Here is a 72,089-nt window from a genome sequence, read left to right on the forward strand (position 1 = left end):
GTACAAATGTAATATGCTCCCAAAAAAAAACGTGAATGCTCGCCTTGTCTCTGAATGTTTTCTTAACCGCCAGTATCTTTTAGTCTCGGTATCTTTCAAATGCAAAACGTTACTTGATACATTTAGAAATGTTACAAAACCACAGTAAGACGTTATCTCTTGAAATACATTTCATATGAAAAGCTTCATGAGTTCTTTAGATGAAGACGATAAATAATTCCAAATATTTTGCAGGTGTGGTTTTCGTTTGTTTCGTTTTTCTGTAAAATGTGGTAAGAACACATTTTGGTTTTGTACATGTCTTTTTATACATTACATTACTGATGATTTAATTGCATTATTTATGTTGTTCTTAAAAAGGTAAAGTTTCTTGTTTAACGTGGATAGTCCACGAAAGTTCCCACCTTGAATGGATGGAACAACTTATTTCCAGCCGAGCCCACGGCAGGTGTCATATTAAACTCCCCAGCATCCAATCTAGGCCAATACTGCTGGAAACAGTACCAATTTAAGTAAATCACCCAGCACTGAACACAAGTCGGGGTATCAGCCGTCACCGGAAATCAAACCTGGACAGCAGACGTTGTAGTCCTACCTGCTAACAACTGCGCCGCTGATTCCCTAACTGAACAAAATTTTACAAAATTCTGTTCTACCTAAGGCAATGAATTTCTTTTTATTATTTAGCCGATGTTATTTATATTTTCAGTGTTTGAATCATAAATTTGGTATCTGTTTTCCAGTATCATGGATTTCGTCTGATACGAAACAGAACACATCTCATTTCAACCCGCGTGTGTTTAACGTAGTCGGTAATGTGTAATCATTTCCCTAAAGTCATAAAGAGACGCAGCTACAATTACTAAAAGCATCTTAAATAAGCCATTTCAAAATCAAGAGGTAGCTATGCGATTGGAAAAACACCATGTTTTAAATTTAGTTTCATTATATTTATTAGAGTAATGAGGTAGAAGCGGATAAGACAGCTGATTTTCTTCATTTTCGTTGTTTATATCCATATGGTAACATAGAATGTATTAACGTTTCATTTTTTTATTTTTTTTTATAAAAACGAACAAACTACATTTTGTGCTCCATAATAAACAGGAAATTTCATAAAATATAAAAATCTTTTTGAAGATATCCCGTTGCATATAAAATAGAAAAAGTGGAAAACCGCAGTTCGCCCAAACCTACAAAGCATGATGTAAAATGAAAAGGATTATTTTTCAAGAACTTATCTCCATTCTACAAATTGGGAATTTCATTTTTAAGTTAAAGTAATCTTCCTGAAACAGACATTTACTTTTTGTTGTTATTATGATTCATAAACTACATGACTAACAGTTATATATAAAATGTCAACAGAGATAAGTTCGTTGGTTGCCGTTTTGTACTTTGATGGCTTCATCGTCTGATTTTATACAACAATGACGGCACGTGACACTGGTTTTACGTTACTGGAATCTCATAAGAAATGGAGCCATATTGTAAGTGACATAGATAGAAAACGTCCGTTCTTTTACACAATGATCTCTAGCAGTTAACATTAGATAGACGGCTTCCTTTTTATTTCAATAAAATTGCTTAGGTCTGCTACATTTATTTACTGAAAGAAAATACGACGAGACGTAAAAATGAATTAAAGCGTACCTAAAGACTCTCTAGCACTGTCCTCTTCTGATTCTGATAAACAGTATAAATAGATTTGTCTGATTGTTATATCCCCAGATACTAGTATCTTGGGGCTATACTAGATTCCGCTCCGTCCGTCCGCCCATCGGTTCGTCCGTGCGTCCGTCCGTTTGTAGACGGAATTTGTCCGCGCTATTTCTCAGCAATTATTTGCAGGATTTCCATCAAACCTTGTAATTATTATCAGTACCAAGCCTAGTTGTGCATGTGCAAAGCGGGTTCCATTTGGATGATTAGTTATGGCCCTTTTATATGTATATAGAAAAAAATGGCTGCCCTATTTCTCGGTCTTTATATGCCAGACTTTTATCAAACCTTATACTTATTATTTATCAAATAAAATCTGTAAAGAGAAATTTTGGAAGCATAGAATATAACCAAGCAAAATAATAGCAGAGTCTGTTCATAAGAGGCAATGTTAGGTGCAACACCCCTCACGCCCCCTAGCACCGGCTTAAGTGGAATGGAATTCTATTACAGTAAAAATGAGTGTACTCCACGAGCCCAAAGGACTAGAAAATATAACAACACCAAGTCAAGTTGTGCATTTGCAAAGAACGCTCCATTTGAATGATTTTTCACATAGTTAAGGCCCTTTATTATTTTTTCCTTCATATGTAAAAGGAAAAATTTTGTCCGCGCTATTTCTCAGTCATTGTATGCCAGACTTTATCAAATCTTGTTATTATTATCATTGGTACTAAGTGTAGTTGTGCATGTGCGAAGCACGTTCCATTTGAATGATTATGAAAGTTATGGCCCTTTATTTGTTTCAAATATAAATAGAGTTACATCGGAAAACACAGGAATAATATTTTATCATTTTTCATATGCTGTTAAGTATAACTTCTTGATGACCCTTCAAGATTAAATTGTCCCTTGACCATGACCTTGACCTACTGACTTTAAGATATTGCCATAACATTTGGACCACTTGTACAGTTTTGAACACATATCCCAAAACTTTCAGTTACCTTGATTTTGACATACTGACTTACTTTCTTCTGTTTCAGGTACAACAATGAAATTTAGAGATCTTCATAAAGTTGAGTAATATGTGTATCAGCGCAGGGACACCAAATCTACACCATATACACATTTGGTAGTGATATAAAATTGACCATTTTCAGTGTACATATCCCATATTTTCTAGTTGGTAATAGCATGAATCACCAGTACGTTTGTACATTAAAGTGTTCTGTAAGATACCAAACATTTAGAAAGATTTTGCATTACACAGAAATGTAATGAATAATATTGCCATTTATAAAGTATAAAAAAAACTGGTCCTAGTTTTAAAATAGATAAAATAGTGCACCCTGATTTAAATCGTGAAAGCAAAGAACGCAATAGCTGAGTAAGATCATAAAAGGTAATGAAATGAGCAACATAGGCTCAGGCGGAACTACTTTTAATAGACTTCAAGATCACAAACAAGTTAACCTGATAACCATCAGGCCACCTGAAAGTTTCTTATAGCCGTCCTCTTAAATTAACATTTTCAAAGTAGCTAATCATCAGCATGAAACATCTCTGTCAAAACACATCATTGTGCAAGTTTAGATTTGGTAGTGCTCTACGGTCAATTTTAATTGTGAATAAGCAAATAAAAGTCCATTTCACCTGTAAATATACATAAATAACTATAATACACAAAATAATATTACGTTTTGAAGTAAACAAATACAATGAAGGCAGATTAGAATATTATTCTTCTTGTTCAAAATTAGGTAAGTACTTATAAATCTCTGATAAATGGAACAGGTCCTACGAAACAAAATGCACGATCTTGAACAGAAATATACCTCACTTTAAAAGGAATGAAATGTAATCTGTTATAAAATGTACTGAATCTTCCTACTGCTTTATTTTATTGATGGGCATTCACAGAAATGAAATTAATGACTTGAGGAAAAACGTGAAAAACGAAAGAATGAAAAAACATTTTAATTCCTGAATAAATCTAATTCTACAACCGAATAATTCACGATTCTTTCATAAGACAAAACTTATCGAGCCCGCCAGCTGTCAAAAGGACTAACATTTATGACACTATTAAAAGAACTGACTGCGGCAAACATTTCTGCCAAGTTATTTAAGAACATCTCTACCAATGGCTAAGTTTTTGACCTTTGACCTCTAAGTATGACCTTTACCTTTGAGGTAGGGGTCTGGGAGTTGCACGCGACACGGCAAACATTTGTGCCAAAAAAACAAAACGATCGCTTTATGCGTGGCAAAGTTACAGCCCGGACAAGCTCTAAAATGACCTTTGACCCCCAAGATAGAGACCTGAGGTTTGCGCACGACAATCCGTCTCATGGAGGTGAACGCCAAAAAAAACAAGAGGACCAAGATGGCCCTAGGTCGCGACACACCATAACAGTGTAAACATGTTTGACCTAGTGATTTCATGGAAACTAATATTCTGACGAATTTTCATTAAAATTGGAGCAAAAATCTTGAGTGTAAACAAGTATTTTCTTTGATTTGACCTAGTGACCTAGTTTTTGACCCCGGATGACCAATATTCGATCTGAACCTAGATGTCATCAAGGCTATCATTGTGACCAAAATTCATGAAGATCAATTGAAAAATACAACCTCTATCGCATACACAAGGTTTTTCTTTGATTTGACCTAGTGACCATTTTTGACCCCAGATTACCCATATTCAAACTTGACCTAGATTTCATCAAGGCAACCATTCTGCAGTCCCTATTGCATACACAAGCTTTTTCTTTGATATGGCCTATTGACCTAGTTTTTGACTCCAGATGATCTATATTCGAACTTGACCTAGACTTCATCAAGGCAATCATTCTGAATGAAATTCACGAAGATCAATTGAAAAATACAGCTTCTATCGCATACACAAGGTTTTTCTTTGATTTGACCTAGTGACCTAGTGACCTAGTTTTTTACTCCAGATCACTCATTTTCAAACTCGGCCTAGATTTTTATCAAGGTAATCATTCTGACAAAATTTCATGAAGATCAGTTGAAAAATACAGCCTCTATCGCATACACAAGGTTTTTCTTTGATTTGACCTAGTGACCTACTTTTTTTAAACCAGATAACCCATTTTCAAATTTGGCCTAGATTTCATCAAGGTAATCATTCTAACCAAAATTCATGAAGATTAATTGAAAAATACAGCCTCTATCGCATACACAAGGTTTTTATTTGATTTAACCTAGAGACCTAGTTTTGGATCTCAGATGATCCATTTTCGAACTTCTCCTAGATTTTATCAAGGTAATCATTCTAACCAAAATTCACGAAGATCAATTGAAAAATACAGCCTCTATCGTATACACAAGGTTTTCCTTTGATTTGACCTAGTGACCTAGTTTTTGAACCTAATTGATTTATTTTCGAACTTGGCCTATGTTTCATCAAGATTATCATTCTGACAAAATTTCATGAAGATCTTTTGAAAAATACAGCCTCTATCGCATACACAAGCTAAATGTTGACAGACAGACGACAGACAGACGCCGGACATCGAGCGATCACAAAAACTCAATCTTGCTCTATACTTATCAAAGTTATGGCCTGGACAAGCTCTAAAATGACCTTTGACCCCTAACTGTGACCTTGACCTTTGAGATAGGAATATTGGGTTTGCACATGACACTCCGTCTCGTTGAGTTAAATTTTCATGCCAAATATAAACAAGACGACTAAATGCACGTTAAAATTATTGGCCGGACAAGATCTGACATGACCTCTGACCTCCAACTGAGACCTTGACCTTTGAGATAGTAACCTGAGGTTTGCGCATGACACTCCGTCTCACTGAGGTTAACATTCATGCCGAATATAAATAAGATTGCTCCATGCCTGTCAAGGTTATGTGCCGGACAAACAAAACCGGATGGACGAACGCACGCATGCATGCACATAAACCGAACAGCCATTTGGACGACTATGTCTCCGCTTCCGCAAGCGGGCTCGACAAAAATATGCAGTTTACTTATAAACAACGAGGGCAGAATTACTCCAAGCTCCATGATCACTAAGTCAAGCAATAGTGGGTAAATAGCCAAATACTTTAACTTAGGAGCGCCCACAAGCTTTAAAAAAACTTTCATTTAAGTAAAACCCAGGAGAAAAAACTTAGAGAATTTCAAAAAACTCCTATCATATCAAATGTTAAAAGCATAAGCATAAGCTCGTTTCTTAAAATCTACAATTTCGATATTAAGAAAAGGACGAAAGAAACAAAAATCTTAACGAGTACATATTTGCTGCAATCCTAAACTATTTAATAAGTCATAAATGCGCCTAGATCCGTAGATACTGTTGACGTCCGAGAATAAATGTCAGAGCTGGGTAAATAGTTTTGTTTGTTTGTTTGTTTTGGGTTTAATGCCGTTTTTCAACAGTATTGCAGTTATGTAATGGCGGGCAGTTAACCTAACCAGTGTTCCTGGATTCTGTACCAGTACAAACTTGTTGCCAACTTCCCCACATAAATCAGAGGTGGAGGACGAATGATTTCAGACACAATGTCTTTTATCAAATCGTCATGGAGAACATACGCCCCGCCCGGGGATCGAACTCACGACCCCACGATCCGTACATCTACGCTCTCCCTATTGAGCTAAGTGAGCGGGCGGATATAAATAGCACCAATGCCAAGTTGGCATCCATGCATTTTGGGGAGACGCCCACTATGGAGTTCCATAAATGGTGTGAACTGCACACAGTGATGTATTCACCTTAAGAAAACTCGTCAAAATACAAAACAAAACATAACGTTTTGTTTGCAAATTAAAACTAGTATATTCATGCATTAAAGGAAAAATATAGACCTAGAGAATTTTGAATATTTCAGCAACAGGGCCTCACTTTTATGTATGACGTTGAAACAGTGCAGAATAGCGAACTTAACTCAGCAAAAGAGACCCCTGTCTCTGATACTGAAAGGTCATACCAGTTAGGGACACTGATCTTTTTTAAAAGAATGTGATATATACGTATGATTTACGACTCAGTTCCATCAAGAAAATAGAGTATCTGTGGCTGAGCTGTTAAGGTCTTTGACATCGCATCATTTGCCCATCACCGCTGTAAGTTTTAAACCCAATCTGCGGTTTAGAACTCTTAAATGTTAAGGTTCTACCCAGGAGCTTGCCCATCGCTGAAATAATACCCGGAGGGATAATCAGGATTTTCCTTCCCGATCACAGTTAGAAAGTCATTATATGACCTTCACTTGTATTAATGTGACTTAAAGCTCAACAAAACCAAACAAGCAGCAAGAAAAGTAATAACATTTTCTTCGTTACATTTCTTGACATTTACTATAGTCTAAAATTGTCGGGGCTTTTTTTAAAGTAGCAGTCAATTTGAAATAGTGTGTACTTCATAACAAAGATTTGCATATAACATTCCATCCTAAAATGTTAATGTTTTCTTTCATTGCGAAATGCAAGCATCATGAAATAAATGAGAGAGGTTATCAAGAGACACAGTAATTGAATAAATCTGAAGACGGCGACTGATTACTTCAGAAAATAGCAAATGTTTCTTGGCTTGAAATAACAGTTCTATCCCTGTGACAGTTCAGATTTTACTACTCCATAAAATTAACATTATCTCTAAATACATATTGCACTTGCAAAAATATTGTCTTCAAAGGAGAAAGTGGGAATTGTTAATGAGCAAATCGAATCTTATGATACTTTTCTTTGTTTAAAATGAGTCATAACTTTATCAAACAGTATAGTAACTGTGCTTGAAGTTTGTTTTTGTTAATTGTTATTGTTGAAAATCAATTTCCTCAGGATTGCATTGGATCATCTGCCAAATATATACAGCAACTATGAAACACAAACTTCACAATTGCCAAAAGTTAAGTGTATTAATTTGGTTGACTATAAAAGATGAATAATCAATTTGAATACTTATTGTGCAAGAGCAAGTATTAGCAACAGATAATGAGCTGTGGTCTCTTATATGGTCGCAAAGGATTTTGTTGAGTAAATAACTTCTGCGAAAGTTTTGTACAATGGCAGCCATGTTCGAATTAAACTTCATTAAACAAAGAAGTAAAGTAACGGGTTTGAGCTGTACACTGTAAAAGGCCGGTGACTTTGTTGTATTTTAGAAGTGATTCATTGGACATTAAATCAATGAGAAGTCACAAAAATAGAAAAGCAATGTCGCCAGTTGTGTTGGATTAATTATATGCTGTATCAAGGTGTACATCATTTTACAGCACGACAAGCATATGATGAAAAATGTAAGGTTTATATTTGATAATGCAGTTTTCTGTCGTTTTCAATTCCCATACCTTTCCTTCGCTTTTTGATTTCATCAGATTCATTAGGTTTTATTTAGAGTCCAAATTTTCTGAATGTCAATATAATTTAACATTTCACATACAAATCAAAAACATCTTTGTCATTTTGATATCACAATTCAAGCTCTTATCGGTATCGTCAGTAAAGCTAAAGCAGATATCAGAAAATATCATTTCAAGAACATTTGGTTGTACCTTAAATATCATATCTTTAGTAAGAGTTAGATATACAAATGGCTAGATATATCATCATCAGAATACTTTCAGTCAAATAGAAAGTAAATAGCTCGAGTTCTAACCTAAGCTGAAAACATTATTCTCAGGAATGTAAAGTGATGCAAATCTTGACAATGTAGTCAGTTAGAGTAAGGTCAGGTTCTTTCTTTAAGTTTCAAAAGTTAACCATCCGTCATACCTTACATAATTGGTATTAAGTTTCGTAGGTCGTAGTCATTGACGCTTGAAATAAGAACCGTTTCCGTTTCAATGACGGTGAAACAAATTAAGACTAGATTAAAGAATATCATATAAGCCTAAATCGAACCTCTAAACGATAAAAATCGAACCTCTAAACGATAAATGATGCATGTCGATATCATACATGTCAGCTTTGGTTGCGATACAGTAAGGAAACTTTTAACAATAACAAGAAATATCTTTGAAAATGATGGTCGGCGAATTGTATTAAGGAAAGAAGTTTATGAGTTTTTCATCTAACATTCATCTTGCATCTAACATTTTTCAAATTGCAAAACTAAACACCGCACTTTAACAATTTAAATGGTTCTCTTTTAATTTTTCGCAAAGGTTTCGTAGGGTTGCAATTTTGTTTCGTTTATCCTTAGACGAATAATTATAGCAGCAGTTTGATGAAGATTCATGAAGCGGTTCATGAGAAGAGGTCATTTTTTAGCTAAATTGGTCCCTATCCCCATTTGTAACAAAATAGCAGGAGACCTTACGATATTGTTACACATCGAGTTTGATAAAAATCCATTACATTTTAGTGGTTAATGCGAAGAAAGGCATACTACTTTTAGCTATAGTGGTCCCTAATAGGGCCCAAGTTCCTATATAAATAAATTTGGAAGAGGACCTTATAATGATGCTCCAGACCAAGTATGACAAAGATCCACCAAACTGTTCATGAGACGCTGTATAAAGGCATTTCTAGTTTTAGCTCTAGCAGCCCCTATAAGGGGGTCAAATGTCCCAGCTGAACAAAATTGGCTGCTGGCCTAATAAAGATGCTACAAATCAAGTTTGATTAGAATACATGAGAAAAAATCAATTAAAGGATTTTTTTATTTATTATTTTTATTTATTTCTAAAATAGGCCAACTGATCCCGCTTTAACAAATGCATATTCGCTATTCATGAATCTTTGGACAATGACGTCACACCTATAAAAAAGTGAAGGTCAAGCAAAAAATACAATTGTAATTATTTCAATATTTCTGTTTCATAATAAGCAAAGTTTGACCGTAGTCATATAACTGTATGCAGCATACCTTCATTTCGGTGTAATGAGATTCAGTCATTATATAGCATATATATAATGAAACAGATTTCAACTGAGTTCAATATTTGCATACCATACTAAAGAACAATATTCATATATAATAAATCAGTTAAATAATTTATAACAATATATCAAAGCAAAGAAGTACTCATTTTAATATGCAATCTGAATAAGTCACAAAAGCAAGAAACCTTTTCATATACAGACGACACTAATTGTAACAAGGAAAATCTTTTAAAAGGCACTTCTCTACATAAAAGACTCTTATCACACCCTTATTCATGTGATACGCAGACCGTATTCAGCTCTTTCTTTAATTTGATATATGTTGGTATTTGAACAGGTTTTTATCATATTTATTAAACTTACTTATCATTTTGAGATATATCAATATTCTTGCTAAATATACTGAGCCAAAGTTTTAAAACTGTGAACAGCGTCGTTTAGGATAAACGCTTTGTCTACATTTCACTCAGCGTAGCACAATCAACAGAGTGAAAGAAATTGACACTCTCGTCCAATCAGGCAGAGTGTTGCATAAATCTTCCATTTTGATAAATTATCTATAATGCGTTATGAAGTAGTTTGATTTGCAAACTGAAGTCACGTGGCATAGGTAACGAAAACGAATTTAGACGGCGTCGCCGAAAAATGTACTTTCAAGATTTAAATGTTAACTGAGGAACTTGTAACATGTAAAACACTTGTTTGAATACCTTGACGTCTGTTAACAGTTTAAGATTACAGCATATCGTAGTTTGTTTAATGCTGTATTGAGGAAGATAAAACAAACGTGGCTTATATATTGCATCTGTTACATGTAGTTAAATGAGCTGTCAAAATATTTAAATAAGTCAATTCGCAATCACTTGCCGGTTTGTATGAGATTCGTCACGTCCACATGCTTACCACCTGACATAAAGAAGTAATTATGTCTACCACATGTACTTAATTCATAATATTTCATAATGTTTTAGCCACTTCTCTTAAATAATAGAGCAGATTTCCACCAAACCTGACAGGAGTGATCAGTGCCAAGTCTTATTATGCATTATCAGCAGGTTCCAGTTTAGTGATTTCCAGGGGAGTTAGGGCCATCCCTTCGATTTTCAATTTTTTGATATTTTGGCAACTCGAGTTGGGCAAATTTCCACCAAACCTTAAAAAATTATCAGTACCAAGCAAAGTTATACATATAATCGGCATGTTCCAGTTTCTTGAATTTCAGCGGAGTTGTGGCCCTTGATTTGTCATATTGCACCAAACCTCACGAATGATTAATGTGAAAAGTAGTTGTGTGTATTTTCACCATGTTCTGGTTGAATTATTTACAGCGTGGTCATGACCCTTATTTTATCATATTCTTTGATATGTGGTACTTCACCAATTCCACTGGTTGGAGTTCAACCAAACTTCACAGGAGTTACCACTACCAAGCCTAGATGTGTACATAGTTGGAATGTTGTGGTTCAGTGATTTTCCGTGGTGCTATGGCCTTAATTTGTGGCATTTCACAATGTCTGCATGATTAGTGGTGGGAGAAACGTTTTTGTTTTTTTGTGTGTGAAAACAATCTGTAGTTCAATTTTCAATTGTCAAATAATAATTGTTAAATAACATAATTTCTGAGCAGTACTATTACAAACAAAAATTGAAATAAAAACAATAAGGTATCCGACGCCTTGTACTGTTGCCTTATATGGCAAATATTGAAAACTGAATCTGGCAAAAACAACGTATAACATATGTTTAACAAGCAAATTCGATGAATTGGTATCCCCTGCCGAAAGGGCTTGTTGTAATTAATGGCAAAAAAAATATTTCCGGCAAAAAGTTAAGGATATTACTAAGAAGCAAATAATTTCATTAGTCAAAATCATTTTAACAGAAAATGAATTTTTTTTTTGGTAGGGGGTGGGGGTGGGGGGTGGGGGACAGCAGGGGTGACCAGGTGTGGGTACAAAATTTCACATGTTGATTATAAATATTGATGGAAAATTAGAAATGATGAAAAAAAATGGGTGGGGGATTGGGATGCATGATCGGGGTGGTGGGCAAGACTGAGTGGAGAGTGAGGCGGGGGAACGGTACAACTTTGCATGCTGATAAATATTCATGGAAGGTTTGAAAAGAAATAATACTAAAAAGGAATGAATTTTTTCATTTTTTTTCCAGGAGTGAGGGGTGGGGGGAGGTGACCAAGGCAAGGTGGTAACCAGGTATGGGTACAAAGCTTCACATGTTTATAATAAATTTTCATAGAAAAGATTGAAAGAAGTTTAATGAAATTCTACCAATATGTAAAAATCTGTAGATTTTTAAACAATCAAAGGGCAATAACTCTAAGAAAAATTGACTAATTGAAAAAAAGATCGAAGTATGTTGGTTCATATTTATGTCAAGTTTCATGAAATTTTACCAGTTTATTACTAAGAAATGGCTGCAGACGTGGATTTTTCATTAAATCAAGGGTCAAGGGCAAAAACTCTAAGGGAAATTGACCAATCCCAAAAAAAAAACTTGACGGGCATCATCGCAGTATGATGGTGCATGTTTATTTCAAGTTTTATGAAATTCTACCTGATAGTTACTGAGAAATGGCTGCGGACGGACATATTTGGGCATTTTGCATTTAAATTAGGGGCAATAACTCTAAAGGAAATTGACCAATCCAAAAAAACCTATCAGACGGGATTTCATTAACAGGTAGGCAAACTCTAGGAAATGCCAATCCAAAAAAATTGACGGTATGTTGTTGGTGCATGTTTATTTCAAATTTATGAAATTCTACCAGCTAGTTACTGAGAAATGGCTGCGGAGGACGGACGCACGCACGGACTGACGGACGGACAATGCCATTTCAATACCACCCTCCCGATTTCATCGGCGGGGGATAAAAACAATACTTTTGCAATCACGCACCAGGAAATTGGAGAACGCCTCTTATATAAAATAGCTTAAAGCATATTACCTTTTAAAACAATTTTACAAAGCTACTAGTGTTGTCACATTTACACCTTTGAAAATCGAATGCATTTCAGACTTTTACGCTTTAACAGCAAGTTTATTTTTGGCATTCCCCATGTGTCAATATCAAGTAACTTGATGTTAAGTGGGCAGTCTCTCACCGTTTTGTCGTTCAGGATTGACTGCTATGTGACAAAATGTTTTAAGCTTGCATGAGGACTAAAACGTTTCAATAGTTTCGGTCGCCAAGAGATATACAGGGACTGTCCTAGAATTGTGAAATTTATATTATTTATGAATATTTTACACGTTAAATTCTTTTTTTCAGTGTAGTTCCCAAATGAATAATTATTCAACAGTTTCAACTAGTTCTTATGTTTAACAAACATTATGTTAAGTGTAAGTGTTCTGAAATTACGTTGGATGCATGTAATGACTCCATTTAGAGTATTACTTTATACAGGAAAAAATATAGTGCACATTCTTCATTCTAAATGCGTAGCAAAAGTAGTTTATGTCTATAGTTTAATCTGCCGTTTCCTCAAGATTTTTTCCCTTGAAGTTTCTTTACGTGCAAAACAGTACCTTTGTTATTACACATATTTTTAGAACCTCAGAGGATGGTAATAGGAACTTTTGAAATTTGAAAAATGTCTTGAAAAAAAAGAAAAATGTCTTGATTAGCTTTGAATTTATTGTCGAATTGGGTATTTTGTGAAGTAAACTTCAGCCATTTTTAACATCACTGATTCTTTTCTAAATTCGATTTAGACTGTGAGTGGATTGCCATAAAACTTTCGGAATATCTTAGTTATTCCGTTCCACGCCGCCCCTCGGGTTTTGATCACACACACACACACACACACACACACACACATATATATATATATATAATATATAAATATATGGACCCGCCCGCTTAGCTCAGTAGGTAGAGCGTCGGTCTACGGATCGCGGGGTCGCGAGTTCGATCCTCGGGCTGGTCGTATATTCTCCGTGACTATATGATAAACGATATAGTGTCTGAAATCATTGGTCCTCCACCTCTGATTCAAGTGGGGAAGTTGGCAGTTACTTGCGGAGAACAGAATCCAGGAACACTGGTTAGGTTAACTGCCCGCCGTAACATGACTGAAATACTGTTGAAAAACGGCGTTAAACCCAAAAAAACACATACATATATATATATATAAATGCCAAATGTAACAGCATTATTAAAAGAACGGCAATGCAGTCAGTTCTGACGCTGCAACATACCGCGTATTTACTATACTGAAAGTGTTCACATCATAAACTTTAAAAACAATCTGACATGTTTATTCAAACAAGTAGGATGTGAACATGTCAGGGTTTTATATGCTAAGTATGAATTATATATTCAATGCCAAATGTTTTATATCTCTGTCTTTGAGATATAGGCTGAATATATTCTTGTTTGTTACAGACCAGTGGAACAATGTAATTTTTTTTCAAACACATATTATAGAGTGCAAGCTTAAAAGTGAGCAAAAATATAAATAACTAGATCAGTGTGTCCCTCAGTATCACTTTTTCCCAAAACACAAAAGTAAAAAATATAGCTTTTTATCACAGATCAAATAACACAAGTGGCGGCCGCTGTTGTCATTAGTAGCGTAATGCCATACGTACTCGCGTCTTTGATTTATTAAAGTTAAAATGAAATGAAAAGAAGCGAAAACTTTGCAGCTTGTCCAAGAATTTGGGAAAGCCGTGGGAATGGATTTCCCAAATTCTATATAAGACTAATGTTCACATTGGTAGTAAAACGGAAATTTGAAAATGTAAATATGCATGATTTATTCTCTGAATGATGCAATCATAAGCTAGTAGAGGATGAAGTAATATCTACCAATCAGGTTCTTCATACGCAAATGGCGGCGTAACAGTCCGACCAATAAAGTTCCATTGCCCTACACTTTGACATCAACAAGATAAAAGAGCTTTCATAAATTTTACAATCTTTGATAATCGGTTAATCTAACACCATGCAAATTGAAACTAAATAGATGTTTTGCAATAGTTTAAAGATTATAATTTTCATGTGTGTCCATCAATCTGTATTTCAGTTTGTCAAAGAATGAGGAAAGACATTAATTTCATATGTTGAATATAGTTATTAACAATGATATTCAACATTTCTTCCGTATATCACTCTTGCACAAATATATATTTTACTTCCGAGACGAAAACCTATACAAGAGCGTATGACACGGTCTCCTGAGATATACAGTGACAGATTGAGAAAAGTTTCACACAGGATTTTTTTACTCCGCTACACCGGTGACATCGTATCTTTCAACGTTATGGGAATTTGTTGAAGTTTATAAAATTCATTTGGATTTTTTATTCCTATAATTACTTAGACAGAAGTTGGGTGTTTAAATCAAAACCAACGTAGATGTTGATGGTATCAGACAAAACACTTCAGTGTGTTACTACTTAGCATGATAAATGCATCAGAATTCTGTCAGAATCTGGAAATATATCAGCCTCAAATCAGATTCTAGCGGGATTCCCATATCAATAAATGTTTACATAAATTTTTCTGAGATTGTGACAGAAGCTTAAAATGTTTTTTTTTACTCGAGACAGATTTGCGGTTATTATTTGTTACGTCACTTGTAAATCATGAGCAATTCATAAATCTGACTGCCGCAGAATGAATTATGGGAAATATTGGAATTTGTATGAAGTATTTCAGTTAAAGTCACAGTACGCACGAGACACTTGCAAAGTGATAGCACGTGAAATAACATCAGGTGCATTTTAACTTTGGATTTTAATGATTAACATTTGAACAGATTTAACAGCTTATTAACTTAGCAATATTATACTGTTTGAAGCATTAAAACAGGATAATTATAACGTTTAGATATATAAATACAAAATATAAATTTAGAAAACTTTTTGAATCTGTTTTATTATATAATAAACATGATGAATGCAAGCGTACCGGCGCCGCCGGCAGATGCCTCCGACATAGCGTTTGAAGATTACATGGATAGCTACTATGACTATTATTACAATTATACTTATGACTACAATTATACAGACTCTATAGATCATTTACCATTAACTGAATTTGTTCCCATGATAACTGTATATACCCTGATAGGAATGTTGGGTATCGTCGGAAATTTGCTCGTCATATTTTCCATCATAAAAGTGAAGCGGATGAGAAGTATAACGAACCTTTTCCTACTGAGTCTAGCCTCAGCCGACCTACTGCTCGTGTGTGTATGTGTTCCTGCGAAGGTAAATTAATTTCATTTTCTCAAATCTTTTACTTTTCTACTAGAACATTATGTGCCATTTTTACGTAAAGTCTGCAAATTTATATCACATGTCGGAAAAGTTGCATGCTTACGGTCTTAGAAAAAGATGTACCTTTGAATTTTCTAACGTGAAGATGAAAATTTTCATATTTTCTGCTAAAGGAAGGAGATACGCAAACAAACAAATATCTTGAAATACTGAGTTATAACCAATGTAAATCCATAAGTTTTGGTCATTTATTTTGTGTTAGTTATATTTTAATAACTTTTAGATTAACATTTTAAGTAGCAAAAATAAAAAAAGAATGGCCTCAAAACAATTCTTATTACATAAGATTTCATCTGTCTTTGATATTTATATTTTAATTTACTAAAAATGAATATTTAATAAATGCTAAAACTTTTATTTTATGCTTTAGATAAGACGTTTAAAAACTGTTTCATTTGTTATAGATATTTATTCGAAATTTCAGTTTATTCAATAAACAGAACAATTCGCTTACAGCGTAATTATATATATATATAATACTTACGATGAAACATGTTCCTTATGTTCAAATATATATTCATATACACTTCAAGTAGACTTTGATTAGCAAAAAGTTTTGAGCAGTTTACTATTTTAAAACCAGACGGTTTTTTAAAGCGAATCATATCAAATCATGGGCAAATTCACAACTCATCAGCAAAACTGCAAGTTCACAAGCATATAAAGATAGCTGTAGACGCTGCAAGCAATGATCTTTATCATGTATTTTTCACATGCACATAAATGCAGTTACATCATCCATAAAACAGATATTTCTTCTTAAAATAAAGTAGGAAATCTTTTTTTCAATCTCGTGATTTGTTTTTATTATTGAGTGATTCAGTATGAAAATCTAGAAATAAGCCTTCATGAGTCTAAAATATAATATTCTGGCAAAACTTGATTTTTTAATGGTATGAATGTTATACTTCTCGTTGTATCAAAAACCCGTCGTAACTGTGTCCGTTTAACTAAACGTGCTGATGATATTAACCATTCCATTTTGTTAAACAGATATTGGCATATATGTTTTGTTTTCATGTTAGAAGAATTCTGCTTAAGCCGAGGTCTCTTTGTTGATTAATTCAATCGCCTAACATTTCCTAACATAAAATAGATAAAAAAAAACCCTAGTTGCAAAACATAACATAAGTGAATCGTCAGTTTCAAAGACAAAACAAGCATTTGTTATATTTTAGTTTTGCCTAGTTATTAGCATTAGATATCTCGAGGAAAAGTACATTGTCAAAGTAAATGCAACTCTACTTGGACAGTTAAAGCAGACATATCATAGTACATAATAAATGGTTGTTTTTTATTTCCGCTTGACTCAGTCAAACCGAGACTGTTATTACTTTGTTTTGTCGCATTCTAGGCTTCCCAAGCATCGTCTTAAAGAGTTTATTATTTCACTTAAGCAAATGACAATGTTACGGATTCAAACATTGTCCGAAATAGAAAAATGATCGTTGTTCAAATCAGGTTATCTGCCGAAAAAGTAAGCACTTATTTTCCTCCACCTGAAGCATTATTTGACTACAAACTGTCCCAAGAATAGAAGCCTCGATGTTATGACTTCATTTCTTTAATGTCAATATTCTTGTAATACGAATATAGTTAAGTTGTATAAACATTCTGCGGAAGCCTTTTTATTCTATGTTCTCGAACTTAAAACTTCGCTGCATCAAATATAAAATACAACATTGGCAAGCTGTACTCCTCATAGAATGATACAGAGAGAAAATTTGTCAGATATAACAGTGACAAGCTATAAAACGTGAGTGTTTATATACACATTTATAAACCCCGTAAAGTTTCAGGGGAACTTTAAACGTCAATGCAATTCAAAATTGACGTTAAAATTCATATTAAGATGCGTGAGGCCATTTTCCTGTGTGTCGTTGCGTTTTAAATGTCTTTTAAGAACATTTATTAGATAATCGTGAGTGTAGTATCGTATGCTATGCAAAGTTTGTAAGATTTGCATCGAGAAATGTGTACTCCTTTTATTTTTTTTTTTGCTAAAGTCGTACAGTTTATCTGCTGCCGAATAAATACATATGTTTATAAGGTATTTAGAATAAAACAGGCACAAACTGCAATCCTGCGAGGCTCGCTGGACTACACACATAATACAACAAGGACAAACTGTAAACCTGCGAGGCTATACTAGCCACTAGACTGATAATAACTATATTTCTATATGTTTCCCTTTTTTGACGAATTCGATTTCATAGAGACAAAAACCAGTCTATTTCAGAGATTTTCACACAGGACTGATATTGAAATTATCAGATTATGATATTGGACATAGGATACAGACTGGCTCAGTTCACTACATTCAATCATAAAAATGTAAAAAGACATATCATAGTCTAGGAGCTAGCCTACTGCGAGGCTCGCTGCACTACACAAAGAATAAAACAGGGACAAAATGTAAACTTGCGAGGCTCGCTGCATTACACACACAATATAACAGGCACAAACTGTAAACCTGCGATGCTCGCTGCACTACACACAGAATATATCAGGGGCAAACTGTAAACCTGCGAGGCTCGCTGCACTACACACACAATATAACAGGCACAAACTGTAATCCTGCGAGGCTCGCTGCACTACACACACAATATAACAGGGACAAACTGTAAACCTGCGAGGCTTGCTGCACTACACACATAATATAACAGGGACAAACTGTAAACCTGCAAGGCTCGCAGCACTACACACACAATATAACAGGCACAAACTGTAATCCTGCGAGGCTCGCTGCATTACACACAATATAACAGGGACAGACTGTAAACCTGCGAGGCTCGCAGCACTACACACATAATTATAACAGGGACAAACTGTAAACCTGCGAGGCTCGCTGTATTACACACGTAATATAACAGGGACAAACTGTAAACCTGCGAGGCTCGCAGCACTACACACATAATTATAACAGGGACAAAATGTAACTTCAAACAAGGAATATACCAGCAAACTGTATTCCTAAAGCATAGACTATAACATTGACAAACTACTACATGTGGAATTCAGAAAATTTTGAGACTGTACATATAAGACACAGAAAAACCTGTATTTAAGCATATACTCCCTCAGAATATTCACTGTTAACAGAAACGCACTTTTCCATCCGGATTATCTGTGACCTGAAAGCCGCAGAGTAGCCTGCCTTGGTATACTATGAAGACACTGATACTCTGCGCTACCAAGGGCGCTTCTTGTAGCGGCGTTCAACAAGCATTTTTGTCAGCAAAGGAAAGAGAGGGAAAACACTAAACTTGATGCTATGATATTGAATGCATTTATAACTACATTACCTCACAGGAAATGTTTAATATTACTTTCAGTTTGTAAACACTTAAACCGGAAAAGTATCGACGTACCTTAAAAACAAGGATAAATATCAAACAGGGAATGCCATGTTTCAAAAACGCAGCCTCCCAAAAACGAACGCCGATGTGCTCACTACAAACATACATACACACTCGCATACAAAGCAAACACACGAGGACAAAACGAACAAAAACACTAGTTCAAGTATTCTAACTTCGTTAGTTTAAGCACAAAGCAACAGATTTAATTTCATAAATGCGTTGCAGTTACAGTAACTCAACTAGTAAAAAGCAGTTTGCAATTCATAGACACACAAATGGGCTCTAACGCATATTTTTCAGACTTAAATGTAAACATAAGTTCTTCTTATATCACTGCCATTGATATTATAAAATAACATCACATTCACTTTTTCAGCGAAGCATTTCAAATGTCTTTTAGACCGACAGTATAACCAAACCAGATACCATAAGTAAATAAACCTTGTCGGAAAAGGTAACAGCTAAGAAACATTTGTTACGAGTTAGCTGCCATTCATTTCTTTTTGTCTGTATACTTGCTATGAAAATATAATTTGACCAAATGGTTTTTTATTTCTATGAGATTACATTTTGTAAAGGTCATTGTAATATATGGATGCTTCTACCGAAGAAGAAAACTTCTTCACAAGATTGAAAAATTATAAACATATATAATGGACCAAGTGTATTTTAATAGAGGTATTTATCATACATAGCATAGGAAAACTACAAAGGTGTCCTGTTTAATTTACTTGAACTTATAAGAGGAAATCAATCAGCACACCACGATAACTATATGACTTTGTTTCTTGAAAACGCAATGTTTGATTGTGTTCATTTATCCTGAAAAACAAACTGTCGGCCAAAGCCCTCTGGTCAAAGATAATAACTTGAGATGGACACCTAAAGTGATCACGCTGTGACTAATTATACCAGTGTTGAAAACATATGCGATCATTTTATACACAAGTTTATTTCAAAAAAGATACTTTGTAGATGCAGATTTCTGAACGTTTTGTTCAAATATTGGCATTTATGTATACTCCGCATTTCAATATCTCTAATTATTTAATTAATATGGAAGTTGTACTTTATGCATTATATACTGGTATCTTTTAATAGACGTTGTCTGGGAAAAGATACAAATGTATTTGTATTTTCTATCATCATTCAGGAATGCGAGAAATGGAGCATATATCCACCTCATGAAAATTGGGAAGTTGCTAGCTAGTTGTGTGATTATAGGTTATTAGTTTTGTATCGGGAAATATGCACGAGTTCTTCAGCGGAAATATAGCGCGACTTTAGGAGCGCAATATTCTTCCGCTGAAGAACGAGTGCATATTTCCCGATGCAAAGATAATAACCTTTTTATTACATACGCATCTACACGTATAAATATTATGAAAATATCATAAATATGTTCAACAGCCTGATTAGGATTGACAATACTGAACTAAATAGAAAAAAATAGTGCACAACACACACTGAATTACGTCACGCACCCGATATGAAATTCAGTCGTCAGTGTATGGAAAAATATTGACGTTTCCGGTACCAGTGTAACTTAACAGGGAATAGAAACGAGTATGTAATAACTGCAGATATCAGTTAAGTACTGGCGCTAAATCTAGAAACATTACTTTCGTATATAAGTGGAATAATGTTGCCATACCGGCATCAAAACAGAACGAACAATCCTACACAGTTTTATTAAGAGCAGTTTAAATATCAAAACGGAATCAGTCAATACACACGTACATACTATTTACAATGCTACGGGTCCTTTTTTCCAGCGCATATTATACTATTACATGAACTACGTACAAACGAGAAACAATAATAAGGTATACCTGTGTAATATTTTATGTCAATTAATATATGCCCACCTAATGGTGAATATTTCAGATGTTCAAAACAATGTTACAGCAATATACTGCGTTCAGTGAGAGACTTGCATGCAAAATTTTAACATGCCTTTTTATCAATTTTCTAGGGTGTCTCAAGTAAAAGGATTTAATGAGACAGAATTCTAACTCCAACATTAAGGTCAAGTCCTGTGGGACTGTTTTAAATTTTGCTCACTTCATTCAAATAACCTTGGGGCAGAAGTAAACCCTACCTAAAGTAGATCCTCGGAAGCACCGAAAACAAGGCAAACAGTGAAAATTGCAGACTTGAAAAAAATGTAACAACGTATTAGAAAAAAAGGAATATAAGGAAAAAGTTGGTCCCAGTGGGGCTTGAACCTATGCCCCCTGAAACATTTAAGTCAAAGTAGGTTTATTTTAGGGATTGAATACTCTTCAAAAGGAGGTACATTATTATATGGGCCATACCTTAAGTAGGTTTGTCAGAGCGTGTAGTCATGCTGATGATTTTAATAAATGTATTTGATATATTTACCTCCAAAAAAGGGCTGTCATTGTTATAAATTTTATTTATATATAAGTTATTATAAATAATTTACTAAATTGTGCAATGAAACCGCTCTTAAACGCGCACCGTTTGGATGACAAAAATATATGTTTCCTTTGTTCAGAACAGGTTGTTGCTCTTCAGTGTTTAGCCTTTACCCTGCTATATTTATAAAATGGATAGATTCAATTTGGGCAGTACCATTTATTATTCGAATGGGTGTTCACTGAAAATTTACCGACTGAACAGCGAACAGTGCAGACCATGATCAGCCTCCAAGCATGTGCAGGCTGATCTTGGTCTGCACTGGTCGCAAAGGCAGAATCACTTGCCGGCAGCAGGCTAAAGATTAATTTACTGAGAGTTCTATGAAATGGGAAGGAAACATGTGCCTTTGTAGTGAGGTGTTGTTAAGAGAGGCTATACTGTATTATCATTAATTTAGATTTGGAACTAAATATCATAATAATCTGAAGACATGTTTGCGACAAATGGGTCCTAAAATGTTCAAGTTGTATTTGTAATGTTATTACCAAACTGTTTTGAACTTGTTTGGGTGTTCAACCCTTTAACATCTGGACTCTAAACGCCCCTTTCTGATCGTGTCTGTGATATACTGCATGATAGTCTTAAAGCCCACACTAAGACAAACTTGCTGTGGTATTTGCCCTCTGTTACCATTACGGGTGTTAGGAACTCACGTTTATTTACACTGTCCAGTAACTGTGAGGTATGTTGCACCATTAACTACGTTCGTTTGTTTTGTTCTTATTTTCTTTATGTCTTTCCTAGTCTATGATTTGTGACTTTGTGAATTTTTGCTTTGATGAGCCTATTCATACTTACAATGATGTAGGGTTTCAGGTCGCGATGACTGCATTTCCATAAACGTTGCTGCTTTTATTGCAAATTTGTCATTATTTTTACCATACCATTTAAAAAAATAAAGTACAAATATCTAGGATGATAATACAAATGTGGAAGTCACATTTTGGATGAAACCTGTTGCGCGAAACTTCCGGTCAGAATACATATACATGTATCTTTAATTCAAGATGATTTTAGAAGGATTATATTTTAACGCCACATATCTAAAAAACTGTTTTACAAAGTTAGTCTAGTGGCACAAATAAAATACGTTTTATATCGTTTTACATAATAAGTTTATTCATCATTGTCTTGCAGTCAATTTAGATAAATAGTTTCTCAGACGCTCAGACAAGAGAGATGGCGACAAGAAAATATATAACTGAGTTTAATATGAAAAAGTCCATTTTATAAGTAAAAAAAAAACTTATGCATTTCAGTAATAAGATTTTTTGCATGTCTCGAATTTACAATATATCTCCTAACATCTAAATTTTTAAAGTGTAATCAAACAGAGTTTCAATAAAAATGAAGTTGGTGGTATATTAAACATGGCGAATAATTACGAAAAAAATGCAAGACGTCGCAACAGACATGCCATAAATATAAGATTTTTGCAAGATTATTCATTACTGTTACGAAAACCACATAAATCAGGCATTTTCGCAGCAAGTCGTTATTTTTACGACAAAATCGGAACAGAAATTTATCAAAATGGTCTCCGCCCACTTCCAGCAGGGTTTCATAACATTTAGACGAAAACAAAATAAATAATTGCAAAGACTATCAAGAAAAGAAAACAGTTCATTAAGATGAAGAGGTTAATTTATTTACTTTGTCCGAATGAAAAGATGTATATTGTCTCAAATATCAGAATATGCTTGTAAGAGGCATTCTTGTGATAATTGCAATGCGTTATTGTGTGGGCAACATTTGAAATGAAAGAAATTACAATCAGCCGCAAAATTACAGGTGCTATAAATCCAGATAATTATACCAAAAACTCGGTAATATTAGAAAGAGAGTTTGGATAACTACTGACATTTACAAGGATAAGTGTTAATTAGATTAGTTTGTATGTGATACCCATGTGGTAAAGGTCTTGAAATGAAACATTAGATTTACTGTTAGCTTAATATACAATTTATGAGCGTTGAATAACAAAAAGGTTATTACAAATTGTTTTAACACATTAAGACGTGTGCTTACGAAACATGGACTGCTGACGAAAAAATATTTGCTATGATAACCGGCGATTATTAGACATTTTATTCGTAAAGTTGCTAGAAAAAGGTTGTCTGTTGGAAACAATTCCAGATTAAGGCTTGTATATGACAACAATATTCCACTTAAATTTTCTGTCTATTTGATAACAAAAAGTTGCAAAGTAAAAATTAAGGATAAGGAAAGAAAATGAATAAATAAAAGTGGAAAACCACAGGTTGCCCAACACGGCATAAATGCAAAAGATAAGGCTCCGTTTGATTGGGCCTGTTCATAGACGGCAGTGGCAATGCAAGCTACCGCCCATGCCCTCTAGCTACGGGTTGAGCAGAATTCAACATTTACATAAGTTTTAAGTACCAAAATATAATTTAGAGACATCTGCAGATGTATTCATACGGCGGTCCACAGGGAACCTTCAATGATGTACAGAGTGCAATTCCATGATAAGCGGCGTATGGTCCCCAGATAAAATAATGGCTTTGCCCTCAACCAGAAAACAATGGGCAGAACTAAACAAACTAAAATTAGAAATCTTGTTTATTTGTTCTACAGTTTATAAAGAACCAAAATCGTCTGCTATAGCTTTATTCTTAATTACATCGACAATTAGACCAGGGTGTAAAATGTCATCTGCGTTTCCACAGGATCTTCTTCTAGATTTTATTAACTATTAACAGAGGTTTTAAGTGCCGTGTAGCAGCTGTAAAAAGCTCCACGTACTAGGAGTCGATGTAATATTATCTGGTCCTTTGGGATCGTTTTACTACAATAGAATACAGCTTAAACCAGTGCTGGGGGAGTTGAGGGGTGTTGCACATATTATATAACTCTGGTGCACAGACTCAAAACAGTCAAAACGAATATGTTGTTATTTTTGTGTCTGGTTGCGTTCTATGCTTCCAAAGGATTTTCTTATAGATTTTATTGATTTTGTCAGTATAACTGTCACTTACTGTCTTATATGGTATGAACTCTGTGTAATCCGAGTATGTTTGAACAGCCTCTGCCATAGAATTGTAAATAATAATATCACCGAAATATAATATGTTGAATAAAATATAATTTCAATTTCGAATGGGCCGACAAACCATTTGATAAATCCTTACCAATACCTTTGGATAGTACCTTTTTTAAAATGGGTTCCATTAACACTATCTCTAAATCCCTGAAATACCTTTAAACGTACCTCTTCTGCCTCATAATTCAATTGTTATTGAATTTTTCCTCCTACACAGTAATGTACTACCTCTTTCGACAGTACATCTTCGATAAAAGCACCTTACGGAAGCTTCATTGGCATTTATAAGTCTATTGCATAAAAATAACTCATAAAATGGCATTACAAAGAAGTAATTTGTAGTTTGGAGGATAGGTTTAAGTGAAGTTGATAAATGATGTTTTTGACGTACTTCAAATTTCAAATAACAAACGTAAGGTGGTGTTTTTGCATGAAATACGTATTGCGATGCAGTCAGTAAACATAAGTGCTTCTCTTGCCGCAGCTTCTGTGATATCCATTAAGTTCTATTTAAAAAGTAGTTCAGAATTTCAAATATTTTCAGATCTCCACCTAGGAGAGCTTTGATTTCCAAAAGAGCAGGCCGAATTTGTTATCGGTAAATGTGCATCTTATTGAATGGTTCCGTTATATATTGACTCAATATCCCAAAGAGTTCATGACACACATATCAAAGTCTATAAACTATAGCAAGTAATACTGATATTGACAAGGGAACAACGATTTCTACGCAAAAACAACAATACAAACTACCCAAATTGTGCCATTATGTTACCTTTTCTAGAGCGGAAGGAGAAACCAGTGAGAGTAATAAATCGAGAAACTTATTCAACGAAGGCACAGTCAAGATAATGATTGTGTTAATTCATGCTGAAGAATTGTTTATCGATCAAATCCTGCTAGTCTAAGACATGTTTGCGATGAAATCAAAGCACTACTGTGCTTAGGATAATTGAATTACTTTAAAAAAGAAACGGTGTGTTATTTACAGCGATTCTCAAGAGTTTGTAACTGTGCCAGTTCTTATTGTTTCCTGAAACTATTACGGTAAACACGATCAGACATTGTTTTAATGATTAATCAGCTGGACAAATCAAATTTACTTGAGCAAATTAACTCTTTTTAAATGTCAGAACTGTTCTTTTTGTCAAAATGTTGTTTGTTTCAACACATTAATTACTTTCTATGAAATGGACATGAATATCAAATAAATGTATTTTAAATAATATTATATATGTAAGATGCCTTTATTATACTATCTGTAAAAATTAAATCAAAGTTTTGGTCCACTTCTGTTTAAGTAAAACATAAACAAGACTAACACTGAATTCGAAAGAGCTGAGTCAGTTTCCAATGGCGTTTCTTTTTCTTCCTTTTATCACCATAACATAAATGTTATGCATTTAACTAACATGAAAGTATCTAGGACTCCTTTGCCGTACAACCAAAACAATTTAAACTCTTCGAAGAAATCTGCCGCCGAGGCTTGGCGTAAGTACTTCAAGAAGCATTTCTCACAGACCGGTAGACAAGTAGTTTCTTTACCTAAATAAAACTGTGTGCACTTCTATGTGCAAAAAAGTCTAATTGCACAGATATATATCAAATGCATTTTATAATACGTCTTGTAATATCATTTAACATATTATAATAAGTTTATCCATCCCCGCCATGCAGTCAATTTAGATAAATATATTCTCAGAAACGTAGACACGGGAGATGGCGACAAAAACTATCAAAATGTATTTAATATTTCAAAAAAAGTTTTAAGAATAAAGTAAACAATTTGTGCATTTCAGGAATCGGAATTTTATAGATCTCTATATGACAGTATCTCGTTTAAAATCTTACTTTTAAAGTGTAGTCAAGCAGAGCTTTAGTGATTTTCCAATCATTTATTTTTGAAACATTAAGAAAGCATATCGCGCCGCCACAAGACATGCCATAAATATAAGATTTTAGCAAGATAATTTCAAAACTGTTATAAAACCCGCATAAATCATGCATTCCGTCAGCAACCCTGCATTGCAATGACAAGATAGGATCACAAATTCATCATAAACAGTTTCCGCCCGATTCCTGTTTTGTGTCTTTCAGTGATAATTATCAAAGTAACTGGTTAATAATCGAGCGGCAATTAAATAATCTTTTTGTCTCGTATCCAGCTGGAAAAATCATACAATCTCCTAGAGGAGTCTAATATTTTTTGTGATATAAGTATGCGGACAAAACTGAAATGTGCAAAGCCATGAAATGATATGCTTTTAATCTACATATTTTAACCAAATGTAGTCCGTATGGTTTTAAAAAATTCAGAAGTATCATTACTTTGTTATGTGCGGTACGATAGGTATTTGGGATAGGCATCAAAAGGCAAGAGTGCAAGGTCGTATTGTAATACATAGAAAAGGATATAAGAAAATGTACTATGTGCAGTACATTGTGTTATATAAAGATTTCTGAATGTTCAAAAGTAAGAAATTTAACTAACGGTACAGTCAATACAAGTTAAAAGTAATTAAAAAAAATATTTGCAAGTTTTTTAGAACAAAACCGGATGCTTTTCAGTTTTGATTTCAGTTCAAAGATTAATTTGTACGCGTTAGTCTTCTGGCTGTCCGTTTTAATAACAGTATTTTTCGCATGTGTGTAAGAAAGAGGTAGACCCAATAGCGCTGCGCTTATTTGTGAGTTGTTCTATAAAGAATATTCTGTAAAAGCATTGAGTACATGTGTATATTTTTCGTTATGCTTGATTTTTGTATACATTTACAGGAACATTTTTGTATTTTACATTTTACATACCACGACATCTGTTACAGTTGCATCTGTATGGAATTCTCCTGGCGGGGGATGACTTTTATGTACACTGTCTTGTAACTTTTGGGCGGCTATTAGGAGAGGGGCTTGGTGCACTCTTAACCTATGTAAAATAGAAAAAGTGGAAACTCCATAGGTCGCTCAACACGACAAAAACAAAATGTTGCAGGCTCGGTTTGACTGAGCCTGTTCATGGACGCTAGTGGAAATGCATGCTACCGTCCACGCCCTCTAGCCTCAGGTTGAGCAGAACTCAACATTTACACGTGCTGCAAGTACAAAAATAATTAAGAGACATCCGCAGATGTGTTCATACGGCGAAGCACATGGAACCTTCACTGCACCTCACATTGGTATTTTATTCTATTGATGGTTCCAAAGCGATGCCCATAATATGCCTTCATTTGTGTGTTTTTGTCGCTGTCGATTATTTATTTTAACTTGTCTACTTATGTACTTTAGTGTATATTATCATGATATACGTATTCAGACATACACTGCTGTAAGATTTTGGTAGGAGGGGCCGTTTCCTTTGAACGTGGCTGGCTTTATTAAATTTTGGTTCTTGTTTGTGTAATGTATATTGCATGCAGAAGGTACTCATCACAGAAATTAACACCAAAAACTGTTAATAACATGACTAAGTAAATAAACTCTTCTTGTGGAGTTCAATATCTAATGTTCCATGGCATTTGAATAACGACGGTTCCATCATTTAGCTAAGCTGCGTATGCTTATATAATTAGTAAGAGTGGAAGTTATTTTGAAAACCTCAATTCGAGTGTTTTAGTGCAGCTGTGGCGCACCTCATGCAATACAAAATGCAGAATCATGATATTTTATGACGCTTAAAGCAAAGATCCTAATCATGCAATTTCTCATGCAATGAAATTAAAATCTCATATATCAACTGAAAACAAAATATTTGAAATATTTCGTTCTGGGTAGTTCTAATTCGCTTTGTTTTGTTTCAACTTAAGCATGAAATAGGACTTCCTGTCGGAATAATGGATTTGTCACTGAAGGAAGTTATAAATAAATGGTTTAAGAAAGTGGAAGGTATAGTATTATTATGGCAAGGACCTTCAACTGTATGACGTTCACACATGAAAGAAATCTTCACCCATACCACATCAGTCAATGGAAAGTAATAGTGAAGTCAGTGAATTTAATCACTTGGCATTGGAGGCCGCTAAATAAGCTTTGAACATGAATTATAAATTGAACATTTTATATAGAATAGCTTGAATGAAATCATAACTTTAGTCGGTGGTTCCAATGACATCACTTAGTATCGGTTTGGTTAAATTAAACCCTCAGTTAACTGCTTACGACTTGTATTTGCACATGTCTTGCCGTACAAAATGATGACTTCGAGTGAGGAAATTGTCCAGCTAGTTACAACTTATGATAAATGTATATTCCAATAACATGTAAGGTTGTAATGTATTTTGCTTTTTCAATTCCAACAAGAACATTATTAATATATATGAGCCGTGCCATGGGAAAACCAACATAGTGGCTTTGCGACCAGCATGGATCCAGACCAGCCTGCGCATCCGCGCAGTCTGGTCAGGATCCATGCTGTTCGCTAATAGTTTCTCCAATTCCAATAGGCTTTAAAAGCGAACAGCATGGAGCCTGACCAGACTGCACGGATGCGCAGGCTGGTCTGGATCCATGCTGGTCGCATACCCACTATGTTGGTTTTCTCATGGCACGGCTCATATGTAGTTACCTTTGCTTCATTTTTATATTCACGTTTGTTAATCAACATAAATCATAAAAACTAAGTAAATAAAATACAGAGAATTTTACAAGGTATTGGTCTATTAATTAATGACGAGTGCAAAACATAAATGTAATATTTTCTCCACAGGAAAAGGCCCGTTTTCCTAGTTAAATCAATTTTTATCTTTTGATATTACCTCAGCAAGTCATACTTAGGTTTGGGCTTTATTTAAAACAATTCTATTAAGGTATCGTGTCCGTGATAATACATCCAATTTATGACCATTAGGTCAAAATGTGAAACACTCTTGGTCTGCTGATCGTATCATAAAAATAACGTTGTAACAGAAACAATATTTTATTACATCAGATCGTTTCTTAAGCCGTTGTCAGAATTATTCTATTTTCAGTTTATGTATAGAAAGACATTATAAAGTTAAATCTAATGTCAAAATTACAGTTGCAGAGTGTTTCAAATTTGGTACTTGGATGCTAGCCCTGAATAAATAGAGTGTATTGTTACAAAATTCTATATTTTTGCAACTAGTTCTACGAGACTACCATACTTTGGAGCTTAAATTAAAAAAATAATATATAATCATCTCTTTGCAAGGGTATCTGCTAAATAGGTAATTCAGCAGCGTATATCTGACGTCATAACACTTAAATGGTTACCTCCATGATCAAACAGTTTCTTAAATTTCAAAATGTTATATCTTTTGCAATAAAGGACCCTTCTGTCAGTTATATGAATACCTGGACCATGACTTTCATAAAACATCAACATATGCTCACGCTTTCCTTCTCCTGAACCAAAACGGCATTTGTTGGCCTTTTTGTATTTTTATAATTTATATACTATATTCTTTTAAAACTTTCAATTGTATGGACATATATTACATTCAATAATGCATGCTTGGGAGTGTTTTTTACAAGTTACTTATTTCAACGCGAGCACAATCGTCAAGGACGTATATATAGTTTGCTAGGTAGTTGATAAAGTCTAATGCAGTAAGCTATTGCTTTCAGTGTAATTTTTCATTTAGATTATATATTGTTGGATAGGTTTCAACTTATTTACTACAAGAAATGAATACCGCAACAGGTTTTAACTTTTTGGTAAAAAGTAACATTGCAATATTGAATCTGCTGACAAAGTCACATGTATGTTGAAATATGAAAACAAAAGGTCTTAGAACTTACAGATGCGTCACATAAATGATTTAAAAAGAAACACTAACGCTAAGTGTGCCATTGACTGAAAATAACGTATAATGCGCATTCTATGGATATTTATCCTTCACGACTACAAACGCCCTTTAATTACTTTGTTTCGTATTGTATTTTATGACAGATGGTTTACAAAGTTTATACCGTTGGATGGTTTGTGACGGACAATACAAATCATTCTAGTTATAAGCATTTGATACTCGGTCAGACCTAAAATAGTAAATGCAATTTACTGAAATCTCGGTTTGCTATACTTAATAACAATAGATTAATTGATGTATTTTAGCACCACTGAGCCAAATATTTACTGACAAGATATCACGTTATATCCACTGAAAATAGCATTAAATGGAACAGTGTCTTGTATAATGTTCTCAGTTTTGCCTTCGGTAATTTCTCACTACACTTTTTCATTATATATGAGACTAGAAATGTTTCTTTGCTAATTTTGACAATTATTGTGTAAGTAGACTTGACATGGATGGCATACTTTGAACCTTTGAATCTTACAAATCTGACATTTCTAAACATAATACTTAAACTTCATTTTGTAACTATGAAACGTTTTCATGTTCTAAATTATAAATGCCCAAACCGTAAAGCACTAATTAATTGCAACATATCTTCTTTGAAAATGAATTAACGACTTCAGTGAAAGCAAAAATTGTTTTATTGGTATTTATAGGTGCGTAGCGGATCAATAATGCATTAAACGTGATTGGTATATAAGCTGCACTTGCTGTTTAGATCGCTGTTGATCGCAGTGCACTGGATAAATATTATTTTCTGTATTTCGAATAGAGAACAAAATATAATGCTAACTAAAGTCAGTACTTATATTTAAAACCTATTTCAAAGGATTCTTTCTTTTAAGATAAATTATGTTTACCTGACAGACAGATTAGATTCTTCTTTTATAATAGTTAGTCAGAGGTCGTACACTCAACTCTGGACTACACCACTACGGCTTATATCATTTGATCCCTAAATATACAATCGATTTCATTTCTAAAATTTGTTTAAATTAGTAACATTGACTGCATTTACGCACTTGTAAGCTGTAACAAGATATTATAGAAGAGACACAAACTCTGTACGTTCTACTTGAAATATATATACCAAATATAAGAAAACATTTACATAAACATTTTGATTTCAAATTCTGCCCTTTCTCTTTACAAAAAGTGTCTTAAAGGTTATATCACACTAAATAGTTGTTGTTCTTTATTCTATATAAAACTGACCTATTTCCGATTACCGTAGCACACATCAGGACCCATTTTAAATTTCTGTAACTTATATTTTCTTCAAGAATATTGTCAGTGCTAACTAAAAATCAAAAGAAAAGTGGGGGTCATGTTTGATGCAAGAAAAATAATTTCAGTCAAACACACAAACTGCAAAATCAGCTAAAAAATGAGACCCCAAATTATACTGGTGGTGTATGATCTAAGTTTCCATGAAAAATTTTGTCATGTTGTTATTTCATTATGAAAATGCTACCTACATGTCAAGCATACATCTGTCATGTGATTTTAGCAAAAAAATTGCAAAGAAAATAAGGAAAATAGCTCTACAGAGCAAAAAACTAAGGACTATTTGTGTCCGCCATTATGCGACTACCATTTTTTTCGCGCCATTTTTCTATTTAGTGTCTGTATGCCTAAAGCGAAAAGGGAAACTGTTTTATTACATACAGACACTTCCTGTCAATGAAGGCCGTTTGAAAACGTATTTGCTTGACATTGCTACAGCATGGTCTTTCTTAATTAATTTGAAAAGAAAAATCATTAAATGTAAGGAAGATGATTTTAACACATGGATGTATGTAAATGTTTCACTTTAAAATTATTACAGGCATAACATTGAATATAAAATATAAATATGATCTTGCTTGCAGCTCTTCTTTACCCACAAACGTTTTTTATTATAATCAAGTAAGTGGTTAAAGAACTTCAAATAAGAGTGATAAAATGGCTGACTTAGAAAAAACATACACATACATGTATTACATAAGCTACTATTTTTTCTGTCGAAAATCTGTGTTTTTGTATTATATGTAGTGTATATAATATTCACATACAGAGAATTAAATAGTCTTTGTGGCTGAATATCCGTGAACCATTTAGCTCATGACGGTATATTTGTTTATCTTAAGTGTAACTATGCTCCCCAAAGTGGGAAGCATATAGCCTCCGCTTGTCCGTCCGCCCCACTATCCTTGTCCAGAGTATTTCTCAGCAATCACTGGCTGGAATTTAGCGAGGAGGTGCATATCTTATCTTTATGATTCAGTTGAATGATTTTTCACTGAGTTATTGCTCTTTGATTATTCAACTTTAGTATACTGTAATGCTATTTCTTGTCTGGCGTATTCCTCAGCAACCACTGGCTGGAATTCATAGAAACTTCATAGGAAGTTTCACTTCCAAGAGGAGATGCGCATATTATTTTTATGTTCTGGTCGGATGTTTTTTATTGAGTTATTGCCCTTTGATTACTCAACACCAATATATCATAGCGCCATCCTTGTATGGAGTAATTCTGAGCAATTACTGGCTGGAATTCAAAAACGTATCATAGGATGCTTCACTCCCAAGAGGAGATTTGCACATTATCTTCATGTTCTGGTCGGATAATTTTTCATTGAATTATTGCCCTTTGATTATACAACATTAGTATACTATAATACCATCCTTATCCGGAGTATTCTTTAGCAACTCTTGGCTGATATTCACCGAAACGTCTTATGAAGCTTCACTTCTAAGTGTGCTTTTAATATGCAATAATCATATTTCGGGGAGCATTTACCGATTTTACCGATATTTTCTTGTTAAATAATATTGTCATAGAGTATTTGTCAGTATTTTTTTTAATTACAAAAACATAATTATGGCAAGTGAGATTATTTTAATTTTGATATTAATAACTTCCTTTATTTGATGGAGATGCCTTGTGTGGTATATATTTCAGAGCTTATAAAATTGCTAGAGCCTGTAGTCATGTTGTGGACTTTAACTTCACAAAAGTACTATTACCGAATGTCTTCTTCTTCTTCAACAGTCGGCGATATATGACCATTTTGTGTCGATTCGCCGTAAAAACCAACTCACTCACTCGCTTCTTCAACAGATAGGCAGTGAAATTCAAAACACAAACACAAGTCACTAACTGTTTTAATCATATGTGTAGTTAACTGCGGCAAAATGCCCAGTCTGAAAAATAATGAAAGTATCATTTACTGAAAAAGAGTTGTCTTAGTTGAAAAAATAGTCCTGGGTAAAATATTTGGAATTAATGTAGACAACTCTGCTAAAACTTTATTGTAGGCTAAGGTGACTAGATAACTTTTATCTCCTGCCAACTATGCACTTTTATCTCTAGGCATGAAATAAGTGTGCCTAATAACTACAGTGGTCAGTGATATGAAAACAAATTATTTAAAGATCAAGCCAAGAAGTGCCCTGAGGAATGTGACAGTTTTTATAATGTACTAGTAATTTGTAAAAAACAGACGAGTTTGTAAAACCCACAGAATTTCAAAGGGTAAAAAATATTGAGAAAGCTATCTCTGCTACCGATAGAGAATGGTAGTCCAAATGGTATTTATCAGGCACAATTTGTCGAAGACTTGTTTCTCTTTTTTTAAGTAACAACTTTGTATTTTGTATTGTTTGAACAATGATTTATGTTAAGCATTTCTCCAGATTTGCAATGATATTTGATAATATATTACGCTAACTGGTTGATAGTCTTATAATGAATAATTCGATTTTTGCCCTAGTGGCCTTTTATATCTATCCAATCTGCTCTGTTTGCATTAAAATAATTCTGGAGGTATGGTATGGTATAGCTTCGCAATTTTTTCATCCAATTTGCTTGTGATAAATCAAGTATAAACTTAAAGTATTTCAGATTCATTAGGTGGGTAATTTGCCATTTTTTTTAAAGATTTGGTTTCATTAATGTTGGTACTTTGAAGAATATGTTATCAAATCTATTTTTAAACATTTTACCGATGATTTGTCTTGCCATTAATAAAAGACACAAAATGAAAAATGGACGGAAATAATAGAATAGCAATTTATTGTCCCATCTTTTCATCGACAAAATATGAATTTATTTGAGTCTTATTACAATATTGAAGTAATCTAGCTTAATCTTGAATTTATTGCATGTCTTGTGGGGAACGTTAGAGAATATTTCGTCACCTTAGCGCAAAAAGTGAATAAGTTCTTCTTTAAGTCAATACAGTTATCCACTTTTTGCGTTGAGTCGACGATTTATAATAATTCTCATAATGCCTTACATGATGTTTAAGGCAGTGTACGCAATATATCAGATATTTAATGTCGAGACAAATATCAAAACCTAAATTTTGTAATGTATACTTTTATTTTTATTTTCATATTTCCCTTCGCTTGTTAACATATTTATCTAATTTGGCTGTAAGACTGTGGTATATGTACAGATCATATGTGAAATAATGTATGTGTAATTATATGTTAATTCTAAAACAAAACACACTTATACTAATTTGAGTAAGTCAAACGTGTGTTTTTCGAATATTAGGTCTTAATCAACAGAATTCATATCATTGTTACGCATTTTCGTCTTATACCTGTACCATGGACATTTATGTATTTTATTTCAAACCGGTTACAAATTGAAACATCTTGCCAAAAGTTGGTTAAAATTAATTGAAATAACTGAATAAATAGATAAACGTTGGCATAATTAAATAAACGGAAGCAAAAAATCCATAACAAGTGAGCACTCTGAAAGTGACTAATTGTACAAACGTATTGACATAAGATTTTTGCGAGATGTTGTGCAGAAGGTAGTAAACCGTAAAATCGGTTTTGAAATAAACCAGAAAATTTACATGCTTCTTGCATTTTTACTAATATCTAGCTTTTATTTTCACCCATTTTATCATTTTTCAGTATCATATATACATTCAATGCCAAACTTGATTGAAATGAACATGCTGAAAATTTTCACCTAAACTGTGGGCGAGTAGCTTTAAGAAACAACTTCTTTTATTCAACTCCCGATGTCCAATACATGTCTTTTACACGTATGTTATGGAATATGGGATCAAAAGCAACTGGTTTAAACTCTCCAATACTGTTTTAACTACTGACCGTTCCATGGTGATCGATTCATTTGTTTGTTTTGTCCTTGATGTCTATACGTTTTATTTTGTCTATGTATTTTTTGTGCATATATCAATCATAAAATAGAACAAGTGGAAACTCCACAGGTCGCTCAACACGACAGAAACGAAAATGTTGCTGGCTCGGCTTGATTGAGCCTGTTCATGGACGGTAGTGGAAATGCATGCTCCCGTGCACGCCTTCTAGCCCCGGGTTGAGCAGAACTCGACATTTACACATGCTAAAAATACAAAAACAATTTTAGAGACATCCGCAAATGTGTTCATACGGCGATGCACATGGAACCTTCAATGATACACTATCGTGTAATTCCATGAAAAGCGGCGTATAGTCCCCAGTTAAAATAATGGATTTGCCCTAAACGAGAAAACAATGGGCAGAACTAAACAAACTGGAATTTAGAAAGGGGGACTGAGGTTATGGAGCCTGCATATCACAGGAACTGCCAAAAGACAGGCACCGTATCCAAGGGGTGGTTATACAATACCCAAAGCTATGAAAGCCGATCTTCCGTAAGCCAGCTGGATGGCTTCCTCACATGAAGAATTCAACGCCCCGAGTGAGGCTCGAACCAACATCGATGAGGGGCAAGTGATTTGAAGTCAGCGACCTTAACCACTCGGTCACGGAGGCCCCTTGCTGAGAAACTAAACAGTACCATTAACACGACATAAAACTTGTGCTGAACAATCTGAGAAGATCGAAATATAACAGCTCTGATTGAATATACGGGGAGACTTCTTACGGCCGCCACACGGCACAAACAACGCTGATAAAACCATATTTCTACATACTCACACTACTGTACTATTGGATTATGGTTTGACTGTGCAGCGTTCGCGGAACGTAGGTTTCCTGTTATCTGTTATTACACTTGATGTTCATCCTTTCGCGTCTTCTTTGTCTGGGGATGTCTTATACTATAACAGCAATTATACAGCTTGATATTTCCTTATCACTGGTAACCACTGACAGGAAAAATCATGTTAGGCTTACACAATCATTACAGCACAGTGTTTTTGATACAAATCATAATCATTTTCTTTGAATTGGGACTTATAGGTATCATAATCTTGGCCACGTTATTCACTAATTGGTCTCTGAATACCTTGGACACATTTTCTAAAAAAGTATTTTATCGCTGCGGAAGCGACAGAATGAAAACCGAAATAACCAGTTCATATTGATATTTCCATTAATTGCAACTGAATGAAAATTACAAAATAAAAATCATTTTACCAAAAAAAAACCATGAAATTTAGACATCTTGTAGTTTTAGATCAGATTTACTTTCCCAAATCCACACAATTTTTAATATTCTTCTTAAGTTTAATAGAATATGGGGGATTGCTTTCTTTCAAAGAAAGACTATATTTTTCTATATTTAGTAAATTCTAAAGACTAAAGATTTTTACATATTTGTAATGTTTTTATTTCAGGCAATAGCATCTTATTCTTACACATGGCGATTGGGCTTTTTCATGTGCAAATTTGTCTACTATATTCAGACCGTATCCATGATTGGCTCCGCACTTACACTCACTGTCATGAGCATTGAAAGGTAAATTTAAAAATTGTTATTTTTTATGTTCATTGTCAGCACTAACAATGTACCCTACCTTCTGACAAAACCCATCTCTTTAAAAATAAACAAGCATACTTTTACTTTATTCGGAAAGAGTCTTGGCTCATACCCCAAACGCTAAATCTTAGTGTTCATACACTTAATTTACATGTTATGCTGCCTTGCGCAATCTTTCTGGTTATGATCTTGCAGCACGGTTACTACGACAGTCAACATTAGGTGCTTAGGTTTTGCAAGAGTCACTTCCATAGGCAACATAAAAGCTATGTCAGCTCCAAGCTCAGTTGTTCTAAAACCAGTTCTTTTTGGTGAGGTAGGGCAGCTTGAATCAATTATCTTTTTATATCAAACATTTAACTAAGAGTGAAGGTAAAAACAGAGTCATGAATGCGCCTAACAAATTAATAACCAACACAACAATATTCAGAACTTGTTGACTTTTATTGGCCGTATTCAAAACCGTTAACGATTCTCACACAGAAATTTGGTGATTAGTGTCAAATAAATCATTTATATGACTTCCTTAATATTTACTGAGGAACGGCGAGAACCAATAACTAGTTCCATCTCATTCTGATATTGCGTAATACAAATGCCACTATGCTACACAGTCTGTTTGAACTACCGAAAATGGATTCAATTATTGTTTCTACTGTAATTGAATTACATAAAAATTATGTCTTTTAAGAAAAGTATATCTGTCAAAGATTAGAATGGATTTATGATTCAAACTTCTCTATTCATTACAGATTCATTGCCATCCGCCATCCACTAAAAGCACGTTCCTTGTGCACGAAGCGCCACGCGCGGATTGTGATCATATCCACGTGGATTACGTCATTTGCTACGGCTGTACCCACGATTTTCGCAATTGTAAGTAGATTGTAAGCTATAATTAACTTGAGGATGTTTTAAACAAAACTCAAGCATCACCATGATTCATTTATTTATACAAAATGTATATAATTATAAGGTCGCAAAAGATTGACGTAAATAACATGAACAACTTCTAATAATGTACTTTTCACAGTGAAAGTATACCATATATATTTACTCTAATGATTCAATAATTCACTAACAATGAGTTTCATTTTACAATACGTTTTCCTAGTCATTTTTTGTGCGTAAATAGTTTTAATCAATTATCTACAGTCAAAATGTTAATGAATTGATAGGACAATCCACCACTCCGCGTCATGATTTATAAACTAACAATGCTTAAACACACACTAACCAAATAATGAAATCTTTGCGCGACCAGAGCATGAAAAGATACTCTATTTTTAATCTAGGCAAGAAAATGGTTACAATTCATCAAGCTCATATCTTTTCATCAGTAATTTTCAACACAATATTCTCTTACAGTTGGCTTATCAGGTGTTAGGTATGCTTAACAGTTTGTTTTTACAGATGTTTGTGATGTTTATTTCATTCAAAATAGAGGTGAAACTTAATATTTTGTGGTTAATTACGTAACTAAAAAATGCCTGAATATTTGACTGAAAGGCACGCATGCAGAAATAAAATAAGTTTACTTTGATAATTTCTTTTATATTATTAGTATTTCATCTTAATATAATGTTAAACTATAACAACGAAAATGAACATTTATTACTGGCTTATAAAAGTGATACGAAATATCTCTCAACACTAAACCAATACACGAAATACCAGTAAGTTGAAGGCTTATCTAGACTGTCACACTTTAACTACAACTATAATAATGAAATTATAGATCAGTCTATTTAACAAATCATTAGTCAAAAGACGCAATGTAGTAATAAAACTTGCTTTAGTTATCCACCGAAGTTGTAAGATCTTCCAGCCAAGGGAATACGCCGATTGTTTATGAAAACTGCGGTGTATTATATAAGTGGCTTTAAACAATCCTAAACATTCTGTAAACATGGTTGCAGACTGACGAAACTTGGTCAGAACATAAATGCCTTCTTTGTAAATATATAGAGTTATGATATATAGTTTAGAGATACAAGCTAATTCTAATTATTTCATGATCTATTTATGTTTACAAAAACACGTTTACAGGTTATGTAGAATTGTTAGTTGCTCTAAGAATTCGATCTAATTTCTTCACATTTCATTTAAAATACTAGTGTTTCTTTACCTTTAGTAAAATTTTGGTGGAAATGATGTTCAATCACACAAAAACTCTACAAAACAAGGGTACATATCCAATAAGTCAACAACAACATGATGCGTGTGGTGAAGCTAATAAGTACCAAACATGCTCAATCTTTCAATGATTTACGCAATAAAACGTCTCTGAAGGTATAATAAAATACTGCAACAAAGCAAAGTTATAACTGACTTGGTTTTTCTAAGTCTATTTGAAAGAGGTTATGATATATGCAACGCGCACATAGAATAAGCATACGAAAATATTTTGAACACTTGTTGCAGGAATATCGAGAGATAATTGGTAGATATCAAACAGCAGTCTGGTGTCACAAATACTGGCTGGAGAAACCAATGTTTGGTAAAGTGTTCGAACTATACATGCTGGTGCTAATCCTCGTCATACCATTCGCTGTGATGATCATTACATATACATGGATTGCCAACATCATCTGGCATGTGGCCACGCGAAGAGCTGATATGCGCTCTGGCAGGTATTAAAATATAATCAAGCACTTTACAATGTAAGAAGAATATAACAGTGTATTTGGACAGTGAGATAATCTGAAAAAAAAAGATTATATTTAAGATACAAGAAGCTATAACATTCGTATGTACAGTTTGTCATCAGTTATAATTTTATCTGACATCGCTTTGACAAAATCGTCTAGATGTCCAGATAGTTTTGAGAGCACTTAATTGAAAATAAAACTTATAAGAAGATCCTATGGAAGAATGCAACCGTGCAACCATGCACAATTATAGCAAACGCGGTTTGATTTTGTCTGTTTATGACCGGTAACCCCTCACACCTCACAGCATCGATCAACGTAACAGAATTTTATTAAACATACAAACTGAGTGTTCTCCATGGTCCAGAATATATGATAAATGATAAATTGAGACCAAGTACGAAGTCAGATGTTGCTGCACTCCTTTAACTTTGACTGGAATGCAAGAGTATTTATCATACTTTCTTATGTTCAAGACTGTCTAGAGCATTGAGCAGGACAAATGTGCACGTGTAAAACATACATGTCTTCGGATCAATTATAGCAGCTGGATAATATTAACATCATTGTTTAGATATTGAACATATATAAATGATAACTTAAAGAATTACCCCATAATGAAAGGTTATATTGTATTTGTTTACAGTTGTATTTCCGATGCAAGCGGAGATAAACCCTTGTTGACACCGGCTACGGTGGCTCAGATAAAGCCACCTATTGTGCCTATCACATCTCCCTTGTCTGTTGGTCCGACCACCAGGGCTTCTACCGACGATGATAAGACTCGTAGACAGGTATTGATGTTTTGCCTGATGATTATTAAGAATATTGATATTGAAGTATTGTTCACAAACAAATAAATTGTTCAAATCAGGCCTATTTTATTAACGTGTTATGTATTAGTGGGATAAAGGTAACGATTCAACATATATGTAACATAATTTATTCTTTTATAATGTCTTCAAGAATACTATTCAATAATAATTTCTGGTTATCTAAGACATCAGCTTTAACTTACATTAACAATCATTCATTTTGGTGTATCACGATTGCAAGTCACGCAATGGAAATTCTCAAATGTTGCTTCATTATGTATCTGAAAATGTTGAATTACACTCGCAGTCTTATGTTTAATTACGCAGTCACAAGTCCGTCTCTTTTTTCAGGTTGTCATGATGCTTATGGTGGTTGTCGTGTTATTTGCCGTCTGTTGGACGCCAATTCTAGTCAACAATGTACTAGTTGCCTTCGAACACATGGATTACCTAAGTATGGGGTACCTGAAACCGCTCAGAATGGTGTTTCATTTGCTTTCTTACGCAAACAGTTGTGTAAATCCATTTGTCTATGCCTTCATGTCCAAGAATTTTCGAGATGGATTCAAACAGTCCATTCTGACATGCATTAAGGGCCAGGCATACCTTAGGCGTTCACATACGACTGCACGCTCCATGACATCAACAACACGTGCTTCCGTATCAAACGGTTGGTCCATGTCGAATGGAAGTGAAGCAAAGAATTCAGGTCAAAAATTTGATTCTATTGCTCTACGTCGCCCAAGTGAATTTGAGGATGCAGACAATCGACGTCTATAATTTTTCATATATCATGAAAAAGACAAGCTTTCAAAATGGTCTCAAACGAAACGAGAAATGAAGCATTAATTTTCATTGAACCAAACATTGGCCAGTATTATGGTGTTAATACTTTTCTTGTCTTTCATGCCAATAAACGTCTTGCCTTCTTGTTAAAAGATAACCTGAATAATGATTTTAAAAATTCAGTTATCCTAATTGAAGAAAAAATGTTCTTTACGAATTTATCGTTAAGTGTTGGTCTTTACTTGTTATGCTTTCAAAAGTAGATGCATGTCACTTTATATTGCAATAAGTCTACCTCCTTTGGGGACAAACGTCAATACAGTAAACATTTTCCAGTGGGACTACTAGTATTCGGAGTGGTGTCATTGTATGTTTCTAATCTTATAGCTTTCAACGTGTCATTCTTCCCGACTGCATCATGAGCAGTGTAACATCTGACTTGAAATCAGATTTTAAAGTAAAATGAGCAAAAAAATGATAAAAGTTTTCACGAAATGAAAACGGCACTTCTACCTTTCTTTGAACTTTTGAACAATGCACATTTTTTCATTCATCAGTGATTTTCAGTTGAAAAGCAATAACAGGAAAAGAATTTTAATAGAAATACGTTGTGATGGTTTGTATTTTAAGGAGCAACTCTATTTCATACATTGAATTTCTATATTACTGCTGTGACATTTACAGTTACAATAAGATAAGGATAAAGTCGAAAGCGTATCTCCTTATGTCTGCAGTATATATACAATCATGGAACTGGCGTAACTCATAATGTACGTCTGCGGAAATGTGATGTAAAGTGTTTATTATGTACTGTCACTAGTTTCAGCGTCAAAACCATCACCCAGATCACTTACATTGTTTGAATAGAATATCTTAATGGAACTGTTACGGCCTTATGAATTTACATTTGATTGAAATCAGCTATGATTTTATCAAAATGAGATGGTCATTAAACTTTGTGCTCGGCGTCAGTTGTTGACAAACGTAAGAACGAAAAACCGAGTAGTTTTACACTTTACGTTGGGCGATCTGTATGAATTTAGGGGCGCATTTAAGGGAGCATTTTAGCCAACACTTTCTGTGTGACAGCCCTGCTGTATTGAACTTAGTATTCGGACAAGTTAGATAATAGATCGCAGTGCATTTCAGTTCATTTGATGTCTTTGAATTCATTATATTCAGACGAGTTAAACGATAGTTTGTGAAAACATCGTTACATATTTTACCTAACCGAATGTCTGTGTGTCTGTTTTGTAAATACACTGTATTGTTCACCAAGGATGTAAATACTTATAACATTATGTGCATACATTGTAACCGCCAAAGCAGCATTTAATCTATGAGCAGGTCTCATTTGTTTCATTTTTGACTATATGTAAACATATATATCAATCTTTTTGCGATCACCATTGATTTTGTTTGTACGCATTTCTAAACGATTAATTTTATATGATTTATTCGCACATATTGCTTCATGTTAAAACAACAAACATATAGAGACGTAATTACTAAACGTACTCAATTTTTATTTCACTGTGTCAGCTGAATCATTTAGATAGACACAAGTTTAATCAGAAATGAAAAGAAAAAATCAAACGGAGAAAAAAATGGCTCGTGAAATTTCTGTAGTATCATTAAACTCCACGCCTAAGGCATGTTACAACCTCTGTTTTGACGGCATATCTTTAAGACATGATGTTGCATAAAACGGATTTGATGTTATGACGAATGTAGAGTAATTTGTATAATATGTTCCTATCACTATTAAACTTCTGTTACTGCTTCAGTAGGAAATGAATGTCCGGAAACGTAAAGTAAAATACATTGCTTGGTTATGTCAGCAAGACTGACCAATCAGTGACTATAGGAGTACAAATTGAGTTTTGAACTTTAATTACCCGCGTATCAGTTCATTTTTTATCCAATGAGGACCAATCAATAGACGTTTTGTTGTTTTCTTTGATCAAATATTTATATGTGCTATAAATAAAACCATCATTCTGATATTTATTTTTTAGTTTGAAAGTTTATTTACTGGAATATAAAGTTGTATTACAAGTAAGAATACGTATAAGTAGAAAAGTCTATATACCTTAATCTGATGTTCGAAAATTATCTAAAAGCGCCTTCTTCTTGTGTGTAAATGTGTTTAAAAAGTATATCGCGAATGGTCAGAGACAGCCCTTTGAGACATTACATCCAGACGTTAACTCAGTTAACGTGCTCCAGAGGATAGTTTAGTGCAAACACCCATTTGTTAGACTGGAATCAGTCGTTAGAGCTGTTCTTTAAAATAAATATCTTTGCCATAAAATCCTCTCAAATAGCACTGAAGAAAGAAATAAACTTCATTACAGATTACTTGACTTCAACAGACTTTGTAAGTTTAATTATTTGTGAAAACCTGTCGAAATTGTTCCGTGGGAAAATGACCAAGAAATGCACGATCACAAATATATGAAAGCTTCAAATGTCAATATATATCACACTGTGTAATTACTGTCCATGTGGCTTTCAGTTGCATGGTACGTTTCGAAAGTCATCTTCATTCATTAGTTACTATAAATGTCCCTCTCAAAATGTTTGTACCTGGGGAACTAATATTATATTATTTACGTTAAATGACCTTTTCTCGGATCTCTACCAGCTTAATACCAAGGAAGTCTATCAGACTATATCTATAGGTAAAAAGTAAGTTTATTATGAATTAAAGGTAGCTTCGTATTAAATAAAGGTAACGTATTACACAACTCTGTAAATAACTTGTAGCATTGTTCATTACCCAGTAAGAAAACACGCAGGATTTATTTTCAATTACCGACGCATCACACTCATATCAGATTGCAATTTTCTACAGGGTGGCTGTTTAGATGCGACGATAAATATTTATTAAAAGGAACAGCTTTTTGTAATTGTTTTCTCTAGACTGTCAGTTATGTCTGAATTCGCAAGGAAAGATTAAGCATCTACTGAGATAGTCACGTGATACGATCTTATCTAATGACAACCAATTTTCTTTTAGACAGCTTATTTTCATGTCTAATCTCAAAATCTGTACACAGTTTAGGTTGATAGTCTTCCATAATTCATATGTACATGTAGTTCATATTCTGTTGTGTTTATTTCGCGCGAACTCAAAAAAAATACATTATTAAATGGACTTCAATGAATTCCATCCAGTTTACTGCTTCATCACACTAACATCTTCGAGAAGTGTATATTCTACATTATTTATTTATATGTGACAGACTGGTCAAATGTATAACACAAATCATAAATCCAGTAGAACAGGATAAATAATGCTGTCGTTCTAAGATAAAGCAGTTTAACTTAAATGATATCTGTGCAGTTTTTTTTATCAAATATATATGTACGCATTTACCGGTTACATTATTGTCACTCTTTGTAGGATGTGTTTAAAAACCTAAACACTGTGGATGTTTTTTTCATGTTACAATATATCCGACAGCTATGTTTGCGTCTTCCTGTGTAATATTCTTGTTGTATTAAAGATGAAAAATGATTATATATTCATACAATGTTCATAATATCATGACAATGTTGTAAACTATCAGCAGATTATGAAATAAATATTATTTTTACCACAAGTCTTATCTCTGCGTTCTCCTTAATTAAGTGATATATTTCCCCACCAATTTCCGACATGGTATACTAACAAACGCGTTGAACATTATGATTATATAGTTTATACATGAGACAGCCAAAAGGTTCCAAGAACAAAAATTGCTGAGAAACAGAGTGTATTGCAACACCATGTACAGTTACCCGACGCAACCAAAGAAATGTAAAATAAATTGGAAATTTCAACTTTACGATTTCAGCACGAATACATTAATTTGAATATATACATTTCTGAGAAACAGTCTAATGACAACTGGCGGGAATGTATATCAAGCGACAAATATTGGAATATATTATGTGACAAATTGACTGTTTAGTTATTTAATTGATATTCACTTACAATAATATACTTCATGGAATGGAAATGCTTGCGGCACTCGTGTTCATATGGTTTGTGAAATATTTATAGATTTAATATATCTTGTTTATCAAGGACAGTTGGCAATTTTGTTGTAAAAGAATTGAAAATATATTTGAGAACAATGTTAAGGTAACTTAGCAATATTATGTGTTATTCATGTTAATTCTTGATTAAGCTGCTATGATAGGTGAAGTCTGTTGTTATGCTTTGGTGAAATTCGTCGAAGTTTGACTTAGTCAGGACTTTAGGCAGTCCGATAATTTATCATATAAAATGATTGTGTATCATCGTCGTTGACTTTATCAGAAACGAAATAACGATAAATAAAATTGCTAATTGTTGATTACAGATCTTAATAAATGTACAGGGAAACAGATATTTAAACGGCTGTTTTATGTTACCTGAAGGTTGACAAAACCGAAGGGAGCACCTGGCAGCCATGCAGTTCCTCATCATACAAAATACAAGGCATGTATTTACATTAATAAACATATTGAGGTCGTCATCAGCTAATAAACAATCATTTTTCCAATTTAACACTCTTTCTCTAAAATTTTAAAATTAATTGGCTTTCGCAATTGAAACCGTTTCGTTTTGTTTTTGTTGGGTTTAACGTCACATCAACACAATTATAAGTCATATGGCGACGTTCCAGCTATGATGGTGGAGGAAGACCCCTGGTGCTCCTCCGTGCATTATTTCATCACAGGCACCTGGGTGGAACCACCGATTTTCTCACATGAAGAAGTCAACGACACGAGAGAGGCTCGAATCAACATCGATAAGGGGCAAGTGATTCAAAATCAGCTACCTGAACCACTGGCCACGGAGTAGCCATCAACACAACCCCACCCCACCCCAAATGAAATCCGTGTAGTAAATCAAGGAATGCAGGAAACGGTAGAAACTAAATGCTAAGGATAGATATTTTTTACTGAGAAAATATTACCTTCATAATTTTTTTGCAAACTAGAAATATTTCTAAGCTACTTTTGACAATTTCTGTGTAGGTGGAATTGAAAGTAGATCTAACTTGATTTACAACCTTTTCTAACTGAGGCATTTCAAGGTTCCAGTTTCCAAGGAATCAAGCCGGGAAGGCACAAGTTTACTACAACCTTTGAAAATGCATTAAGCGATATTACTGGTATTTAAATGTGCATTGCATTATCATAGCGCATAATATATTATTTATGTGAAGTGTATTCGTAATTCTGGCGATAAATGTCAGTATATTTCATAAAATTGATATAGTTAATGTTTCACGTGAACATAGGCATTGAATATTTGTTGCGTATCAAACAAATAATCATCGAAGTAAACAGACGACTATGATTTTGCAGTACATGTAGTAAAATATTACAATATAGCCTAATCTTTAGTGATTTCAAACTGTGTTTTGAAATACCTTCTGAACTCATGACATGCAGGTCTTTAAAATACCGAAACAGAGGCCGTAAGTTTGATAACTGGACTAAACAGATATCTGCTCAAAACTAAGACTGTGTTTTCTAGTATCAAATATCTTATAAAGTGTTGGGTTTTTTTACAAAATATCTCAAAAGGTATTGGCGTACATTGGTTAAAACTAGTAGATATGATTCCATTAATCATTAATTTTTTATGTTGGGTTTAACGTCGCATCGACACAATTATATGTTATATGGCAACACACCAGGTTTTCATGGTGGAGGCAGATCCCAGATGTCCCTCCGGGCATTATTTCATCACGGGCGGGCACCTGGGTAGAACCATTGACCTTCCGTAAGCCAGCTAGATGGCTTTCTCACATGAGATTCAAACTCACATGGGGGACAAATGATTTGAAGTCAGCGACCTTAACCCCGGCCACGTGGGCCCCCGTTAATCATTATATACATATTTATTATACTAACTAAGAGATTACACTTACTACATACGGAAACACTTTCTATAAATAAAGACGGATAAAAAATTATTAGCTTTAAGTTGTAACCGAGTGATATATAAACCATTGTAAAATTACTAAGAAACATAAATTGTATAAACAGTCTGTTTCATTGGTGGTTTTGAAAAGGATACATAAATCAATTACGTTGTGTTTTTAATTCAAAATTCCAGTGTAAAAGGATACATTTGTTATTTTAACAAATATGACATTTATCCGTCACTGCTAAATGAGGCAACCAATATTTTTAGGGAAAAAGTATTTGTGAAAATTAACGGATTTTATGTTAATATCATCTTATCAGCTAAAATAAAACCGATAGTTCATGAGGAAATACGAAGTTTCTTCAGAACACTAACGTTGAAGTTATGCGAAGTGATTTCAGATGTTAGTTGCCCAGTCCTCGAAGTTTATTGTTAACTCCGTTTGCATATTTAACATCTAAAATAATTTTGTTTTGAAACCAATATACAAGATGATATTTACAGTTTTAAAACACTTCCCAAATTCATAAAAGAGGTTTAAAAGAACACTACACGGAGTACAGGATTTAAAATTTGAAAACAGGATTTTGCCGCCGGAAGCATAATTCTATGATCGGACAAAATGAAGTTCAATTTTTCATTTTCAGACAAATCTATCAGTGACTATTCATTAATATTATTAATATATTAATACATATTTATTGATATATTGTTTATTATAGTCTCATCCATTTACAAACATCAGTAATACAATAGCTTCTATATCTGCAAATGGTCATTCTTTTACAGAATTACAAGAGACTTAAAATAAATTCATACTATTGACAATACATGTTTCAGTTAAAACCCTATCTAAAATGGAAAGTTGATGTACTAATAAAATACATTAAAATACTTTATCCAAACAATATTAAAACATTTATTACTATCAAATATGTGGTAAACTGATTACTGCACACATATAAATTAGTGCTAGTCTTACCAAAATTAAAAGTCCATTTCACTAAAAAAATTTATTTATACACTTAAAAAAGTATGTTATTAAGATATGAATAAAACACCTATCATCTAACACCAGCTATGGATTTCAATTATTAAAACCAGCACTATTACACTATATTTGCATATTTTAACACAAGAACACCTAACCATTCTTGTTCTTAATTCTACCATCATATTCTTAAAATACCAGCTTGAGTTATAATACCCATTTATGAACATGATTCGATTAAAACCCCAAAGTAAAATGTGCTATATATACAGGAAATCAATTCCTCTTTTTAAAATATCAAAGCAGGTTTTGGCAGACAACCGTACAATACTCTTGACTGTAAATATTTCTTCTTTTTTTGTCTGTTATGGTAGTGAAATTTTCAATATTATTAAAAGCATATGTAAATAGACTTTCACGCAGATCATCATATAAATGACAGTTCATCAAAACATGAAACTCATTTTCCACCTGATTGGTGCAAAAAGGGCAAACCCTTTGATCAACATTTAACCTTTCATGTCGTCCCGTTTCTATTCTAATTGGTGCAGAACCAATTCTAAAATTTGCAAACACAGCACATCCTAACTTATCAAATGACTGCAAAACTCTGTAATTCCAGTTTTTACATCTAGGACCGTTCTTAGTCATACAATACATAAAAATTCTATAATTGATTCTAGATGCAAGCATTTATAAATTCGAGACCAGTATGCAGAAACACAGGTTGTTTGTTTCACTGTTGCTGGTTTCCAAGCTATATCACCTGCTACCCCAGCTGCAGGAGCATGTTTACGCGTTCCAATGTAAAGACTCATGGTCCTGTGAATAACAGATTCTATACATGTAAAATTTTGCGTACCCCAAATGGCTACCCCGTACGAAATGACTGACCACACCATTGAGTCAAACAACCTAGTAAACACATTGTATGGCATTCCACCAACATTTCTAAATTTTACTGTTAACAGACCTAGAGCTCTGCTTGCAGACTTTGCAACAACAGTAGCGGTTACTTTATAGTCAAGAAACTGGTCTAACATTAGACCTAAATAAACATAACTATCTACTATTTCTAAACTTGTTTCACCACATACAAACGAATACTGAGTACGACTAACACTATTAAGCTAGCTTTACTGAACAAGTCATTCCTTATATCGAGATATTCTCTACAGTACAACAAAACATGTTTTTCATCCTCAACTACATGTTCATTAACACAGAATGGACATACTATATCATCTAACTTTAACCTTTCATATCTGCCTGTTTCCAGTCGAATTGGCGCTACACCGCCTCTAAACTTGGCGAGAGCCGATCTGTGTTTAACAGGTAAAATTGTAACTACATATCGTTCTGTGCCAAAAGAAGTTTTAAAATTCCTTACGCTGTAAATTATTTTCATTGAATGCCAATATAACAATGCCATCAGCATAAATAAGCATAGACAACTTCGAACCATCACCTACATCAATGCCTAGATCTAGTGCTTTCAATTCTAATGCTAAATCATTGATAAAACAGTTGAACAAGTTAAAGCATAGCAAAAGGTACTTCTAGGGCATATCTATATAAATATAAAATGATCATCTTGTAAAAGTGTGGTTGCAATGTCTGTTTTATACAGCCAAAAAATTTCAAGTTAGTATTTACGCTAGTTATTTAACATAAATTGTTAAATCCAACAACAAATTAAATCTGTTACCACTTTCAGTAGAGTAAATACGGCAATAAGACATTGACCCGGTCAATCCATTACGATTCGATGCGTGAATTTGTTGCGCATAATTAGAGGGTCGCAATGGGGTTTGTTTTCATATATCAACTATGTATTTCAAGGTAACGATAATATTTAGTTGTTTACATATAAATATGCTAATATATGTCTATCTGGTCGACTGAATGTATGTTATGTTCTTCAAGAATGGAGGAAATAACATCCTCGGGTTTAGTAATATGTAATCCACGGAACGCGTTCAGTCAGAGTGTCGCCTCAATTAGGAAAGAATAGTCTAACGTCAGAGGTTATTTCTAAGGTCACGGAGTTTTATTGGCCAGCTTGTAATGACAACAGCTTTCGGTATCAGTAGCTCAGTCAAGTGTGACTTATTGAACTATAATATTCCTTCTCAAGAGAAGGAATAATAAAACTGGTGACAGTATACAGTCATGTCTTAGACCGATTTTTACATCAAACCAGTCGGACTTATATCCATTTAATTTCACACATGATTTAACAATACCATAAAGAGACTTGATTGCCTTCCACATTTTACCGTTTATGCCTAGATTTGCTAACCTTTTCCAAAGAGTATCCCTATACACAGACTCATACGCTTTCTGAAAATCTATGAGCACGGTGAAAGTTGGTAATTTTCTTTTTTAATCTTGTCCCAATTATGGATGTTAATGAAGGCCTAAAACCATTTACTTCATCAACCAGTTTTTCATTACGTTCGAACCATAGCGAAACTCTTTTGTTTAACACTGAACAATATAATTTATACATTGTAAGTGCCAAATTAATATCACGATAGCACATCGGATTTCTAGGGTCAGTTGTAGAAGATTTAGGGATCGGGTTTATAATCCCTTTACCCCAATCAGTTGGAAATTTGTCAGTAGTAAAACAAACATTAAAAAGAATATGTAAAAATGAGACTGCAATATCATTCTGGTCTTCCATAAACCAGTTGAATGACTCCGTCACGTGAGGTATTCTGCACCCAACACGGGGTTTTTAAACCCATATCGGTGGGCGAGTTACAAGTGCTTTGAAATCTAAGAGCATGTGATAATTTGTCTTTTGAGTAACAAACAATACTATATACATTTGCATTTTCATCTTAAAAAAACTTTAATACAGAGCCCATCCTCACGAATATCTTATCGTCAGTCAGACGTAGAGAATCAATATGTTTATTGAAAAGCTGTTTTATGACATATTATGTGATATACATAAACTAAAGCATATGTGTTATATAACATGATTGTGTCTTTGGAACATGGTTTAAGCTCCCTAGTGGTGGTTTTGCCACTGTCCGTTCCAAGGCGGTGCCCCCACTGTGTTTTCTTTATTTGTTAGTTTTGTCCTAGTGTGTCTGCTTTGTGTGAGAGTGTGTGTTGGTGATTTTGCTTTGTGTGTGTGTGTGCGTGCGTGCGTCCGTGCGTGCGTGCGTGTGTCGGTCGTGTGCGCGTCCGCGTCCCCGTGCTGGGTTAACGTTTGCGGAGGCTACTGTTTTGAAACGTGGCATTCCCTGTTTGGTAAGTATCCTTGTTTTTACATAAATGTTGATATGTGCTATAAAACGATAGTTATCCAACATGAAATACTATGAAACTCGCCCCCACAAAGCAAGCAGCAAATACACGCCCGGTAATCTCCAGAATCAGCCTTTCGGTTATGTATAGAAATGCTTCTGTTGTGATTTCCGGTTATGATGGTTTTCACGTAAAAACAGTGACACAGGTAAGGAACTATATCGTTTTCTTTCAAATATTACTATAAATGAAAAATCAGCGAATGCTATTCGATGCACGACTGAACTACATACATACAAGATTTTCCGTGCATCGACTAACTATTTGCTTTAGAAGTTGAACACATGATGACATTTCAGCGTTTTTGTGCCACCCATCCCGCTTTCTGCTACTGTTTTCGAACGCATACGTTTTCTTGCGCCAAATAGTCGGCATCAGTCGATCAACGATACACAAACGTTTCAATTTATCACCATAAAAACGTGCGAGAGCGTTGTTTAAGAAGGAAATGTTGCAGTTAATTAGGTGTTATGATTCAGTTGATGAAGTTATGATTCTTCAAAGGGGGTTATGATTCTTCGTAAAATAATATCCAAACTATTCTGTCACGAAAAGCAAACTAAAATCATGGATAAGTGGATTACCATGTCTGCATTGAATGTCTATTTGTTGTTGCTAATATAATTTCCATTATCTCAGTTGTTTTACGATAAAGACGCGCTTTAAAATTTTCATATTAGAAATTATAGCAAGATGGCACAAAACGTAAGCTTGTGAAACACTTCCGTTGGTGACCGAAACATTTTTTTAACAATTCCTCTGTTATATTGAATTTATACACATTTAGTGGCCTATAGTTTCTACATGTACGTAGTGAAAATCTACATGCTACGAATACTGATTATATTTACATAACCGAAATACAACTACTGATTTTTGTTTCAGATGGGCTTTTTAAAGGCAAGACGAAACGAGGTTTAAGCCTGGTTAGAGTAGAGCTATAATACCTCAAGAATATTATAAAGCTAAAATAAATTCAATGACAAGATATGATAGTAAAAAATCGTCATATTAGATTCTATCCAGCTAAATCCTGATTAGGTTCTTACATGGATGATACAACATTGATATCATCAAGACAATTAAATTATCTTTTTAACCATAAAAGGCTGTCAAATGCTCTTCTGTACAAAGAGGCACAAAGTAAAATGTAACTTAAATAACACAAAGTATATCTTTCTTTTTGAAAATCAGGTTTATATACCTTCTTAGTATTTGACTAAACAAAGAATATGTCACTTTTGGTAATTATCAAAGAATAAACAAAATGATTAGATCTAAACCCTGGAAGTCTTTGGTGATAAAAGTAATACCTAAAACAATTAAACAAAGATCTTCAGGTAAATACCATTGACAGCCTCGGACAAAAGTGTTATAAGGCAAACACAAGCTTTTTTGACATATATCAGATATACACAGACTATGATTTTAAGGAAATGAATATTCAAAAATACAAACCAAATCAAGCATTGAAATATTATTTAGATCTCAAAATTGAAAGTATAGTTTTCAAAATCTACATGTTTTAACAAACGTTTGATACCAAACACAATATGTTTATTTTTATTTTTATATGTTATGTTACAGAATATGATGTTCTGTAATAGAACATTATGCAACTGGAAATCGTTCATAAATGTACTTACTGGAAAATTTAATTATCGGATTCTTGACGGGTATATACTATATAGGATATCTAAGCATGAATTTGATTCAACAATCAAAATCGATAACATAACTTTGCTAAAAAGGCCTGAAATGTCTGCTTCCTTGCGATTCAACTAAACTTTTATTAGATGTTATAGTATACACATAAGCGCATTTTCACTTTCAGATATTTCTTTCTTACTACAATAATAGTGCATAATCAGTTAAATAAATATTTTCTAGGAAATGTGACTGAAATTTGTTTTATGCACGTACATCACTTGACAAAAATAATATCACGGGTAACATTATGTCTATCTATAAAGTTTGTATAAAGAACATACATTTGTATAAATAATATTAATCTATCGTTTAAACCAGTTGACCAAGCATCAAAAGCAGCCACAATCACACGAGTTGAAAAATGCCTAAAAGAAATCATATCATGGTTGAATTCAAACATGTTAAAATTGAATGCAGACAAAACTGAAGTAATTCTGTGATATAAATGTTACATGGATATTACTTAGTCAGAAAAATATTTCCATATTCTTGAAAAAGGACAAGTGTCCGAAAATTCGAAATAAAGAGTAAAATATCAACACAGATTGGTATAATAATAGTAATAATAATTACGAGAATTTGTCTGTTAAATGTGCTAGCCGCCACAATGCTGTCTTTGTAACCGGTTTTCGTAACAATACTAAGTTTCTCATAACTTTCAAAACGTTTTCATCTTTCTGATTGCATCATTTGATAAATATATATTTAGTTTCATTTTACTCAACGTTTTACTAACCATTCTTTTTGCGTAACTTTCATTTTGGTCTACGAGTTTTTACAGAAATCTTTATCTGCAAAATTATCAGTGGCTCGTGACTTATAAAAAGAATCCGCCATTCTGCGTCATGTTTTATATCTACTAATAAGATTTGAATATCAATTAATCAAATAATGAAATCTTTACACATCCGTCGTTTTTGCTATGAAGGCAGCTGAACGGTTATAATTCATTAAGGTCTAATCTTTTCACCAGAATTATCATCAAAGTATTTTCAAGCTTTCGTGATCATGGTGTATTATCAGGTGTTAGCAGATTTCGAGCATTAAACAGTTTTTACAGACGTGTGTGCTGTTTGTTTAATTTCAGTTAGAGGTTGTGAAATGAAATATTGTGTGGTTATAACGTACTTGAAAAGAAATGCCTATTTTTTTTTCTTTTAAGAGGAGGAGTGCCAGTATAACTGTTCTTTGATATTTACATTTTAACCTTATACACATTTTGTATATGATTAACCCGTTAAAATAAAATCGTAAGTCAAATATATCAGGTTCAAATCCTTTTTTGTTTTGGTTTTATATAAACAATTGACCACTTCAGATGTTATTTACGTATCTTTATAAAGAACAACACTCACTTTTTCCTACGCCTACTTTTCTTAATAGTTTTATCATAATTTGAAGAAAAGTAGAAAGGAAATAGAGGTTTGAGTATTTTCTAGTGAAATGCCAGTCAGTGGTGTTGTGCTGCCCGGAAAAAGACGCATACTTGTCCATACATTAATCTCCTACTAGCGGATTCGATCTGATAACTTGTCATCTATGTAGTTTACCTATTTATTGCTAGCGGAGATAATTAGTGATATTAAAGCGTTTATTCTACACAATATTGCGCGTAAAATGGAAAATCACTTTTGAATTCTGTCGATTACACCGCAAAAGCATATTTTTTAACAGAACTGCTGACCTTTTTCCTGTATATATTATATTAATCTTTATTTACATCTCATTCATGTACAATATCACAGTATAAAATTACATTTCAATACCTAAATAAAATTAGTACATGACCGTTCAAATTTGAACTACAAGAGACTATGAACAAAATTACAATATCAATTTACACATAACATATAGTTATAGATACATTATGTTAATAAATGCACGTATAACAAGAGCTGCCCATAGGACAGCACGCTGAACGATTCTCAGTGCTTGACTCTGAATTTGAGCTTTGCCAGTAAAACAACAAACTTTATAAAACTTAAACCAAAAAATTCTAAGCTAAAGAGGGACATAACTCTGTCAAACTTCAAACCAGGGTTAAGTGTATTGTTTATCCTGGTGTAGACTTTGACAGTAAACACATATTTTAAGTTTAAAGTCAAAAGCTTTATAAGTAACCCAGATATTTGACTTTATCAAAAACTTAACCAGAGCCATGGGGATTGTATCTCCTGGTGTAGACTTTGATACATATAGTTATAGATACATTATGTTAATAAATGCACGTATAACAAGAGCTGCCCATAGGGCAGCGCACTCAACCATTCTCAGTACTTGACTCTGAATTAGAGCTTTGCCAGTAAAAAAAACAAACTTTATAAAACTTAAACCAAAAAATCCTAAGCAAAAGAGGGACATAACTCTGTCAAACTTCAAACCAGAGGTAAGGGTATTGTTTATCCTGGTGTAGACTTTGACAGTTAACACCTATTCTAAGTTTCAAGTCAAAAGCTTTATAAGTAACCCAGATATTTGACTTTATAAAAAAACTTTAACCAGAGCCATTGGGATTGTATCTCCTGGTGTAGACTTTGATAGTTAATAATTATTTAAAGTTTCAACCCAAAAGCTTTGATGGTAACAGAGATATTTGACTTAATCAAAAAGTTTAACCAGAACATTCTAAGGTAAAAAGGGGCCTCCTAATTATGTCAAAATTCAAAATCAGAGTTATGGGGATTGCCTCTCCTGGTGTAGACCTTTATGGTAAATAAGTATTTCAAGTTTCAAGTCAATAGCTTTGATAGCAACAGAGACATTTGACTTTATCAAAAACTTTAACCAACGGCGACGCCAACGCCGACGCTGGGGCGAGTGCAATAGCTCCACTTTTCCTACGAAAAGTCGAGCTAAAAACCGAGAAGTTGGCATTAATCTAAAACTGCCAAAAAAAAAAAGAACAATGATCTTAAAAAACTGAAAAACAAAAACACCACTAATGTGTATCTGGTAAAAAAATGGATTTAAAACATCATTTACTATAACAGATCAGATCTGTTATAAACTGATTAATACCAAGCTCTCGTTAGAAATATAATATTACCTTGATCAGATCACGGGTAAACTGATTGGCAGGAAAACATGAATATTTTGAGCTAATTTAAAATTAGAGCCAAAGTTATTTATATATATACACCTTTTAAGAATATTACAACAGGTTTTGGCACAAATCCTTATCAATGGGGAACATGAAAATAAAATTTTCAACTGCTCTAACTCTGACATATTATGGAAATTTGGCTCTATTTCAACACTTCTATCAAATAACGCTGATCTGATATCATCATACAAAGCACATTTTAATATAACATGTGATTCTGTTTCAATCTCTTTACAAAAAGGGCATGTACGCTCATGCAGCTTTAACTTTTCATATCTGCCAGTTTCAATCCTAATTGGTGCCACCCCGCATCTGGATTTGCTAAAAGCAGATCGGTGTAATGGTGGTAATATCATGCGACAGTAAGGTTCTACACAGAACTAAATTTTAAATGTACAGTAGGTTCTTAACTTATTTCTACCAGCACCTGAACTACCAACCTGGCTATTGATACACTGCTGCCATTATAGTATAAAATTTTCCATTAACAGTTCAACAACAGCATCAACAAGAAAGTTCTTAGGTACATGTAAAGATATATCATTGTATTGTGACAAACTACAATTATCCAATTTACATTTAACTTGGAAGAACCAATTTCTGCAATTATGATTAGCTTTTTGAGCAGCCCACACAGAAATGCGTTTATTCAAACGACAGGCACCCGTATTACTCAGTCTGGCCCATAGTAACATAACAGTCTACCCTTGTCTTGTCTTATAAATAATGGTTGCTATTAGAGTAATAACTTTGATGCAAGCTTTTAATAAATACTAAAACAACATCAGGATGGACATACGGTATATTAACAAGAACAAGTGTCTAGAGAACAACAACTTATTAATTTTTAAGCTAATAATTATTAAGAACTCGCAAAATCTGATAATACTCAGTTTGACATGGTAATTTAGCATGTTTGGAACAACACCTTTCTAGAATGTAGAATTTGATTAAACCCTTAATTTTCAAAAAGAAAAATAATAGGTTCGTGCGCACGATCTTTTGCATGACTAATCTGTTAAAGTTGGATCCCAGGCAGGTTTTCACACTGGGAGTCTATGTAAATCAAAATGGTGATGACATTTTCGCGAATAGGAAGTTTTCTACAATTTGAAATATAATGAAAGTTGTAAATAAACATATTTGCTACATTAAATAAAGAATAAAGGTTAAGTCTTTAAATATTTGCTTTCAGTAAAGAGATCCACATATTCAAAGCCTGATTTTAAGACATCATTTGAACTTTTTAACATTGATTTCAATAAACTAACTGAATTATTTACACAAATTACAGATCTATGTCATTTCAAATTGAATAGTATACGTACCACAACTTAGCAAACAAATTTTATAAACATGTTTACAGAAACATAGATAAGAGAGATCGCGATGGAAAAATACAAACATCACTTAAATTGAAAGTAGAAATTGCATTCGATTATAATGTTTGTCGCGACATTGAAACTTTTCAATTAATATCTTAATTTGAATATACATAGTGTTTCAGAAAGATAAATTATAGTATATAACCGAGTCATTAATGCATTTTAAATGTTATATACGTAGTAAAGAGATATTAAACAAGAAAACTTCAATTTCTCATGTAATTTGCATATATCTTTATTTTCCAACGACAAGATAAGATCTTACATGCATCATATTAAGTTGGGGACGTGCAATTCATGTTAAATGTTTTTCCGACGCTAATGAAATGTCCTGAAGACATTTAAATCATTATTTCAACATTTAAAGCTTGTAAAAAATAACATTGATTATCTTTTCATTCAAAGACAAAGTCAAAAGATAACAAATTGTTTAAAACATGACAAATGGGCTAGTTCCTAGAATTCATTAAATTCATTTATATCCACTATCATAATTAGTGCTTATTACGAATGAATGAACAAAAACAAATGGCATGTCATAATTTACATTTAAGATCAGGCACTAGGACCATGCTATTTAATATTTCTTAACCTCAAACTGGATATATAACAGTAGGTGCAAAAGCAAAAGTAAAAACATACCACAACATCCGAATTGTTAGACTAAGTTTCATTTAACTGATGCACCGTGCACGAATAGCACCTGCCAGTTTGACAAAAATCTAGAATATCACCTATTAGCCAGACAGAGCAGTGCACTGTACAAAAGTCCTCATGTCCGATTTATTCTACAATGCTCCATATATACACAAATTCATCAGTGCATTGTGTATACTTATTAACGCGTGAGATGCTAACTCCAAAGTCAAAATTTCTCGATATGTTACTCCATTTTTCGAGATACTTAATTTAAGTTATATATGAGTTACAAGTAACATATCTCGAAATTTTGAGTAACTAACTACCATTAGTATACGGCGATTATTATGTCCTTACTTGTGCATCCTTCCGTTAGCCCTAGAGGGTCAAACAAGATGACACTACTTGCTCTTAAAATTATCACTGTTTTAACATGTTTCAATCTGCAAGGCCTTCGACCCAGTTTGAGTCTATTTGGCAAAGAAATACAGACATACACTACATGAACGTGAAGTCATGTGTCCGACAAAGGTCTGGTACCTGAGTAGCTCTAGACTTTGAGTAAAAGTTCATAAAAGGTGGCTGGACAGATTTCGAACACGTAAGATTTCATTAGATATCTGGAAGGCTTTCGACCTAGTTCAGGGCCCTACCACCAAAAACATACTATTCATGTAAATGAAGGTATAAGGTATATCCTGGATACAGTGTGAAATTTAGTGTAGCTCTGGAGGTAGGGTAGGCCATACATCGATGTAAAGTAGTATATGTTCAGGTCACTACAGGTTAGGTATAATATATGAATATGTAGTTTTAACATTTATGACCTCTGGCAGATAGACAGACGATAAAAAGGCAAGGTATTAAGTCGAAATTTCGAGTAAGCTACTTAAGTAACTAACACTAAATAAGAGAGATAATTTTGTGGGCTACCATATCACATCAATTTCATCCTGTAAAGTATTTATTGTACCTTAAAATAATATTTTTATCAGCCCGCTTAACTCATAAAGGAGAGCGCAGATCTGCGGATCGTCAAGTTCGATCCCCGGACGCGCCATACGGTTTACGTAACGATTGATAGAAGACTCTTTGTCTGAAATCATTCGTCCTCCGCCTTTGGTTTATGTAGGAAAATTGGTAGTTACTTATGGAGAACGTGTTAGTATTGGTACAAAATCTAGGAACACTGGTTAGGATAATTGCCAGCCGTTAAATAATTGAAATTCCGAAAACCAGCGATGAACAAGCAAACAAACAAACGAACTATTTTTCCAGTAATATGAATCATGGGAAAGCACGCTAACATGAAACGATGTATGCTATTTTCTGTTACAATCGGGTGCCGATCAATATTTCTATAGATACTGTTAAATGAATACAAATAACATAACTTGAGCAAGTTACCACAATACCTGCAAAAAAAGACAGGGCTCGGTAGTGGCTCGCGTACTATTTCGTGATTCAAATTACTTTCTTTTCGTTTTTAAGGCAAATAAAATTCAATGTAGTTAGCTTAACGTTGAACAAGACTTCAGAACTGTTCTAAATTTTCATCGCTTATCAGTCATATCAAAATGATTTTACGATAAGACTGAAAATGAAAGTTTTGAAGTGGCAAAAGGGAATTGGATCACAAAACAAATTTGAAATAATTCGCATGTTTCATATATTTTCATAGTACTTGTCCGCATCTAGTGAGAAATATACCATATTCAGACTAGTCACCGTCTTCTTTTATATATACTTTAAAAACGATACTTATTCCAGGGTTCTCTTTTCTGTAAATCAGTAGAACGGGTACATCTTGTGTTTTGCATCAACAGGAAATTTTGCAAAAATAGCAGTAGACTCCCTCAAAGCAATGAGCCAAAGACTCACATCACAGAGTAACCCAATCACACATCGAAATCATTACTCTAGTGGGAGGATTTGCAGGCTGGTTGCTTTAAAATATCCACCAACAGATACGTTTTAATTATATGAGAAATATTTAAAAGAAGGTGGGGTAGAAAAATGGGAGAAGAAGGGAAAGAATATGTAGAAAAGGAGTAACCTAAAATATGGAGAAAGGATCATTAAAAATCGGAGAGTGCGAGAGTAACAGATCACGGGAGTTTAACGCGGTTGGGACATGCCAGCCTTAACCAATTTCTAACTTTAAAGCTCTAACATTAGTGAGTAATAGGTCATATGGCGAGTTTCCAGCTTTTCTTGATGGAGAAAAAAAACCAGGTGCCCCTCCGGACATTATTTCATCACAGGCGGGCACCTGAGTAGAACTGCCGACCTTCCATAAGCCAGCTGGGTGGCTTCATCACATGAAGGATTCAACACCCCAAGTGAGACACGAACCCACATGAGGGGCAAGTGATTTAAATAACTCGGCCATGGAGGCTCCTTGAAACTTAAATGAGAAAATATCAGACGGTATAAAGTAAAACATAAAAATAAGGTCAGTCAGATCTTTCAGTTCACCAATGCATTCAATAACTGGTTGGAAGTCATAGCACAATAACATACATTCTAGGGACACGACAACGTGAGTTTATTACATGCTTACAGTTGAAAACAAGGAAATGAAATATTGATACGCAATACAGAGTCCCCAACTCAAAAGTGAATAATTTTCTCATCAATGCAGCATATCCTAATCGGATAGCTGTAAATGATGTATATGCAAAGTTGTGTTTTATAAACAATAATTTATAACGCAAAATGTTTGGATTTAAAAATATAAAAATAAATTACAGTTCATAATATTTCGATTTTAAATTTATGGTAAATTGGAGAAGAAATATTTCGAAGTACCTATGAAAATCTGAGGAAAATATTTATGCCAAATTATGTTCATGCGTGGACGTAAAAAAATAACAGATTGAACAAGAATAATATCCAAAGATGTTTGACTTCTAATTGTGATATCGGTTTTAACCGCTAGAGAACTGGGTCTTTCGCGTGACATATTGTCTAATTATTGGGAGAGAAATCCCTTAATGGATGGAACAGTTCTGGAGAGGATATAAACCTCAAAACTCTATTAACTTTAGACCTTCAGCGTGACCTTAACTTTTCAAATAGGGGCCTTGGTTTAACGCATGACACATCGACGCATATGGTGAAGAGTTGTATCAAAGAGATCCCTTGCCGGATGAGTTATTGAGCAGACAAATAATAGATCCTGTTCACATTTTACTAAAAACAGTGACCTTATCGTTGACGTAGGGGTCTTTGAGTTGCATATAATATATTGCCTCATCATTTATAGTATAATCCTTTGATGGATAGCACAAAACAGACATGTTATATTTGACCTCCATGTGTAACCTCCGGCCTAAACCTTTAAGCTAAGTGTTTGGAGTTTTGCACAATATATCGTCAGAACACTTTAGCCCAACGATATCAAAACCCCAGGTAGAGGTATAGTGTGGACAGGAAGAAAGCATGTAACATTTGACCTTCAAGAGTGACCTTGACTTGACTGGAGGTCCAGGTGTTGCGTTGACACGTTGTCTTATTCTGGCAAACATTTATGTCAAATAATGTTAAAACCCCGATATGTATTGTTGAAATTTGACTTCCAAATGTGACCTTTAAGCCAGGGGTTGGTGTTAAGCATGTCATGTCGTCTCATTATGAGAATTAAACATTTCAAGTAATAACAAAATCCCTTAATGAGAGGAGAGTTACGTTCACATTTGAGATAGGGTCTGGTGTTGCACATGACACATTGTCCCACGGTAAACATTTATGACAAGGAATATTTTAATCCCTTGACTAGAGACTTTATGGTCCCTGTTAATACCATATTAACCTATGGAAAAGATCCTTTGGAAGCAGAAAACGCAATCAAGCAACATAACAGTAATAGACTCGGTTTGATTGAGTCTCTTCTTGAACGGTAGTGAAATGAGCAACACCCCTCGTGCCCCCTAGCCCCCTAGCACCGGCTTAAGCCGAAACCTATTATAGCAAATATGAATGTACTTCATGATCCCAAGGTACAAGAAAGTATAACAACACTGAGTCCAGGTAGAGGGAGGCTTTTTACATCCTCCACACAGCACTTAAAGACTGCTGTTTTGATAGCTAATAAAATCTGCAAAATGTTCATTTGGAATTACGGAATACAGTCAAGCAACATAACAGCAGACTTGGTTTGACAGAGTATGCTCATGTGTGATAATGAAATGTGCATGCCCCTAGCACTGGCTTAAGCGGAACTCAAATGTAATAAAAATGAACGTACTCCATGATTCCAAAGGATAAGTTCCGCACGACACATTGTCCTATAATGGTGAACATTTGTGCCAAGCAACACTTAAATTCTTGGACGGACGGTTCAGTTACAGACCAGCCAGGTGACCTCCGTGTCATGATTTATAAAATAAAATGATTTGAACATAAATTAATCAAGCAATGAGCTATTTACACGACTATTGTATGAATAGATATTTCTTGTTCAAGCAGAAATTGTTATACATGTACTTTATTAAGCTCCGATCTTTTAAGCTTTCGTGATCATAAAGTTGGCTTATCAGGTTTTAGCAGGTTTCATGTATTAGATTGCATAACAGTTTGTTGTTTTCACAGATAGCTGAGATGTTTATTGCTTTTGAAATAAAAGGGAATATAATTCAAGTGGTTAATTATTATTATTATCATAAAACAAGTTAAACAAGATGCATGGGTAATACTTAACTTATCTATCACCAAAAAGCGATTGTTGTTATCTTTATCTTTTAACATCCTCAAGAGAAACTTGTAAGACTTGTGTGTACGGAGACACATGATTCCATGCTCAATCGTTCTGTGAATAAAACGTCTCTGAAAATACAATAGAATATAATACGAAGAACATTTACGAAACAATCAAACAATGTAATTTTTTATTGTGAAACAGAACATCTGTCACAAGCCCTGTGACTGCCAAAAATGTTACAAAAGCGCGTTATTTTTACAAAACCCAAATCCCAAACACCCTTCTACACCAGGCACAGTAGCTATTGAATACTTATGGCCTCATTGACCAGCTCTAAGGGGTAAACATCCGAGGCAAAACACTTTGGCAAGGCTATTTTATTATCAACACAGATCAGGATTCTCATTCTTTTGAACATTAGAAATACTTTTAAGATATGCATTAGGGAACTTGTTAGGATCAGGCAGGTTAAAATGATCATACGGTTTGGCGAACACTTAAATCCAAAATTAAAATCAGCTTTGCTACAGTGTTGTTATAGCTCGTTTGATAATATAGATGAAGACGCGTTGTGATATCGAACATTTTGGCATCAAACTTATTTTTCATGAACATTGAACTAGGATCTTATTGACGACTTCTATTAAGGATAATCAACTTATAATTGCAGTGAAATCTACAATAAAATCCTTTGGAAGCGCAAAACGAACACAACAAAGCAAAATAAGAACAGACGACTCTGTTTGAACTAGTCTGGTCATGAGAGATAACAGAAACGCCACTCAAATCTACTAGCATTGGCTCAACTTCAATCAATATCCATTTGGCGCTACGTGTAGTGTAATGCAGGTTTTATAGACTCATCAAGATGACACTCATTTTTTATTCAACAAATCTTTTATCATTAAATTTGTTGGCAGTTTAATATTCCAATACATACTTACTTATCCGTTTCTATGTTTAGGTTGTGATGCTGATAATGGTTGTATTATTTGCTGTTTGCTGAACGCCAGTCATGAATGTAATCACATGGATAACTTACGAATAACAAAAGCGGGATCGATTCAAGCAGTCTGTTGCATATTTGAAAAAATAATTACCTGCCTTTGCTTATCTAGGTTGAGCAACAAAGACAAATTGGAAATAAAATAATTTAGAAGCTAAATATACAGCTAGAAAATATTTTAAAATAAAAAGAAATACTCAGCTTTTTGAATTGTCCCATTTTAAAGGAGGATAATAACAAATTTTAATGAAATCATTTTAACATACATTAGTAACAGGGATCTAACACTATGTAATGTTTTTTAGTACAGTAAAATGGTGTAAAAATACTTCAGAAAATGGGAAAAGCATGAAACTTGGTACATAACTACTTCAGGGCAAAATACTAAAAATGAGCATGAGACCCACTCCGAAAAATCCAATATGGCCGAAAAATCCAAGATGGCCGCCATCCCATTTTTATATTTTCAAAAAATACATAATATTATATATAAAATTTCTATTGACACTTACGTCATCAGTATAATAAGCTAAAACCACCTGCCTAAATAAATCCAAACAAAATATATTAACAAAAATACCGCTCTTCCAACAAAATGAAAAAAGTTGTCTCCCTTAGATAAAAATGTGCTATTAAGCAGAAGAAAAGTCATAATGCATCTATATGAATCAAAATTAAGTATTTTAATGGTAACTGCATATCAAGAATGTTTAAAATGGCAACAGTCTGTGCAGAAACTTTACAAAACTTGTAAATTAATTAATTATAAATACATTCGAACTTCGGTAACTGGAACCCATCAGGACCGACTAAATTTATTCGAATTATCGGTAGTATTATTATAAAGGAATTTGTTTGGGACCTGACGATGATTAATTGAAGAATGGTGTTCGAATTATCAGAGTTTGAGCAAACGAAGTTTTAGTCTGTATGTGTATTAGGGGAATAAATGACATGTGTTTCACTTTGTCATTAGTTTTCGTGACTCAGAATTTGTAAGTGTTGCTGTATTCATTTCATTACACTAAGAGAACTAATGACCTTAATAAAAACTATTTAATTCATTAATTATGTTAGTATGATGACCAGTGAAATCCCGGGCCCTGTCGATCATCATGTTTTTTCTTCGGGAAAGGGTCATTGCCGGTGATCAGCGTAACCAAATTTACATTGCATGTCCTGAAATTATTCTGTTTTTGTCAAATTGTAGCACATTGTGCCATAAACAATGGTTTTACAGTTTAATGTCATAAAGCATATAATGTACTGTCACTAATGCCCTGATCACTTCAGGAAAAGACACATGAAGATCATCTGCTTCCTGAAAATTTTGACGCGGTGGGGAGGGGGAAATCAAACTCGAAAAATGGCAGTTCTAAAGTTCATATTGCGCGCTTTTAAATCCTTCCCGGTTCTCACGGCGTCTAACACGTTCACACTAATTTCTTACCACGCGCTTTTTCACTTTTCCAGTGTGTTCTTACTACATTCTTAGTACGATCATCAGATTGCACCTCTCGCTTACCATGCTTTAACCATATGCTTATCACCTTTTTCTGCATTCGTCGGCTACTTTAAATACTACGCCATGCGCCTCTTTTTTTTCATTCCTTCTGCAAGTTATATTGACATAATTTTGTCCGCATCTACACTCAACAACATAAATTACAATAAACGACGACCCCCCCCCCCCCCCCCACCCCCCCCAAACGCCCCCAAAGAAAAAAAAGAGCAGTCTTTTTAGAGAGACTGCGGTGGAATAAGCAAAAACAGTGTGAAGGATATACGGAGGTCCAAAAGTCCACTACAAGCTGCCAGTGCTGCTGAGTCCATGAATATGTGGCAATTTCCCGATCATGTTCGTTACCCACGCTGAATGAAACGAAGTGATTGGGAATTGGATCCCGTATTCATACTTAAAATTTTTAGAATCGAACCAATCATGGTGAGAACCTGCTGCAAACGTGACATAGATTTTGTTAAGAAACCCAAAGAACGTATTAATAACCTTATGCGGTATATACAATGTGGCATTCACTTAGCATGGTCATAGCACACAAGCGTAGATAAGTTGGTAGTAAAAATTCCATTGACGTAGCAAGAACGCAATGATAACCAATGACAGCGCAGTGAGCACGCCATGCAAACCTTTCCGTCCGCACACGCTTGTACTATGTCCTACTAGGTTTTTGTTTAATCATTATACGTCTTCCTGCTTCCTGATTAGACTGCGTTCTCACTTACATTTGTTTTGAACTGCCAAAATTCGACCGCGTTTTTCACACTCATGGAGACCATAATTATTAAAATTTTCACTGTTCTTATCGGGTTTATTGTATTTCTTCTACATTGTACAAGTTCTTACTGCGTCCTGTTAGTTTTTTACGACGTAGTGGGAAAAGTGGTGAGTGTAACGGGGGTTTTAAATTAAGGCAGAATCTATCATTTCTACAAGAAAAATGTGCTTTAATATCTATTTCTGGACATTTTACTGAAAATTAAAATTAAATTAAATGTGAGTACTTGAGGATTTTTCTAATGAGCACAGTACATTCGAAAACAATTTTAATACCAATTTAAATTACTAGTTTTAAGACGACAAATATTATTATTTACCAAATTTGTACTTCCAGTTAAGCAGTTCCAAAGTAAGAAAAAAACACTGTCTTGTCAAAAAAACTAACCAGTACAGCTCGCGCTTACCGGTGAATCAAGTTTTAAATGCATTTTCTACATTTCCTACAAGCAAAATGTTCGTATTTTATTTTGGGGTTAAATGGAGGCTTTCGATACTCTTCTTTACAGCAAAACATGTCAAGTAGCTTGATCAACCATCTGTTCACATATAGATTTGGGCTATAATGTGCATTCCTGCATCGTCTGCTACACCTCTTGAACATACTAAACAAGGTTGCCATTAGGTGGGCAACCCTATGGTGGGGGTGTTCTATCACTTTCCTAAAATTCCCGTCAAGATAAATAAGGCGACAGAGAGATCTTTGAAAATATTGGAACCTTTCCAATAGGTTTTGTCTCAAGTACCGGTCTCGTACCAATAGCTCCTCAAGTGCATTTGCAACCTCAAAAAAGTCTGTCGAGGGAAAACGTAATTTGTCAAACGTGCTGAAATGCTCTGCACTGCCTTATGCCAGTTAACTAAATTGTCGACAATCTCGTGCTTGTGTTTTACTGACAAGAGTATCTGACATGTACCTTATTTCAGATTTCAGCTCACTGTTCAGAGTAATATATTTCACAGAATAGTTACTAAGTGTTGTCCATGAAAGCAACCTCTATATTTTCAGCCTTACTCTTCTTTGTTACACAGTTAGCAATTTATTACGCAGACATTGTGACTGCAGGTGCATAATAAGGAACATTGTTCATTTGATCCTACTAGTCCCTCGCTATAATCTATTCTTGCATTTCGAAGTCCCAAACTGAAAGGGGTTGTTTCGTACTTGGTGTCAAAGAAACTACAATTTTATATAGCAACTAAGTAATTGACCATCACATTCTCCATATACTTACCATCTATAAACAAGGTTTCATAAAAAAGTCTTTAGAATTTGCAATTTTGAAGTTATTGAAGAATCTGCCCTTTGCAAATGATGGACCGACATACAGAGACAAAATTTATGTACAAGAGAAGAAAATAAGTAACAAGCATGTTCTCAAATTTGGGCCTCTGTCTATGTAAAATTTCTCAAGAAACAATCTCTCCTTGTTTTGAAAAATGCAGGATGACACTTTGTTCATATTCGTGCACTATTTGTTGCCCTAGCAACAACATTTGTTGCCATAGGAACAAATTTAAATGACATTGGCATTCTCTGCATTGCCATCTATCCATGTACACGTATCATGAAAATTCTGCTGTAGTTTCAAAGTTATTGCAGTATCCACTCTGCATGGCTGACGTATTGTCATGCATACAGGGGCAACCCATAAGCCCCATCTGGCTAAATACTGGTAAGGGAATAACAAAAAAGTTTCAATATGCTGCTGTGGAGGGAATTAAGTGAAATAATATAAATTTTCATATATTAAAACAAAATATTCTTTAAATATGAAAACTACACAATGATAATATCAAACTAAGTTTTAAAGGTTAGATTTTTGCCGTTACCATGGAAACAGGAAGAAATAACATCATTTGAATTGTTATTTTTGCATTGATGCAAATTTAGGATTTATTTTATTATATACATTTATATTTAGTGCATTTTGAGGGGTGAATGTAAATATAATTTACCTTTCATTTTGAATCTTCTAAGGTAAATATTGAGTTTTGGCGGCCATTTTGGAAAATGGCCGCCATATCGGCCATCTTGACAGATATCAAATGGGTCCCATGAAAAATATGTTTTTAATGCTTTAATAAAAAGCTGTGCCAATTTTGGTGCTTTTCCCATTTTCTGAAGTATTTTGGCATTTTCTGTTACGAATTGATCGCACTATTTGTTCAATATATATCCATATAAACAGAATATGAAAAAGTGCGTAATGACATAAAGCTTTGTTTATATATGATTACGATGTATGTTCCTTGTTTTATCCGCACACATTGTTTCATATTGAATAACATACATGTGTAGACGTAATTATAAAATATATTTGATATCTTATTTGACCGTATCATTTCAATCATTTGGTAAAACATAAACCTATTAAAGATTTGAAACGAAATATTACTATCAAATGCACAAATGCAGTCCGAAATTCTCTTACAAACAGAGCGGTGCCATTTAGCTCCACACCGAGGAAGGAAATATCAAAATATTTCAGCAAAGCCGTCATGTGGTTTAGTCATGGCGTCGCTTAATATGGTGTTACGACATTTCAAAACCGTTTTGTTTAATTTCGGTATTAAACATTATTCTGACCGTTTTGTTTAAACAAAAAATGCTTACTAGTTCTAGTAAAGATATTCAATGTCAACAAAAATTGAACACTTCTTGACAACCAATGTTAATATGAGTAGCTTGTTTTGATATAAGCAATCTTGTCCGTGCATCTGTGTTATCGCTTACACACCACGAGGAACTTTTAACGCTATTGGATACTAACTATAAGCAAAAATATGCAAGAACAGAGGTCGCACCTAAAGATCTAAACTTCAACATGGAAATATATTATATGTAAATATATACAAGTTTACAGAGACTAAGCACACGTACATATTAACACAAACGAATGTAATTATACTAACAAAGAAGTTACAAATAGATACAAACATATACAAGTAAAATTTTGATGCAGAGCATCAAATCGACGGAAAACGGTCGGCTAATATTTTGAAGATTGGACTGAAAAAAGGCTAATAAAGCTATAACTGCTATTGCGGTGCATGGCATGCCGTTGAAAGACTGAAAAACGTCACATCCTTGATGAAAGTTACCCAAAATTAATCTTTTTCCTTTGTTTACAAAACACACGCTATGCCTCGTTCTGAAACACACGCACCAGCATCCTTACGAATAAGAACGGAAATCGACGACGGCATGTATTTTTCACATTTTCAAACAATAAATGCAAAAGATTTCTCGTAACCAACACATTTCAACAAATTATATTATATATCTTCTAATGAAAGGCCCAAAGTTTGACGATAAAGTAAAAAATAATGAAATTTAATGACATTCATTTATAAACTATGTTACAGACAAGAGACAGTCACAGAATTTGTCCTAAAACTGCATTACTTCCATTGTCTTACATGCGCTCATGTAGATCTTTTTTTCGTCTGCAGTAGAACGAGTATATTCTAAATATAGACACAGGTAAAGACTCAGCCAATCAGTGCTCGCTTTATTTACGGCTGAATAGAATAGGGATAAGTTCTTTATACATTTTTCCTATTTTCCTAAAAAAAGCTATCTTCTGAAATAATAAAAATCTTATGCAATTTTCAGCTGCTAATTCCTTTATGTAAGCCTTTCATTAACTGCCATATTTTTCTTTTATTTACAATATCATTTTTTCATTGTCATATCTTAATAACTTCTATACCAGCTGCAGAATCCTAAAGCGTATCAAATATAGTCGCCGGTTTCTACCGGCGACTAATGAAAACGAAACAGAGCAGAGCACTGCCTTGGAACGGTCAGTGGCAAAACACCACTTTGGAGTTTAAACTAGCTTACAAACTAGCTTACTGGCGCCAAACTTTACTCTTTAATTCCTACCATGTTCCTGTATTACAAGACAGGATAAGTACTAGTAAATTTACTCCCTGCCAGGCGAGTCCCATACACAGGTAACCACAGGAACACACTGTAAATCACAAATATGCCAATGCAGATATAAAAAAAAGGTAAATGTATATACTTAATGACTTTGCAAAAGCCAGAGCACCAAAAGAAACAGAAATTAGGGCACGGGGAAAATATTAGAAAGGGATTTAACAGCTAGTTATCGTGGAGTATTCCACATTTAGCAAAGCCATCAAATTTAGTTCTGTTCATGAAATAAACCTTATTTATTTCTCCTCATGACTCTTCAACAAAGCTTAGTCAGATATTAGAAAAAATAATTAAATATTACGTTTTTGTTAAGAATGACCACATGTCTATGTTTTCACATGTGTTAATCACATCTTGAAAACGTATTGCAAGCGGTCAGACAGACAGCCGATTGAAGAACACAAGATGTTTCATGACATTTACTCGCTTGCTTCATTCCTGAATATAGATATATGCAAGGCATTTGAGTGCATACTTCATTTGCGAAAACCTGTCGAGACTAAATTTCGTGGGAAAATAGTTTTACATTTCTGTAACAAAAAATAATAATTGAACGATCATGATTGTAGCTTCAACTGTTAAATTTCAAACATTTTTTACAGTTTTTTATCTTGTGTTTTCTACTTTAACACGTGTCTTCCGAATTCACAATTCATTTTATTCTTTTTCCTTTATTTCTAAGAACATTTTCCCCAAACACTTGCACCTGGATATCTAAACATATATTATTTAAAATCAATTACAGTTTGCTAGATATCTGTCAAGAAAGCCTTAAATAAAATATGTATAAACAAAAGAAAGATAATCATTCATTTCAAACATTATATTACATAGGTAACATTTTACACAGCTCTAATTATACACTTAACAACAACTTCTCTAGCTCAACACTTCGTTGTGTCTTGTTATCTCGCAGAGGCACTCATCGTATTAACGTAAGTTAAATTAGAGATTAAAATATGCAAGGTAGCGTGTTACATGTACAATGACTTTTTTCTAGTGACCGTACAAGTTACAATGAGGTAACTCTAAAATCAAATCAAATAATCGCTAAATTCCTAATGATTGCAATACACTAAAACGTGTCGACGTGATGTAAATTATACTTTTTATACTTATTTTTAAACTCCGTTACGTTTAAATGGAACATCCGTCAAGATGTAAAAGATAACGTGTAAAAGTTTTAATTTAATTAGTGACGTCACTAATGATACAACGTTAATGCATGTCATGCCATCAAAAGGTACACTAACGTAGATAGTTTCCATTTCATTATTTGTTAAAATAAAAATGCAGCAACTAGAGTATAAGAATTAAATCCAAAACAAAATACACATTTTACCGCGGATTAAACTTGCGCCTCTAAAGCTGCGCAACTTGTGCTTCTAAACTTGTGCAATATCTCCCATGCAGAACGCGTACAAATCTAGTGTGGAGCTAGAAATATTGATAAAATACTTTTACCAGAACAGACAGGTTGCTTATGCTTTGGAAGTTAGTTTAAAAACTTATCATGTACAAACTAGAGATGTTTTTGTCACAAAAAAACATAGGTCTCCCC

At 33.9% G+C, this 72,089-nt stretch overlaps 1 protein-coding gene across 1 annotated transcript; it reads left to right on the forward strand.

The window, feature by feature from the left end:
- Positions 1 to 14,941: 14,941 nt before the first annotated feature.
- Positions 14,942 to 45,117, forward strand: LOC123525280 (allatostatin-A receptor-like). Its single transcript, XM_045304193.2, has 6 exons — positions 14,942 to 15,774; positions 37,115 to 37,236; positions 38,010 to 38,133; positions 39,682 to 39,890; positions 40,555 to 40,702; positions 41,075 to 45,117. Exons 1-6 carry the CDS (start codon positions 15,454 to 15,456, stop codon positions 41,501 to 41,503), a joined length of 1,353 nt encoding a protein of 450 aa, XP_045160128.1. The 5' UTR covers positions 14,942 to 15,453; the 3' UTR covers positions 41,504 to 45,117.
- Positions 45,118 to 72,089: the final 26,972 nt, after the last annotated feature.

Source organism: Mercenaria mercenaria, chromosome 3 (assembly GCF_021730395.1).
Source record: "Mercenaria mercenaria strain notata chromosome 3, MADL_Memer_1, whole genome shotgun sequence".
NCBI classification, from domain to species: Eukaryota; Metazoa; Mollusca; class Bivalvia; order Venerida; family Veneridae; genus Mercenaria; species Mercenaria mercenaria.

Bases quoted from the DNA above. Each gene is read 5' to 3' on its own strand.
- LOC123525280 (XM_045304193.2), top strand. From the start codon at position 15,454: ATGATGAATGCAAGCGTACCGGCGCCGCCGGCAGATGCCTCCGACATA. The intron at 38,134-39,681 runs GTAAGTAGATTG...CACTTGTTGCAG, and splicing joins TACCCACGATTTTCGCAATT to GAATATCGAGAGATAATTGG. The intron at 39,891-40,554 runs GTATTAAAATAT...ATTTGTTTACAG, and splicing joins GCTGATATGCGCTCTGGCAG to TTGTATTTCCGATGCAAGCG.